General features: G+C 41.6%; 3 protein-coding genes and 1 long non-coding RNA gene across 5 annotated transcripts in view; 2 read left to right on the top strand and 2 right to left on the bottom strand.

Annotated features, from left to right (window-relative positions):
- LOC127529102 (uncharacterized) overlaps positions 1–1,784 on the top strand; it is a 20,075-nt gene extending 18,291 nt beyond the window's left edge. Inside the window, exon 3 of the long non-coding RNA XR_007935784.1 lies at positions 1,381–1,784. This is a non-coding gene — a long non-coding RNA (uncharacterized LOC127529102). The remainder of the gene's footprint in view (positions 1–1,380) is intronic.
- An 11,735-nt stretch (positions 1,785–13,519) lies between these two features.
- On the top strand, positions 13,520–19,103 carry LOC114657107 (uncharacterized). Its single transcript, XM_028808874.2, has 2 exons — positions 13,520–13,751; positions 18,058–19,103. Exons 1-2 carry the CDS (start codon positions 13,709–13,711, stop codon positions 18,852–18,854), a joined length of 840 nt encoding a protein of 279 aa, XP_028664707.1. The 5' UTR covers positions 13,520–13,708; the 3' UTR covers positions 18,855–19,103.
- A 14,953-nt stretch (positions 19,104–34,056) lies between these two features.
- On the bottom strand, positions 34,057–43,012 carry LOC114657151 (natterin-3-like). The gene is made up of 3 exons (XM_051931616.1): positions 42,910–43,012; positions 38,542–38,653; positions 34,057–35,313 (listed from the first exon to the last, which is right to left on the bottom strand). The coding sequence occupies exons 2-3, from the start codon at positions 38,651–38,653 to the stop codon at positions 34,220–34,222; spliced, it is 1,206 nt and encodes a 401-aa protein (XP_051787576.1). The 5' UTR covers positions 42,910–43,012; the 3' UTR covers positions 34,057–34,219.
- Positions 43,013–51,475: 8,463 nt separating this feature from the next.
- On the bottom strand, positions 51,476–63,974 carry LOC114657149 (natterin-3-like). 2 transcript variants are annotated; one of them, XM_051931615.1, is made up of 3 exons: positions 63,875–63,974; positions 61,827–61,956; positions 51,476–52,636 (listed from the first exon to the last, which is right to left on the bottom strand). In XM_051931615.1, exons 2-3 carry the CDS (start codon positions 61,954–61,956, stop codon positions 51,552–51,554), a joined length of 1,215 nt encoding a protein of 404 aa, XP_051787575.1. In that variant the 5' UTR covers positions 63,875–63,974; the 3' UTR covers positions 51,476–51,551. The 2 variants fall into 2 exon arrangements, with proteins under 2 accessions (XP_051787575.1, XP_051787574.1); XM_051931614.1 differs by having other exon boundaries at positions 63,941–63,961.
- Positions 63,975–72,089: the final 8,115 nt, after the last annotated feature.

Below are 72,089 nucleotides of genomic sequence, written 5' to 3'. Positions count from 1 at the left end.
TATTGTTTATTCGAAATGAATTGTCCATCAATTTACGTTTTGCAAAATGTATTCCTCAGAGTTGTCAATAAATTAATACTTTAAAACAATTACTCCTCAAGTGTTCTTCTTTGTAAAAAAAAAACCAAGCAAACAAAAAAATAAAACCAACAAAGTCCCATTTAATTATTACTTATTGTTGGGTTGTGTAGTTCATAGAGCCATCTCTTGATTAAACATCGTTTCATTCTGGGGAGGGTGCTCTGCCCATGATCTTGGTTCTGTGTGCTTTAAAAAACATCTTAAGAAGAAGAAGAAAAGAGCACGAGATGTTTAATGTATGGTGGTCTACCTAGCAGGACACTGACAGTCGATGAAAACCAGGACTTTGCCCGTGTCATCGTGTGTAGCGAGAGTCCTTTTCAAATTGGGAGCCGTTGGCCTTTGACAGATCTGTTCACGGTTACTTTCTGCGTGGAGCCTGTTGCGGATCTCCATAAATAACCGGCTCTTTCTGGAACCTTCGTGCGCGTGGTTCTCTTGGGAGCCAAAAATGGTCCCCCTCTATGGCATCGCTCTGAAGACACGCTCTGGCAACGTCGGTTTAAATAGCGTGCGGCCCGCGGCATCTCAAAGGGCAGGCAGGACACTTCGGTTTAGTCGCTTTTGGGAGCCCAGGTTAGGAGCGAGTTCTTTCTTCAGCAGTCCTTTAATCCGTCATTCCTTTATTTCTCTCTCCACCGCCATTCTCTACCGACTGTTCAAGTTCAAGTTCAAGCACTTTATTGTCATTGTGTAACACAACGAAATTACTTTTTGTGACAGCCCCAAGGTCCATTTCAAGAAAAGTCAAATAATTCCAAATATGTCGTGTACAGTGTTAAGTGATCAAGTAACCAGAGCAAATTATTATTACTCAAAGTACAGAAGCATAAATTGTTATTATATACATTAAATCCCAATGAGGGTATAGAGGCCGTGGAGGTGCCCTGTCATCAAATCCTCAAGAAACGGGACGTCACTCTGATCTCACTTGAAACAGAGCCCGCGGCGCCTTATCTTGATGTCGCGACATGCGCTGAACTTGTGAATCTTTGATTTATCTTCTCTTCACGTGTTTGCGTTTCTTTGTACCCTATGAAGACAAAGGTCTGGACATCTAAAATGGAATCGAACTGTTCATGAACGACGTGCCGTTCTCGTTTCTCTGGGAAGAGTAACAGAGGGGCTTGATATTGGAATCCAAGAACACCGATCACTCTGAGAACCTTCCGTCTCTGCTTTCAAAATCTGACGAAGGTGTTGCTCCCGTGGATCCCTAAAAAGGCATAGAGACTTACTTCCTGAAACGATTTAACGTTGGCCACACTCGACATCTCCTCCTTATTGGTTTTGTCACAGTGACTTCAGTGCCTGGTTTTGAATTCGCGTCAAGTAGCAATTCTCTGTTTAATCTTTTGTCTCTGTTTTGACAAGTTTGGAAGTATTGCACGTGTACACTCTTACATATGGAGGTGCTGAGGGCGTGGGGGGTGTTTCATCAGAGCGATGCCACCGGGGCACCCTATTTTAGTTGTTCTGCAAAGGCCCTTCCACGTGAAGGTTCCAGAAAGAACCCTTCATTTATTCAGATAAGTCAAAGGGTTTCATACAGTACAAAACCATGAAGGGATGTTAAGAGATCCGTAATAAAACAATGGCTCCTGAATGGAAAAGAATTCTCGCCGCATGCAAAAGCACAGGAAGAGTCCACTTTTTGTTAATCTGTTAGTGCCTGGCTAGGTGGCTTTCCACACACTAAATATTTCGTGTTTTATTCCCCCCTACGTATTAGGAAGTGTTTTTTAAAGACCGCAGAGTCATTTTGCTGTCACTCGTTTACTAAGGCGTAGACTACAATGTTACTGCTAGCAAATGCACACGATGTGCCCACTACTACAGTAGAGATCGGGGTTTCAGAAAGACCCCTTTATTTTCTTAGATGTGTTCCAGGGTTCATACAGTAAATAACCATGAAGAAATTGGTACACTGCGGTGGGTTGGCACCCTGCCCAGGATTGGTTCCTGCCTTGTGCCCTGTGTTGGCTGGGATTGGCTCCAGCAGACCCCCGTGACCCTGTGTTCGGATTCAGCGGGTTGGAAAATGGATGGAAATTGGTACAGATTTGTGAAACAGCAGTGGATCCTAATTGTAGTAAGATTCTCCCTATTTTCTTAAACATTTATGGTCTTGCTAGGTGGCCCACCATACATTAAAAATTCCTGGAGTTTTCTAGATATTTGGACGAGTTTCAGAGCAGTAGGCTGAATTTCACCTGCAGGGAACCTGTCTCGGAGTGAAATACTATTTGATTATACAAATTAACCATACAACCCAGTAAAGAACCATAAAGTACCATTTAAGGACCAGTATTTTTAAGAGTGTAGTTACACTATGAAGTTTTTTCTACAGGGATTTAAATGAAGATTACATTTTTATAAATTAAAAAAAAAAAAAATTCCTCTTGAAACGGTAACTAAGGAGCTTTTTCTGGTGTTCATCGCGCTTGTTAAATTTGTGACAGTCAGCCTTAACACTTCAGCTTTTCTGATTAAAGGGACAGAGACTACGAGATGCCTTTAAGTTCTGAAGTTTCCCATCAATTTGATTACTCTTGAAAGAGCTAGCAGGCAAACTGATCTCACATTCACATCCTTTATTTAATTTGTGAACTGTTCTTTTCAGTTGTCACATTGTATTGAAGCATAAAGTTGGTTCAAGATTAAATTACAACCACTACACATATCCTGTCATAGATGGATGAAGATGTCCAAATTCTTTTTATTAATTTCTTCCAAAATTGCACAAATGTGAAGGTATTGTCTAAATTAAACAATAAACATAAATCACCTATCACAGTTTCATTCTCTTAAATGTGTCAATGTTAACATTAGTTATTAACAGAGTTCTTTATTTTTCCACTAGATGGCGCCTTACACTCAAAATAACATCACTATCAGGACATTGCTAGAATATTAATTTCCTCAACTTGAAGAAGTAAATTATTCTTAACATATATACATATTATACACCAGTAACGTGCAGTGAATACACTTGACCTGAGCATTCACAGTTTTCATTCTCTTTCTCTGTTCGTGTACCATTTGTTTGCTCAGTGGTTGATGCGCTTGCTCCATCCCGAGCAGCAATTCTGTGCCCCACCCTAGTGGTCCGCTTCTTCTCTTCTTCCGTCGGCATCTTTTCGCATTTAAACTGATTAAGTCAGTGTTTCTGTTGCAATTGCTTAGTACATTTTCCTTAATTTTTCACTTAAGCTGGCACTTAAGTCTTCAATCTGCCTCAGGAATGATTTAAGATATGAAGAGGTAGGGAAAGTGATGGCGAATGTGGTAGGGATGACAATGGCACCCGTACACATGCGCCACACAGCTGCCCTGCTGGCCGATGCCGAGAGTTGATTCTAGAATAAAATAAATTAAAAATAATATGAGAAATAACCTTGGAGGTCAATCATCACCCCGAAACCAGATAGTAGACGTCACGTAGTATATGTATACCAAATTTCAGGTCAATAGGTCAGCGAGCTACAGGTGATTTAAAATTCTGGACAGACAAACGAACATATAATATATATGTAGCGTATTATATAAGAAGATGAGGAAACTGTAATACAGTAATTCCAGAACAAACAATATGTGTGAAACAGTGGGGTAGCTAGCTTGCTGAAGACCCCCTGTGCAGCGCTGTGGGGTGGGACCCTCCTGTCTAACATAACTGTTAGTAATTTGCAACTCAATCCTAGGGGTCGGCTGTATGGTAGGCACAGCTGGGCAGTGGCATCCGCAACCTTGTCACTATCAGATCAGACGTGCCGGTGGTAGTCAAAGGGAGCAGAATTTGCGAGGTCCCCGTTGTCACTAAGGGATGGCGATAGTGCTGGTGTCAAACAAACCAGCTCAATAAATGGACTCTGTAATAACTTTTTTAATCTCTTTATTAAAAATAATAAAAATAAAATAAATTGTGGGAATGGAATTGGCCCTAGTGTGTGCTTGGTGTGTGGATGTGTTTGTGTGTGTCCTGTGGTGGGTTGGCGCCCTGCCTGGGATTGGTTCCTGCCTTGTGCCCTGTGTTGGCTGGGATTGGCTCCAGCAGACCCCCGTGACCCTGTGTTCGGATTCAGCGGGTTGGAAAATGGATGGATGGATGGGAATGGAATCTGGGACTTGTGGGTAGTAGTAGTAGTCGTCGTGCATAAATATATGTAAAATGTGGAACTGCTCACTTTTCCAAGACAACTTTGTGAAGTGTCCCAGATGGATGGGGACCCTACCCAGCCGGGACGCCTGGATGGTCCCCATGATGGACAATACCTCCCCTGGGCCACGAGGGGGCAGCCGCCTGGGTCTGCTTATGGGCCACTGGACCGGAGCTGGGACACTCATCCCTACCGGAGGACATGGTCACCATCAGGGGGCGCCCAGACAGTCGCGAAATCCTGGATGGCAGCACTTCTGGGGCACCCGGAGTGCTTCCGGGGTCTCTCTTGACACTTCCACCACACCAGGAAGTGTCATCAAGGGGAGCACCTGGAGCTCATTCGGGTCAGTATATAAGGGACCGCCTCCCTCGAGAAGCTGAGCCAGAGTTGGGAGGAAGGAGACAAAGCTTGTGAGGAGGGGAGAGGCGGTGAGAAAGAGAAAGAGGAAGAAGAGAAAGAAGAAAGAGTTGGTGAAGGAAGGCATTGTGGTGCGAAAAGGAAATACAGAAGTGTGTTTTGGACATTCTGGTGTCTGTCTGTCTGTGTCCGGGGGTATGCTTTCCACAGAAGGAAGATGATTAAAATGTAACATAAGCTAGAAAGTAGAAACTGTTCTGTGATATAAAATGAAACCATTTCAATTTTTAAAAAATTAAAGCGACAACACCGACTGACAGGATACAACTATACAATCGACCTGTTTACACGACTTCTCTCATAAAGTGGTCACGCAATAAAACAGATTACAGATATGTTAAAATATTAAAGCTTACAAAAATGGATCTGACTGACAAGTCACAAATCCTATCTCTCTATTATAAAAGGAAACCCTGGGATAAGACTTTCTAATTTCAGGTCCCGCGAGATGAGACTTTTTTGCCAAGAGATTTTGACAAATCCCGCACTCCTCTCAAACATTTACAACCGCGAACGCAGTCCACTCACTTCTTATTCGTGTGAATGCTATTGTCAGACACACACAGTTCCTGCGCTCTCAGCTCCAAGCGGGGTCGGAAATAAAAGACAAAAGAGTAGAAGACAAAGTAGTACGTCGTAAAGAAGTTCAAAAACGTTGGAGTGATACACATGTAATGGAAGTAGGAAAATTCAAAAGTCTCAAAAAATGATAGGAAAGATCGCATTAGCGCTAACAAACGAAAATTATTACTCAATGAAATAATGGAACAGTGAAAATTAGTTCGAATATACTGTATGGACATAGGTGATATGACAGAAGTATGTAGATTTTGTTCGGCTTTAAACTTTAAGTCAGAGACTTGTAGATCGTCTAATTTGTGTTGCCATCAGGGAAAAGAAGTGTTTCTTCCCAATGAAGAGGAGTATCCGCGAGAATTAAAAGATTTGTTGTTTGGTGAAAGTGAAATCGACATACGCGAGCAGCAGAGACGGGAAGCGGCTGGCGCATAGTGCAGGCCGGGGGGTTTGGCGAGTGAAGCGAACAGGAGGCAAAGCCCTCTAGTTACTTATAATATCACTAGTACCTTAAAATACATGCTTGTCTGCCTTTTGTCGTGCAAAAGTCTCAACAATGTTTGACACGTCAAGTTGTCTGGCACGCTCTTTTTCAATTCAGAGTACAGCAAAGCTACTAAGTCTGTCTTGCAACATGGCGCTTCTGAGGTCATTTTTGATGAGTTTTAACTTGGAGGACGATCATTCACACGCAGCAACGGTCATTGGCGTAGTCAGCAGTAACATGTAAGTCGTGCAATCGTCATTGAAAGTAGACAACAGTGCACAGTGATCCATCAGCAACAGCTTAGCTACTTTGAAAATAGTCGACTTGGTTGACAGGATGGATTGAAAACACGCACGACATGACAACTATTGAGCGGAAATGCCATGAAGTGTCAATGCTATAGCGTTCATCGAGAAGATCGGTAGCAGCATACAATTCGTCATCAGTCAGCGAAGTCAGACTTGATGGTAACAAGACAGTGAATGTTGAAGCCACTGCGAAAACGTTATTTTAGTTAAGTTATTCAAAATTTAAAAAAAAAAACTATTGTGGGCCCCCCAAGCTCGTAGGCCCTCATACTTTGCACAATCTGCACAATCCATTGCTACACCGTATGTGTGAAACTCCAAATAGTGTCTGTTCAACTATGGTTTAGCTTCCTCAAAGTGTGTATATTTTAGAAACTGTACTAAAATATTATATACAGTATATCCAAATTACAAACTTAAACACTTTAACAATATACTTTAGGGACAAACAATTAAATTACACTTACGCTTATGCCAGCGTTTCTCAACCTTTAAGTATTTGTGGCCCGAGTTTTCATAACAGTTTTAATCGCACCCCCCTAATGTTTTTTTGAAAGGAGCCCACCAATACCAATTTGTTCTTTTTTAATTAATGATATATCCTAGATGCATATTTTATTATACCTACTTAACTTTTATCGACATTTATCTAACTCTATATTTATTTTTCTAGTATCAGAATGCAGTTTAAGTTCATTTGTTTTGGTTTCAATAGATGTATTTTCCATATTTTTGATTCTTGTTTTCTTTTTTTCACATCTTCACGCCCCCCGTTTTTGTTACTTTGCGCCCCCCCCCCTAGGGTGGCCCACCTCACAGACTGAGAACCACTGGCTTATGCAAACTTTCACATTTAACAAATGAAGCTCCTACTCTACTATTAAGACGCCACCGAACTAATCTATAAGGTTCAAAGTGAAGCACTCTGATTGGCCAAGTTCCAACTCAGCACAGGCCAATCACAAAAACTAACGATTCAAGGTGGACAATGTGGAAGAATAATTTTAGGGTAACATAGCATTCATCTTAAAGAAATATCATAAAGGGTTAATAAATGTGGGGAAACCAAATAAGGGTCAAGTGAACAACAAAATATACACTGAAATATAAGATTTGGTTTAGGAAAAATATTGAGATGGTCAAGTAAATAAAGAATGTACCAGAAGAAAGGTTGATGTAATATACAAAATGTACTGGAGGATGACTAAGAAATCAGCAGATGTCCTATAAACTAGAATGGACAACTGTTATATGCACAGAAATTTCAAGGGTGGTGTCTCATCTCAAAAGGTATAAGAAGAACCAGAATATAATATAATCCACTTTTATTCTATATTAATATTTGGGTGTAAACCAATGAACCAACCAGAGTAAAATGTATGTATTGATTGACACTGTATGTAAATTCAACAGTTTATAAAATGATCTTCTAGCCTTCGTTTCTTGAACCATTCTGACCAGGCTGTAACAGACTGCTAATTGAAGAATGCTCCCTCCAAGGCATTTTGCCGAGTAGTCCTTAAAAGATACAACGAACAGCTTTTCTCCTGCCTGATTACTGAATTGTCCTATTAGAGGATATTTCTTTCTTTAATAAGATGTTAAATTTCGACCATAACAACAACTTAATTAAAGAGAAACAACTTATAAATACAATACAACTCAGAGTCCTGCCACATGCAAAAGTTTGCTGACGACACTGCTATCGTGGGCTGCATCAGGAGTGGGCAGGAGGAGGAGTATAGGAACCTAATCAAGGACTTTGTTAAATGGTGCAACTCAAACCACCTACACCTGAACACCAGCAAAACCAAGGAGCTGGTGGTGGATTCTAGGAGGCCCAGACCCCTCATAGATCCCGCGGTAGTTAAACCCCTACTTAAGAAAAATAATCTCGATCCCTCTGCTCTTGAAAATTATAGACCCATCTCTAACCTGCCTTTCTTAAGTAAAATTCTAGAGAAGGCAGTCATTATACAATTAAATGAGCACCTCAATAAACCTGCTATTCTTGATAAATTTCAGTCAGGTTTTAGAACAAATCACAGCACAGAAACTGCACTCGTTAAAGTAGTAAATGACTTGCGGGTAAATGCAGACAGAGGCCATTTATCTGTTCTCATCCTCTTAGATCTGAGTGCCGCATTTGACACCATTGATCATAATATTCTTAAGAATCGCCTTAGTCAATGGGTGGGCCTCTCTGGCAGCGTCTTAAATTGGTTTGAATCCTACCTGGCAGGGAGAAAATTCTTTGTTAGTTGTGGTAATTACACCTCAAAGACACATGATATTCTATATGGTGTTCCACAAGGCTCTATCCTGGGTCCGCTGCTCTTCTCAATCTACATGCTTCCATTAGGTCAGATTATCTCAGGGCACAACGTGAGCTACCACAGCTATGCTGATGACACACAGCTGTATTTATCAATAGCACCTGATGACCCCAAATCTCTTGATTTGCTAACACAATGTCTCACTTGTATCTCAGAATGGATGAATAGTAACTTTCTCAAATTAAATAAAGAAAAAAACGAAATCCTAGTGATTGGCAATAATGTACACAATGAGGCTATTAGAAATAAACTGGATGCATTAGGATTAAAAGTCAAATCGGAGGTAAAAAGCTTAGGGGTAACCGTTGATTGTAATCTGAATTTTAAATCGCATATTAATCAGATCACTAGGACAGCATTTTTTCACCTAAGAAACATAGCAAAAGTTAGACCTCTTATATCATCGAAAGATGCAGAGAAATTAGTTCATGCGTTTGTTTTCAGTCGGTTAGATTACTGTAACGCACTCCTCTCAGGACTACCCAAAAAAGACATCAATCGTTTGCAACGAGTGCAGAATGCAGCTGCTAGAATCCTTACCAGGAAAACAAAATCCGAACACATTTCTCCAGTTTTGATGTCACTACACTGGTTACCTGTGTCATTCAGAATTGACTTTAAAATTCTGCTTATGGTTTATAAAGCTTTAAATAATCTCGCCCCGGCTTATATATCAGAATGTCTGACACCTTATATTCCAAATCGTAACCTCAGGTCCTCAACTGAGTGTCTCCTTAGAATTCCAAGAGCAAAACGTAAAAGAAGTGGTGAGGCGGGTGACCTTCTGCTGTTATGCACCTAAAATCTGGAATAGCCTGGCAGTAGGAATTCGCCAGGCTAATACAGTGGAGCACTTTAAAAAAAACTGCTGAAAACACATTACTTTAACATGGCCTTCTCATAACTTCACTGTAATTTAATCCTGATACTCTGTATATCCAATTCATTATAATAACTATTCATTCAAAATCTGTACTAACCCCTACTCTCTCTTCTGTTTCCTTTTCTGGTGTCCTGTTGGTGGTGGCGTGCGCCACCACCATCCACCCAAAGCACCATGATGTTCCAACAGTGATGGATGGATTAAAAGCCAGAAGTCTGTACGACCATCAGCATCAAGTGACTCCGTGAAAAACCCGAACTACAAAGAGGACTATGTCATTTATGTTAGGTAGAATGCCCAGAGGGGACTGGGTGGTCTCGTGGCCTGGAACCCCTACAGATTTTATTTTTTTCTCCAGCCTTCTGGAGTTTTTTTTTTGTTTTTTTTGTCCACCCTGGCCATCGGACCTTACTCCTTTCTATGTTAACTAATGTTGTCTTATTTTAATTTCTTATTTTGTCTTTTATTTTTCTTCTCTTCATTATGTAAAGCACTTTGAGCTACTTTTTGTATGAAAATGTGCTATAGAAATAAATGTTGTTGTTGTTGTTGTTGTGATCATCAGAGGTGACTGTGTGCAGAGGGTGCAGAACTATAAATATCTGGGAGTGCAGCTGGATGATAAATTGGACTGGACTGCCAATACTGATTCGCTGTGCAAGAAAGGACAGAGCCGGTTATACTTCCTTAGAAGGCTGGCGTCCTTCAACATCTGCAATAAGAAAATGCAGATGTTCTATCAGATGGTTGTGGCGAGCGCCCTCTTCTAGGCGGTGGTGTGCTGGGGAGGCAGCATTAAGAAGAAAGACGCCTCATGCCTGGACAAACTGGTGAGAAAGGCAGGCTCTATTGTTGGCATGGAGCTGGACAGTTTGACATCTGTGGCAGAGCGATGGGCGCTGAGCAGACTCCTATCAATTATGGAGAATCCACTGCATCCACTGAACAGGAACATCTCCAGACAGAGGAGCAGCTTCAGCGACAGACTGCTGTCAATGTCCTGCTCCAATGACATATTGAGGAGATCGTTCCTCCCTCAAACTATGCGACTCTTCAATTCCACCCGTGGGGGTAAACATTAACATTTAACATTATACAAAGTTATTGTCTGTTTTTTACCTGCATTATTATCAATCTTTAATTTAATATTGTTTATTGTATCAGTATGCTGCTGCTGAAGAATGTGAATTTCCCCTTGGGATTAATAAAGTATCTATCTATCTATCTATCTATCTATCTATCTATCTATCTATCTATCTATCTATCTATCTATCTATCTATCTATCTATCTATCTATCTATCTATCTATCTATCTATCTATCTATCTATCTATCTATCAGTGGCTTGTTCTTGTACACTTTTGCTTTCAGCACTCCCCAAAGAAAGAAATCCAGAGGTGACAGGTCCAGGGAACAAGGTGGCCATAGTCCCTTTGCCAAAAGATGATTCAGTTTGTGCCATGCTGCGAGCTGACATGTGACAGGTTGCCCCATCTTGCTGGAAATAACCTTCACTGATCCAATTATCTTTATTTCATTTGAATTGCTTCATTATTAAGACAGTAATACATTGTAACTTGGGGCCCCGCTCATTAGAATCATTCTGTATGAAATGGAACATAACATTTGATAATCTCTCTATGTATAAAATCCAACATCTGTCTCTTTGTATGTCTGTCCGCTTTTCATGATAGAACTACTTAATGAATTCAGATTGAGTTTTTTTCTATAATTTGCTTCACCATTCCTATTGATTTTGCGACTTCTCATATTGCGCTAAGTATCAGAGTTTGCTTGCAGCACCAAATTATTTGCACAAATCTGTAAGAGAGGCTGCGGGCCGAGGGAAAGGCAGTGGGGCCCTCCTCACTCACGTGCAGCACGATGAGTCTCTCTCAGATTCACACTAATAAATCGGTACCGCAAGCGAACTATGATACTTAGTGTGATGAGAAAGTCACAAAATCAATTGGATTGTTCAAGCAAATTATAGAAAAAACTTGATCTACAGTGCATCCAGAAAGTATTCCCAGCGCTTCATCACTTTTTCCACATTTTGTTGTGTTACAGCCTTATTCCAAAATGGATTAAATTCATTTTTTTCCTCAGAATTCTACACACAACACCCCATAATGACAATGTGAAAAAAGTTTACTTGAGGTTTTTGCAAATTTATTAAAAGTAAAAAAGCTGAGAAATCCCATGTCCATAAGTATTCACAGCCCTTGCTCAATACTTTGTCGATGCCCCTTTGGCAGCAGTTACAGCCTCAAGTCTTTTTGAATATGATGCCACAAGCTTGGCACACCTATCCTTTGCCAGTTTCACCCATTCCTCTTTGCAGCACCTCTCAAGCTCCATCAGGTTGGATGGGAAGCGTCGGTGCACAGCCATTTTAAGATCTCTCCAGAGATGTTCAATGGGATTCAAGTCTGGGCTCTGGCTGGGCCACTCAAGGACATTCACAGAGTTGTCCTGAAGCCACTCCTTTGATATCTTGGCTGTGGGCTTAGGGTCGTTGTCCTGCTGAAAGATGGACCGTCGCCCCAGTCTGAGGTCAAGAGCGCTCTGGAGCAGGTTTTCATCCAGGATGTCTCTGTACATTGCTGCAGTCATCTTTCCCTTTATCCTGACTAGTCTTCCAGTCCCTGCCGCTGAAAAACATCCCCACAGCATGATGCTGCCACCACCACGCTTCACTGTAGGGATGGTATTGGCCTGGTGATGAGCGGTGCCTGGTTTCCTCCAAACGTGACGCCTGGCATTCACACCAAAGAGTTCAATCTTTGTCTCATCAGACCAGAGAATTTTCTTTCTCATGGTCTGAGAGTCCTTCAGGTGCCTTTTGTCAAACTCCAGGTGGGCTGCCATGTGCCTTTTACTAAGGAGTGGCTTCCGTCTGGCCACTCTACCATACAGGCCTGATTGGTGGATTGCTGCAGAGATGGTTGTCCTTCTGGAAGGTTCTCCTCTCTCCACAGAGGACCTCTGGAGCTCTGACAGAGTGACCATCGGGTTCTTGGTCGCCTCCCTGACTAAGGCCCTTCTCCCCTGATCGCTCAGTTTAGATGGCCGGCCAGCTCTAGGAAGAGTCCTGGTGGTTTCAAACTTCTTCCACTTACGGATGATGGAGGCCACTTTGCTCATTGGAACCTTCAAAGCAGCAGAAATTTTTCTGTAACCTTCCCCAGATTTGTGCCTCGAGACAATCCTGTCTCGGAGGTCTACAGACAATTCCTTTGACTTCATGCTTGGTTTGTGCTCTGACATGAACTGTCAACTGTGGGACCTTATATAGACAGGTGTGTGCCTTTCCAAATCATGTCCAGTCAACTGAATTTACCACAGGTGGACTCCAATTAAGCTGCAGAAACATCTCAAGGATGATCAGGGGAAACAGGATGCACCTGAGCTCAATTTGGAGCTTCACGGCAAAGGCTGTGAATACTTATGTACATGTGCTTTCTCAGTTTTTTTATTTTTTAATAAATTAGCAAAAATCTCAAGTAAACTTTTTTCACGTTGTCATTATTGGGGTGTTGTGTGTAGAATTCTGAGGAAAAAAATGAATTTAATCCATTTTGGAATAAGGCTGTAACATAACAAAATGTGGAAAAAGTGATGCGCTGTGAATACTTTCCGGATGCACTGTATCTTTACTTCTTAAATGTTAATGTTTTTCTGTTTAATAACTTATAGACTACATTTTATTTTTTTCCCCTTGCAATCAATGTTCCCTCTAAGGAGTAGCATATAGTGAGCAAAAAACATTGTTTATGAGCGACATTTTGTTTAAGCCAAAAATTTATGAGCACCAACTCCGACGGTCGGACTGAGCGATCGTGCGGGAAGTATGAGCGACGCTCTGAAGTCGTGTGAGCGATTGCTCACCCGCTCAGCTTAGACGGAACATTGCTTGCAATCAGTGAGCGAAGCCACTGGGTTATCAGCAAGTTGTTAATAAATTTGCAGAACTTTTTAAAATCCTGTTTTTCACTTTGTCATTCTGGGTTGCAGAGTGTCCCTCGATGTGGGAAGAAATGAACGGTAACGATTTAGCAAAAGGCTGTAGCATAGCAAAATGTGAAAAAGTGATGGATCTGACTACTTTGTGAAGTCACTGTATGCATAGACAATAACCAATATAAAAAACAAATTTAAATTCTTATATTTTAGTAAACAAAGGATGAGAATCGATGAGAAGAAGAAGAGAAGGAACAGGCAGCCACTGCCCAGAAGATTAAGAAATAAACGCTTGGCTGTCTAAGAACGTTAAGGGCTTTAGGACCCAGAAGACAGCGTCTGCCAGCCTCCCACAGGAAACACACCTGCTTGAAGGTGAGCGTCCAGATCCTCCTAATCTGGTTGAGCAACTTGTCGCATAGCTACAGTGAATGAACACGGGGCCAGGCGTCTGCAGAAGAGCAAGGAGAGAAAGTTTGAGCTTTGTCTAAGGAGCACATGGAAAACAAATCTGTGGATCGGGGAAATCGTTCGGCACCCCGTAAGTAACATGAACCCCATGTTCTCGTCATTTCCTTCCATTCATATTCTCAGTTTTTCAGTTAGAATTTCCTAGAAAAAAGAGGGAGATTCTGGCAAAGCACCTGCCATTAAAGGAAGGTGCCTGGAGTACCAGGGAAGGGTAAAATCGAGGATTGGATTATTATGACCCCAATTTTATTATTTGGTTTAAAGACAATTGAAATAAAAAAGAATCTGAGAGGACAGTTGGTAGCTCTGCATGGGGTGGATGCCATCTTGTGGAGTCAGAAGGGATGTGATGGTGGGGTGGCTTCCTGTTGGAGTGGTTTGAGGTACCATGAATATAAGTAATGGGGGTCCCTCAGGAATCCAGAATCAGGGTCATTTTATAAATTGGCCCACGGTAATGGACTTCTCCTCCAAAGTTTGTTCTTGATTTACCTTCACAACCTTGAACTGGATTAAGTGAATTGGTAAACTGACAGTTTTCATGTGCTCCCTGTGCTTCTCGTGACTTTGACTCCACATCCTTCACTTTTCCTCCCACATTCCCAAAAATGCAATTTCAAATTGGGCCTGTATGAGTATAAGAGTGAATGGGCCACACGCTGGCATGCTGTCCTGTGACCCTGTGTTGGATTATTTGGGCCCGAGAATTTCATGTAAGGTCATAAAAAACATAAGAAATTTGACAAACGAGAAGAGACCTTTCAGTCTATAAGGCTCGCTGGTTTAGCTAAATTCTAAGAGGTTGCAATATCTCAATTCAGGTACATCTTAAGGGTGGCCAGGGCTTCTGCTTCGACTACATGACCTGCCAGTTTATCGCTAAAGGTTACAGTAAGTTATACAGAAGTTTACTTTAGATTTCTTATATATTGCTTTCTAAAATCCATTCCCGACTCAATTTACAATTCTAGTCCAGTTATTCGAGGACTGTGTTGTAGGTGAGCCATTAAAGGCAAGGAGAGAAGAATCCTTGGTTGAAATGCCAGTCCATCACAACTAGTGCAGTACACAGAACTCTGAACCTGTGTGGCATTTGCACTTAGCACTGTGCCACCATACCTCCCACTGTGCTCTATAGATGTGATGATGACCTGTAATTTAAAAGAAAATCCGTCTATTGTTCAATTTTCAGTTTTGTTTAATCCAGTTTAGAGTTACAGGGGAGGAGAACATTTCTTAGCAGCCTTAGGGCACAAGGAAGAAACCAGCCCTGGAAAGGATGCCAGTATACTGCAGGGCCCATTCACTCACACATACCCAAAATGGGGCAAATTTAAAGTAGCCAGTTACCTTAACCCAGAAACCTATGGGGATGTGAAAAGATAAACAATGTAAACACGGGGAAAAATGTGTAATCTGTACACAGACAACAGTAAAGGGTGGGATTTGAGCCAAGGATGCTGGAACTGAGAATCAGCAGCTTTAACCACTGGAACAGACAAAATTCAGCCATGTCCAGCCTAGCCCTTCCAACGAAATGTAAATGCCTGCTGCAATAAATGACTATAAAACTTAATTAAATGAGGATCTTTACTATAATTACTGTATAATAAATATAAATGTAATAAATATATACAGTATTCATTACAACGAAATATTTTTTAGGTCCCTGGGAGTTCGTTACAATGGAATTTTACCTGTATATATTTATACTACTCAAAAAATGAAAGGAACACTTTTTAATCCAAGTATAGCATCAAGTCAATCAAATTTCTAAACTATTGATCTGGTCAGCAGAGGGGCTTATTCATCAGTTTCAGCTGCTTTGGTGCACTAGAGGGGCAACAATGAGACGACCCCCAAAACAGGAATGAATGGTTTAACAGGTGGAGGCCACTGACATTTTTCCATTCTCGTCTGTTTATTCACTTGTTTTGCATTTGGTTATGGTCAGTGTCACTACTGGTAGCATGAGGCGATACCTGTACCCTACAGAGGTGGCACAGGTAGTCCATCTTCTCCAGGATGGCACATCAATACCATGTGGCATTGCCAGAAGGTTTGCCCTGTCTCCCAGCACAGTCTCAAGGGCATGGAGGAAATCCCAGGAGCCAGGCAGTTACTCTAGGAGAGCTGGACAGAACCCCTCGTAGAAGGTCCTTAACCCATCAGCCGGACTGATCGGTATCTGCTACTTTGGACAAGGAGGAACACTGCCAGAGCCTACAAAATGACCTCCAGCAGGCAGGCCACTGCTGTGAATGTCTCTGACAAAACAATCAGAAACAGACATCATGAGGGTGGCCTGAGAGCCCAACATCGTCTAGTGGACCCTGTGCTCACTGACCAGCACCTTGGAGCTAGATTGGCATTTGCCATAGAATATCAGAATTGGCAGGTCCACCACTTGCAGGAGCCCTGTGCTTTTCACAGATGAGAGCAAGTTCAACCTGAGCACATGTGACAGGCGTGAAAGGGTCTGGAGAAGCCGTGGAGAATGTTATGCTGCCTGTAACATCGTTCAGCATGACTGGTTAGGAGGTGGGTCAGTGATGGTCTGGGGAGGCATATCCATGGAAGGACACACAAAATTCTATAGGCTAGACAAAAGCACCTTGACTGCCATTAGGTATCGGGATGAAATCCTTGGACCCATCGTCAGACCCTATGCTGGTGTAATGGGTCCTGGGTTCCTCCTGGTGCACGAAAATGCCTGGCCTCATGTAGCGAGAGTATGCAGGCGGTTCCTAGAGGATGAAGGAATTGATACCATTGACTGGCCCCCATGCTCTGCTCACCTGACCTCAACCCAATTAAACACTTCTGTGAGTGACATTATGTTTCAGTCCATACAACGCCATCAGGTTGCACCTCAGATGGTCCAGGATCTCAGTGATGCCCTGGTCCAGATCTGGGAGGACATTCCCCAGGATACCATCCATCACCTCATTAGGAGCATGCCCCCATGGACGTTGTCAGGCATGCATACAAGCAGGTATGGTCCGTACAAACTACTGAGTACGATTTGGAGTTGCTACAATGAAATTTCGGCAAAATGGACTAGCCTGCCGCATTATTTTTTCACTTTGATTTTTGTGGTGTTTTTGACTTCAGTCCTCTGTAGGTTGATAATTTTCATTTCCATCAAATGATGTGGCATCCTTTTTTTGTAACACATTACCCAATCCATATCAGTACAGATATCCAGCAGGATTTTTTCCCTTTGAGATCTGATGTCTGTTCTAAATGTTCCTTTGAATTTTTTTCAGCAGTTTATATATATATATATATCCATCCATCCATTTTCCAACATATATATATATATATATATATATATATATAAGGATTATCCTTTCAGTAAATAAAATACATTACATTTGTAATTCCAACAGATGGCACTTCACAAACTTTTGTAGAAATAAAATGCATTTCTACAAATATGTGTGATGCACCATCTGCTGGAATGACAGAGACATAGCAACCATTTAGACACACAGACACTTAACCTTTCCAAGAGTGTAACTTCCGACACCAGTACCTATGAGATCAGTCACATAACGCCACAACATCAAGAAATGCCTTCAAAGTCAGTCACAAAATGCCCATCGCATTATATTATGATTAAGATTATGGTCCTGTTACACTATGGTTAGGATTAGGGTTGTGGGAGGGTTATCTAAGTCAAACTGAATTTTGTGACTGACATTGTGAGCAATACCTGATCTACACCGTAGGTATTGCAAGCTGCTGTTAGACCCATCTCATCCTTTTAGTAATTAAAATACATTGAACCTGTAATTCCAACAGATAACACTTCACAAACATTTGTAGTAAAAAAAAATATTTCTACAAATGTTTGTAATGCGCCATCTGTTGGAATGAAAAATGCAAATTATTTTTTTACTTGAGATATTTGTAATGCACCATCTGTTGGAATGGCAGAGACACAGCAACCTTACAGACTCAGAGATGCTCATCCTTTCATTAATGTAGATTTCTTTATTTTTGCAATCCATGGAAATCACTATGAGCTGCATTTTTATGTATGAAAGGTTTTATATAAATAAGTATTCTTATTCTTCCTCTTCTTCTTCTTATTTTAATTTCTTAATATCAAGTTCTGCAATGGTGGTTGGCAGAGCAAGCTGAAATGCCAGCATGGTTACTGTCGGTATAGGACCTGCCTGCTGTCTCTGGTACCCTGTGGTTTTCTTGACGTGTCCCCAAGCTGTAGGTGTCAACTCTAATTTTAGACTCCAAATTGGCCGGAAATGTCTTCCGATTTCTGTCCAGCATGGATTTCTGACGTTGCTGAGGTGTTGAATTAAAGAGGAAGCTTGAATGAGGTGCTCATTTTCTGTTATTTTTTTTGGCAGTTGCTAAAGATGAACTTGACCGAACCTCAGAAAAAGAGACGATTGCCCCCCAGAATGCAGCTTCAAGAGACTGTGCAGGGGAAGAAGACCAGCCGCCAGATGACCCTCATCTGCTGGACAATTCAGATTTCTGGCCATCCGTCAGTCTTGCTGCGGTCCTCCTTCTCATCTTCTCAGTGGTCACTTATGCACTCCTCTTTTCCGAGTCAGGAGTGCACCGCGTCACTTGGAGGCACACAGTCCACCCTGCTAACAGACATTTGGACTCCTTACGCCTTCTCTTTCCCAGACAGCAGGAGGTGCTATGGACAGAACTGGGGAACATAATGAGCAGAAGGCCTGCACAGGGAGGCCTGGTCCTGCTGAGCTCGGGAGATGCCAGAAGTACCATGCTTCCTTTTTCCAGGTGCCTTGTCTTCCTCATGTCAGGCCACGACACTTTCCAGGCCCAGAGAACAATTATGCACCACATGGACCCCCACAATGAACACCTTGACCCTTCACTTCTCCTGCTTGCAACTCTCGTCGTGTTTATGGAGTTTAGGAGCAACATGACTGCAGGAGTCCTCCTGGAGCTGTACCATCCAGAGACTGTGGTGACCACCACTGGCTTTTATCCCGAACAATTGGAACCGTTGGAGAAAAGCAGACTTCTAGAATTTGGCATGGATGTCGCCAAGGAGATTCTCAAGACATACAACTTGTCGGGATGGTCGTTAACATCCCAGGTTCAACAACAGAGGACTGTGCTACTGCTTGAGAAGGAGGAACTTCATGATGGTGGCTTAGTCTGTTAGAACATCTGTGGAGTGAAATGCCAAGACACAACTTACCAGAGACTGTGAACAAAGTTACCCAAATATACTTTTATAATGTGTTTCAAGTTCAAATTTCTAAAGTGTTCTTGGACTGTAAAGATCATGATGATCTTGCCATCACTGTCGGCAAGAAGCCACTTTGTGTGGAAATGTGAGGACACTGAAACTGTCGCAGGTATTTTTGGGGGCAAATAAAGAGACAACTTCAACCCTGTGATATTATATGAATTTTATTCAGTTCATGCAGTCCTGGATTAGAACTCTACAGTGCCCATGGGCATTGGCACCTCTGGTGCCCCCCAATACACCCACCCACTCACACAGACAATTCAAACGTAATACACTGTAAAACATCTATTTTGTGTTTACAAGAATTACTTCTGAACACTTTGAAACTTGATTTGGTTTTGCCGTTGGCTCATCTGGTTGGTACAATCTTGCACTTGAATTGGGGGGCTTTGAAGTTGAGGATTCTGTTCCTGTCATTAGTTCCTTTACTTAGCTTAGTGCCTCCCATGTCATGTGGCGCGTTGAGTAATGAGTGTTTTCCATTGAGTCTTGTCCCTAGTCTTGGCTGCAGGTTCGTTCCATTCTATGTTTTGTGGGCTGCAAGATTTTCTTGAAAAATCACCTGCCAGGTCTGCAACGGGCACCCTTGGTTCCATTTACCATTCCTTGGTTTCCAGTCGATTGCTGTCTTTGAGATTCGGTGTTTGGACAGACATACACATGGCCTTCCAGTTTCTGTAAACCGCTCTGCTGCTGCACATCCTTGTTCGGGGTTTGTCCGTGGGTAGGTGATACCCAAGATCCGTCGTATGCACCTCTGATGGAAGACAATGAGTTACTGATCTATGCCCCTTGCCATTCTCCAATTCTCGCTGGTGTATATGGGTGCTGGGTTCACAATGCTGCTGTAGAGATGAAATTTCATGGCCTCGTTGATCGATGTTGTTGACCAACTCTTGAGCATTCGTTGGAAGACTTCCACCATTGTTCTAACTCTGCACATGACATTTCTGTCTGTGCCACCGTCCCTCATGATGAAGATGCCCAAATAGGTGAATTTGTTCACTTCACCTGTTGGTTCTGGCGTGACACTGACGTGTAGCTTCATACTCTGGCCGATCTCCATGGCTACCATTAATTACTCGATATTCCTAATGACTTAGGTGCTGTCTTTTGTTTTTGTAATGTCTTGGATGCCGTTTTAGGTCCTTTGATTGTTGCCATTTTGAGTACCCGTTGTTAGGTCCACATGGCTATTAAACTAAACAACTTGGGTCTCAACTCACACCTGTGTGACTGGATTTTAGATTTTCTCAAGAACTGTGCCCGTGGGTAAGAACTTCTCCTCATTCTTAATACTGAACACTGGGGTACCGCAGGGCTGTGTGCTGAGCCCTCTCCTTTACACCCTCTTCTTTCACAAATGACTGCAAATCTACCCAGGTCACTAACATCATAATAAAGTTTGTAGATGACACCACAATGATAGGCCTGATCTCCAATAATGATGATGCAGCCCATAGAGAAGTCAAGAATCTGGAGAGTTGGAGCCATAACAACAACCTGGCACTTAATTCCAAGAAAACTGAGGAAACTGATTCTGGACTTCAGGATTCTGAAACACAACGGTCACCATCCCATCAGTATTCACAGTGAGAGGGTGAAGACAGGCCAGAGTTTCAGATTCTTGGGAGTCCACATCTGCCAGGACCTGTCATGGACAATGAACAAGACAACAACGGCCAAGAAAGGACTTCAGAGGATTCACTTTCTGACGAGCCTGAAGAAAACACAACTGCCACGACAGCCGGTGGTTAATATCTACAGGTGCACCACAGAGCCTGTAGTCACGTAGTGCCACCCCATGAGTCTGGGCTGCACCTCTGAGAACAGTACAACGACAACAACAACAACATTTATTTCTATAGCATATTTTCATACAAAAAGTAGCTCAAAGTGCTTTACACAATGAAGAAAAGAAAAATAAAAGACAAAATAAGAAATTAAAATAAGGCAACATTAGTTAACATAGAAAAGGAGTAAGGTCCGATGGCCAGGGTGGACAGAAAAAACAAAAAAAAAAACTCCAGAAAGCTGGAGAAAAAAATAAAATCTGTAGGGGTTCCAGGCCACGAGACCACCCAGTCCCCTCTGGGCATTCTACCTAACATAAATGAAATAGTCCTCTTTGTAGTTCGGGTTCTCACGGAGTCACTTGATGCTGATGGTCATACAGACTTCTGGCTTTTAATCCATCCATCATTTTTGGAACTTCATGTTACTTAGAGTAGATGGTGGTGGCACAAGCCACCACCAAAAGGACACCGGAAAAGGAAACAGAAGAGAGAATAGGGGTTAGTACAGATTTTAGAGCCACCATGAATAGTTATTATAATGAATTGGATATACAGAGTATCAGGATTAAATTACAGTGAAGTTATGAGAAGGCCATGTTAAAGTAATGTGTTTTCAGCAGTTTTTTAAAGTGCTCCACTGTATTAGCCTGGCAAATTCCTACTGGTAAGCTATTCCAGATTTTAGGTGCCTAACAGCAGAAGGCCGCCCGCCTCACCACTTCTTTTAAGTTTTGCTCTTGGAATTCTAAGGAGACACTCAGTTGAGGATCTGAGGTTGCGATTTGGAATATAAGGTGTCAGACATTCCGATATATAGGATGGGGCGAGATTATTTAAAGCTTTATAAACCCTAAGCAAAATTTTAAAGTCAATCCTGAATGACACAGGTAACCAGTGTAGTGACATCAAAACTGGAGAGATGTACTCGGATTTTCTTTTCCTGGTAAGGATTCTAGCAGCTGCATTCTGCACTAGTCGCAATCGATTGATGTCTTTTTTGGGTAGTCCTGAGAGGAGTGCGTTACAGTAATCTAGTCGACTGAAAACAAACGCGTGAACTAATTTCTCAGCATCTTTCAATGATATAAGAGGTCTAACTTTTGCTATGTTTCTTAAGTGAAAAAATGCTGTCCTAGTGATCTGATTATTATGCGATTTAAAATTTAGATTACAGTCAACAGTTACCCCTAAGCTTTTTACCTCCGTTTTGACTTTTAATCCTAATGCTTCCAGTTTATTTCTAATAGCCTCATTGTATCCATTATTGCCAATCACTAAGATTTCAGTTTTCTCTTTATTTAACTTGAGAAAGTTACTATCCATCCATTCTGAAATACAAGTCAGACATTGTGTTAGTGAATCAAGAGATTCGGGGTCATCAGGCGCTATTGATAAATACAGCTGTGTGTCATCAGCATAGCTGTGGTAGCTCACATTGTGTCCTGAGATAATCTGACCTAACGGAAGCATGTAGATTGAGAAGAGCAGTGGACCCAGGATAGAGCCTTGTGGAACACCATGTAGAATATCATGTGTCTTTGAAGTATAATTACCACAACTAACAAAGAATTTTCTCCCTGCCAGGTAGGATTCAAACCAATTTAAGACGCTGCCAGAGAGGCCCACCCACTGACTAAGGCGATCCTTAAGAATATTATGATCAATGGTGTCAAATGTGGCACTCAGATCTAAGAGGATGAGAACAGATAAATGGCCTCTGTCTGCATTTACCCGCAAATCATTTACCACAGTACAATACAGTACAGTACAGTACAATACAGTTTATTTTTGTATAGCCCAAAATCACACAAGGAGTGCTGCAATGGGCTTTAACAGGCCATTCCTCTTGACAGCCCCCCAGCCTTGACACTCTAAGAAGACAAGGAAAAACTCCCAAAAAAAACCTTGTAGGGAAAAATAGAAGAAACCTTGGGAAGGCAGTTCAAAGAGAGACCCCTTTCACATTAAGACCCTCCGGCGTACCATCAAAATGGCTCAGAGAATTACTGGCGATCAGCTACTGAAATTCACTACCCACTGCAGCAGAACAGCAAAGGACATTTGTAGAAATCCAACCCACCCCAGCTAGAGCATTTTCACCACTCTGCCCTCTGGTGGACACTTCAGAGCCCTGCATGCCCACATTACCAGGCTGATGAACAGCTTTTAGCCCAAAGCAATCAGCCTATGAAATGCACAGCGATCACTACTCTCTCCTACAGTTGTGGCTCAGAAGTTTACATACCCTGGCAGAATTTGTAAGATGTGTACCATACTTCAAAGAAAAGACGACTGGTCAGGCAAAGCACATTTCCTTTTCTTTTAATGGAATCCAAATGAAATTATATGGCATCACAGAACAGCACCACCATTAAACAAAACATAGTGATAAGGAAAATAATGAGGATGGTACCTGTTCAGATGTTTACATATCCTTAGTTCTTAATACTGTGTATCACCCCCCTTTAGCATCAATGATGGCATGCAGTCTTTTGAGATAGTTGTGGATAAAGCCCTTGATTTTCTCAGGTGGTTCAGCTTCCCATTCTTCTTGGCAAAAAAACTCCTGGTCCCATAAACTCTTGGGATGTCTTGCATGAACTGCACGTTTTGAGATCTCCCCAAAGTAGCTCAATGATACTGAAGTCAGCAGGCAGTGTGCTGTAGTGGTAAAGGGCTTTGGAACTCAATCCCTGAGGTTGTGGGTTCATATCCTGCTACTGACACCACTGTGTGACCCTAAGCAAGAAACTTGACCTGCCAGTGCTACAACTGGAAAACCAAAAGAAAACATGGAACCAATTGTTTCCTAAATGTTGTACGTCACCTTGGATAAGTCAATGTAAAGGAGACTGCACTGGGGCATTGGGATCCAGATACAGACCACAGGATAAGCGCCTACCCCGCTGGCTTCACCAACGCCTCTTCCAGCAGAAACCCAAGCTGTCCATCTACCCGTTTACTTCTTCTAAAATAATATCAAGTTGAGCTTTGAAGGCCCATCAAGTCCTGCTCTCTACCACACTAGTTTATCACTTATTTCATGTCTGTGGTTCTCTGAGTAAAGAAGAACTACCTCATGTTTAGGTGAAATTTTCCTTAACCCTTAACAACTTTCCAACTGAGTCACCACCTTGATCCACTGGACTAATTCCCTTCATGATTTTAAACACATCGGTCAGGTATCCTGTTAATCATCTTTTGCTTAAACTGTAAGGGCTCAGCTCTTTTCATATCTCCTCATAACTCATCCCCTGTAGCCCCTAAATCAGCTCAGTCACTCTTCTCTGGACATTTTCTAGTGCTGCTATGTCCTTTTTGTAGCCTGGAGACCAAAACTGCACCCAGTACTCCAGATGAGGCCTCACCATTGTGTTATAAAGGTTCAGCAGAACCTCCTGTGACTTGTACTCAACACATCAAGGTGCTATATACCCTGACATTCTGTTAGCCTCCATAATGGCTTCTGAACACTGACTGGCAGTTGATGGCGTCGAGTCCACTATGACTCCTAAAGCCTTCTCGTGAGATGGACTCTCGATTTTAGATATATTCAAAATCTGAAAATAAAGAAAGGTGAAGGACTCAGACTCAGGTCTTAAAAAAAAAAAGAAAATCAACCATTATGGAAAGGTCTGCTGTGGCAGAATGAGAGCAGCAAGAAGCCATAGAATAAAATAACAGGTTTAATTAACAACAATAACTGACTTCTAATTAACAAACTGGCTGGAGTGAAATTGGAGTTTGAGACCCCCGACTTAGCTGGTTATTTGTTGGCTCACTAACTTCACATCACATTTCTATTTGTGTGCCATTTAAGGAAAAAATTAAGCAATTCAGAGGACTGAATCTTAAAAAAAATGTCAATTAAAACGGAGGGAAAAGAAGTCAATTAGCAGCAAAAAACTGGTCACTGACTAAGAAAAGGGTTGGAATGAAAGTCTGCCTCATTCCTTAAAGCCGCCATTGTTATAAAGCAGACATGATTAGTGGTGATTTGTCTCCATCTGCTGGCAATGCTGCGGCAGCACGGCAGCTTAGCTTCTACTTTTTCTTCTCCTTTTTCTTCTCAAGCATATTGATTTGGCAAAATTTTACACCGGATGCCCTTCCTGACGTAACCCTCCCCATTTATCCGGGCTTGGGACCGGCACAAAGAAACACTGGTTTGTGGATCCCCTGTGGCTGGGTTGGCAGCTTAGCTTCTACAGTGGATAGAAAAAGAATCCTGCATTAACAATTATTCAAAATTTGTTAACCTAAAGCCTGGACTTTAAATTCAGTTTTTCTATACGTTTTCCTACTAATCTATACACGATAAGTAAAAATTTCAAAATTTAAAAAATAAAGCTTTTAAAACTGTTTTAGTTTAATTAAACATAAACAACTGCAATGTAATAATACTCATACATTTTTTTCATATAGTACCTTTCCCACGTTCAACAGTGGATTTAGAAAATATTCAGACCCCTTAATTTTCTGTACATTTTATGGTGTTGTAGATTTATTTTCAAACTGATACATTTGCAAATTTTGCCCATCACTATACACTCAATAACAATATACTGCCTTTCACACCTATCTATCTATCTATCTATCTATCTATCTATCTATCTATCTATCTATCTATCTATCTATCATATAGTGCCTTTCATATCTATCTATCTATCTATCTATCTATCTATCTATCTATCTATCTATCTATCTATCTATCTATCTATCTATCTATATATCTATTATATAGTGCCTTTCATATCTATCTATCTATCTATCTATCTATCTATCTATCTATCTATCTATCTATCTATCTATCTATCTATCTATCTATCTATCTATCATATAGTGCCTTTCATATCTATCTATCTATCTATCTATCTATCTATCTATCTATCTATCTATCTGACCCATGAGTTTACTTTTTTCAATTTTGCATGCCTTATATTTGCTATTACAGTGTTTTTGAATAAAATACAGTAATTATGAAGACTTTTTAATTTAAATACACTTTATTGAGTTATACCCAGCAACAAACATGTATAACCATATATGCTAATATCCTCCCTGTCAAAAAAGAAATTAAGTAGATTCAAGTATACATATAAATTACCGCTCTACTTCCAACCATGTAACACGAGTGGTAGCTGTGGATCCAGCGTGTTGGTGATCTAACTTATTACTCAGCCGGTCAAAATTCACGTCACATCTTGCATATTCAATGGGAAAAATATAAAGTGGCCTTGCGAAGTCCAATGTTTTCCTAAAAGTGAAAGCGGAGTGTCACCGCGTGCTCGTGTCACTGGGGGTGCAGCTTAAGCACAAACAGGCAGACACAGACGGTGCCAATTTGATTTTACATTAGTTTTTTTTCCCGAAAACAAATAAATGACAAAAAATGTGTACAAAAATCTTCTATTTGTGCTTATCCGAATATTCAGATTCGGCCCCACCCCTACATTACAGGGTAAGGCAAAATGTTTAATCTGGACCTAAACCAGATCCATAATGTCCCATAAAACTGAACTAGCTCATATTCCAAGTTCTTCACTTGCAAATATGTTACATTAAGTTCACAGTTCTTAGAAAAATGAGCTTGTTCAATGAACGCGGTCTTTTGAACTCGTTCATGCACAACACTGGGTGGGAGACCATCTTGGAAAAAGCATGGGTTGCTGCTGGAAGAGGCGTTGGTCAGGACAGCAGGCGTCACTTACCCTGTGGTCTGAATGTGGATCCCAATGCTCCAGTATAGTGATGGGGGCATTGTGTTGTAAAAATGGTGCCGTCCTTCCCATGAGACATACTGTAAAACTGAGGTCCTAACTCTCTGTGGTCAATAATGATCCCTGGGCAGAGTATGGTGTATCCTGATGTTCAGACCATATTGCCCACCATGGCCTAATCATTCTTATCCCCCCAAATCATCACTGTCTCTCACAACTTATACCTAATAGCTCATGTGTGGTGAGTGTACTGGCACAAAAATGGCTGCTGGGTGCCACACATGTATGCTCAAATACATGTGCCTTGAGGTGACCCCACATGAAATAATCGCACTTGGATAAGTCAGGGGACCGAGGAGGCCAATGAATGTCACCAAACCTGGAAATGAGGTGACCGGGGAAGAGAGGGTGAATAACATCCATTGATGCTGTAGCTGTGTGGGCTGTCGCCCCATCCTGTTGAAACCACAAACGCCGGATGGGAATACGTTTTCATCGTAATTCAGGTAAAAAGAAGTTGTTTATCATCTCGATATAGCGCTCCAAACGATTACTGAGGCCAAGTTCAGAAGAATGCTTCCAAGCAGATTGACTTGGACTGCGCAGCATGGCTAGTCGTACGCTTTCCACATTTTCAGGGGTATGTGCCGTTCGTGTAGCCCCCGGCGGTCTTTTGTTCATTAGTGTACCTCGTGTATGAAGTGCTTTAACCCAACGTAGGATAGTGTTACGAGCGGGAACAGCTTTATTTCTGTGGATATTGAAATGGCAACGAAACTCACGCTGAACTGCGGTAATAGATTGGTTGTTCTTGACAAAACAGTCGTACGCAAAAAAACGCGGTGTTCTATCGTCTACGGCCCCATGGCTTCAACTAAAAAGAAAATAAAAAAATGCTAAGACTTCGCAAACCTAACACCACCTACAGCACATCTGTCACTCCACCTAGTGGTGAGTTCTAGCCATTTCAAAGACGTCCGTCCTTTCTGCCTCACCCTGTACGTTTTGAGCATTGAATGATGCGAACGCAAAAAGATTATTGTAGTGTCAGAGGGGGACATTTTTTTGTGCGCTGGGTGGTTCCATTAGGCACCCATTGTTGGGACTGGGGGGTGAGAAGTTAAAAGGCTGTCTGCAGGATGTAGGTATTTGCCGTATTGCAAAGGAGTCACTTTAGGTGGTTGAGATTACAAACAATACCAAGTTGTGATAACAGAGCTTCTCCTTCCTTGGAGGATGTCTGTATTTACCTGAAATTAACATGTTTGACAATTTTGGTTTCTAATCAGCAGATCTGTACTCATTAATGGTTGGTAACAATACATTTTGTTAACTTGTGTTTTCATTAATTGTTAAACCCAGGAAATTTAGATGTGCCATTGATTAAACTAATTGTCCAGGACTGACAACAGCAGGGACTGAAGGAGATTTAAACTCCTGGGCAGCAGAAGGCAGAAGGCAGAAGGAACGGTCCACTGAGAACGCTGCCAAGACACTTGGACAGAGCACAGGGGCTCGTAGGCAGATGAGGGTACCTGGCTGGCATGACATGAGGCACAAGGATGGCAACACTTACAGGGAGGAAGAGACAACTCCACAAGGAGACGCCGGATGTGGGTTCAGCGAGAGAGGGAATCCGCATGTACAGTGCATCCGGAAAGTATTCACAGCACATCACTTTTTCCACATTTTGTTATCTTACAGCCTTATTCCAAAATGGATTCAATTCATTTTTTTCCTCAGAATTCTACACACAACACCCCATAATGACAACGTGAAAAAAGTTTACTTGAGGTTTTAGCAAATTTATTAAAAATAAAAAAACTGAGAAATCCCCTGTCCATAAGTATTCACAGCCTTTACTCAATACTTTGTTGCTCAAAATTGAGCTTAGGTGCCTCCTGTTTCCCCTGATCATCCTTGAGATGTTTCTGCAGCTTCATTGGTGTCCACCTGTGGTAAATTCAGTTGACTGGACATGATTTGGAAAGGCACACACCTGTCTATAGAAGGTCCCACAGTTGACAGTTCATGTCAGAGCACAAACCAAGCATGAAGTCAAAGGAATTGTCTGTAGACCTCCGAGACAGGATTGTCTCAAGGCACAAATCTGGGGAAGGTTACAGAAAAATTTCTGCTGCTTTGAAGGTCCCAATGAGCACAGTGGCCTCCATCATCCGTAAGTGGAAGAAGTTCGAAACCACCAGGACTCTTCCTAGAGCTGGCCAGCCATCTAAACGGAGTGATCGGGGGAGAAGGGCCTTAGTCAGGGAGGTGACCAAGAACCCGATGGTCACTCTGTCAGAGCTCCAGAGGTCCTCTGTGAAGAGAGGAGAACCTTCCAGAAGGACAACCATCTCTGCAGCAATCCACCAATCAGGCCTGTATGGTAGAGTGGCCAGAGGGAAGTCACTCCTTAGTAAAAGGCACATGGCAGCCCGCCTGGAGTTTGTCAAAAGGCACCTGAAGGACTCTCAGACCATGAGAAAGAAAATTCTCTGGTCTGATGAGACAAAGATTGAACTCTTTGGTGTGAATGCCAGGCGTCACGTTTGGGAAAAACCTGGCACCATCCCTACCGTGAAGTATGGTGGTGGTAGCGTCATGCTGTGGGGATGTTTTTCAGTGGCAGGGACTGGGAGACTAGTCAGGATAAAGGGAAAGATGACTGCAGCAATGTACAGAGACATCCTGGATGAAAACCTGCTCCAGAGCGCTCCTGACCTCAGACTGGGGCGACGGTTCATCTTTCAGCAGGACAACGACCCTAAGCACACAGCCAAGATATCAAAGGAGTGGCTTCAGGACAACTCTGTGAATGTCCTTGAGTGGCCCAGCCAGAGCCCAGACTTGAATCCGATTGAACATCTCTGGAGAGATCTTAAAATGGCTGTGCACCGACGCTTCCCATCCAACCTGATGGAGCTTGAGAGGTGCTGCAAAGAGGAATGGGCGACACTGGCCAAGGATAGGTGTGCCAAGCTTGTGGCATCATATTCAACAAGACGTGAGGCTGGAATTGCTGCCAAAGGTGCATCAACAAAGTATTGAGCAAAGGCTGTGAATACTTATGGACATGGGATTTCTCAGTTTTTTTTTTTTTAAATAAATTTGCAAAAACCTCAAGTAAACTTTTTTCACGTTGTCATTATGGGGTGTTGTGTGTACAATTCTGAGGAAAAAATTAATTGAATCCATTTTGGAATAAGGCTGTAACATAAGAAAATGTGGAAAAAGTGATGCGCTGGGAATACTTTCCGAATGCACTGTAAGGACCAAGCAAAGCTGACAGATGAGAAATGAGGCGTGCCGAGGTCACAGCAACACAAGGAGCCCAGAGTCGGAAAAAAAAGGAACAACGAAGAGACGCTGACAGGGATTCATCAATTTGACACAAGTTCTGTTGGGAAACGAGTGTCCGGTGAACAGAGTGCATCCATGGACAGTTGAACGATTAAGTGTTGGGGTAACACAGTGCACGAACTGGACTCTGCACCACTAAAGGTTGTATCCTCCAATTCTTGTTTTTAACGGACTTTTAGAGTGTGGACTGTGTTTTTTCCTTTTAAAAAAAGGAAATTTGTTCCTGATATGTTTAGATTTTGTTATGTTCGTTTATCTTTTTAATGTACTTTGTATTGTCTTGTGTAATAGAACTTACTGTGGCTTTTTTTTCTGAAATTACTGTTGCGTCTTTCATTGTGTGTTTTTACTCACCACCCAATTTAAAGAAACCTGTGTGCTATTTTCAGCAAATTTCAGGAGTTCCCAGTCTCTTAATAAAACTGGGTGGCGTAGTCGGATATTTTAATGGTGACAAAGTTAGATTACCTGCAAGTGTGACCAGACACCTGTCACAGTAGACTTGAATATTTTGCCTGTAGTGTTTGTGGATTTCACTTTCACCAAACAACAAATCTTTTCATTCTCGCAGATACGCCTCTTCATTGGGAGGCAACACTACTGATGGCAGCACGAATTAGATGATCTACAAGTCTCTGAAGTGTGGCACGGTGGCGCAGTGGTAGCGCTGCTGCCTCACAGTAAGGAGACCTGCGTGGAGTTTGCATGTTCTCCCCGTGTCTGCTTGGGTTTCCTCCCACAGTCCAAAGACATGCAGGTTAGGTGCATTGGTGATCCTAAATTGTGCCTAGTGTGTGCTTGGTGTGTGGATGTGTGTGTGCCCTGCTGGCGCCCTGCCCGGGGATTTGTTCCTGCCTTGCACCCTGTGCTGGCTGGGATTAGCTCCAGCAGACCCCCATGACTCTGTGTTATGATATAGTGGGTTGGGAAATGACTGACTGACAAGTCTCTGACTTAAACTTTAAAGCCTTACAGTATCTACACACATCTGTCATATCACCTATGTCCATATATTTGATCTCTTTTTGCTGTTCTGTTATTTCACCAATAACCAATTTCCATTTGCTTGTGCTAATGCGATCTTTACTTTCTTTTTATTGTTAAGTTTGAATTTTACTACTTTCATAATCTCTAACCTGCTCTGCATCTGATTCTTGCCAATGTTTTTGAAAGTCTTTATGAAGTCTTTTATTTCTGACCCCAATTGGACCTACGAGGTTTTCAATTCCACTTGGTCTGGCTGATTATTACTTTCCTTATTTTCAGAATTTGCATATAGGTTATTATTGTTCTTTTTTGCATTTTTTTCTCTCCAACACTTTTGGGTTTCTTTTCAACACGCTGCTCTTTCTTCTTCGCTTAGTCGTTGACGTGGCATCTAGACCAGGAGTTGCCAAGTCCTGTCCTGGAGGACCACCGTGGCTGCAGATTTTCATTCTAACCCTTTTTTTTTTAATGAGTGCCCTGTTTGTGCTGCTAATTAACTTCTTGTAAATTCATTTTAATTGAATTGCTTTTTTAAGATTTGTTCCCCTGAATTTCTTCATCATTCCTTTGATTTGCTTCATTTCTTTCCTTAAATGGCACCCAAACAGAAATGAAATGTGAAGTGAGGGAGCCAACAGAAGGCCAACTAAGTCAGGGGTCTCAAACTCCAACCAGCTGCTTAATGAGGTGCCGATTCTTGTCGTTAATTAAACCCGTTCTTTAATTCTGTGGCTTGTTGCTGCTCTCATGATGCAATAGCAGACATGTCCGAAATTGAGGATTTTCTCTTTTCTAAGAGCACACTGTTAAAATGTTTGGGGGACCTGAGCAGATCGACATTCCTGACACCTTCATCTTTCTTTATTTTCAGATACTGTATGATGGACGCCAGTTGTTTTGGCTCATTTTGTATCTCATTATTGTTTGGCTTCTAATTAAGGAAAAAGAAACAGTTAAGGGGTCTGAGTCTTCAAGAACAATTCAATTAAAATGAATTCAAAAGAAGTCAATTAGCAGCAAAAACAGGGCACTCACTGCAATCAAAACCTGCAGCCACGGTGGTCCTCCAGGACCGGAGTCGGTGACCCCTGATCTTTAAGAGCTGAGAGCACATGAAGTGTGTGAACATGAACTGAGAGGTCCGATGTCCGTGATCTTGTTTTAAATTGGTAGTTCTCGCGGGACGTCAGAGTGTCTTTCCGAGAAGGTCACGTCTCAACCCAAGATTTTCTTACATAATAGAGAGACATTAGCAAAAATGTATAAAAAAATCCTGTTTTCAAATTGCCATTTTGGGATTTTGAGTGCTTCCTGAATTGAAATGTTTTTTCCACAAGGTTGCATGATAGCAAAATGTGAAAAAAAGTGAAGGGGTCCGAAGACTTTGTGAATCTGCTATATGTAAACATCCATCCATCATCCAACCCACTGAATCTGAACACAGGGTCATGGGGGTCTGCTGGAGCCAATCCCAGCCAACACAGGGCACAAGGCAGGAACCAATCCCGGGCAGGGTGCCAACCCACTGCAGGACACACACAAACACACCCACACACCTGGCCAATTTAAAACCGCCAATCCACCTAACCTGCATGTCTTTGGACTGTGGGAGGAAACCGGGGCGCCCGGAGAAAACCCACGCAGTCACGGGGAGAACATGCAGGGAGGACCCAGGAAGCAAACCCGGGTCTCCTAACTGCAAGGGAGCAGCACTACCACTGCGCCACCGTGCCGTCCTTCAATATTTCATCCATCCATCCATCCATTATCCAACCCGCTGAATCCGAACACAGGGTCACAAGGGTCTGCTGGAGCCAATCCCAGCCAACACAGGGCACAAGGCAGGAACCAATCCCGGGCAGGGTGCCAACCCACCGCAGGACACACACAAACACACCCACACACCAGGGCCAATTTAGAATCACCAATCCACCTAACCTGCATGTCTTTGGACTGTAGGAGGAAACCCATGCAGCCACGGGGAGAACATGCAAACTCCACGCAGGGAGGACCCGGAAAGCGAACCCAGGTCCCCAGGTCTCCCAACTGCAAGGCAGCAGTACTACCCACTGCGCCACCCTATATGTAAACAACAGTTCTGAATCAAGCATTATTCTTAACACATCTATTCTGAAATATCCCCTTTACTGCTCCCTTAACAAACAGAATCAATGTTGCTAGCCATCATGGTATTGCTTATGCTTTACAAAGCCTTCAATCATCTCACTCCATCCTATATTCTATAATGTCTCTTACCTTACACTCAGAATTGTAACCTTAGATCTTCAAATGAGGGTCTGCTTAGAAGTTCTAGAGCTAAACTTTGAAGAAGTGGTGAGGCGGCCTTCTGCTGTTATGCACCTAAAATCCGGAATAGCTTGCCAATAGGAATTCGCCAGGCTAATACAGTGGAGCACTTTAAAAAACTGATAAAAACTCGTTATTGTAACGTGGCTTTCTCATAGCTTCATTTTAGTGTAACCTTGATATTCTGTACATGCCTTGAATTACCTTTTTTTATCATGGCTCCGAAATCTGTACTAAACCCTACTTTCTCTGCTGTTCTGTGGTTGCGATGTGCCCACCGCCATCTGATTAGGGCACCATGCAGTCCCTACATTGATGGATTGAAGACCAGAGGGTCCACATGACCATCATTATCAAATTCTTCCACATGAAGCCTGAAAGCCATGAGGACTGATTGAGGTCATTGATGTGAGGTAGAATGCCCAGTGGTTGCTAAATGGGTGGTCTCGTGACCTTGGGACCCCTGCAGATTTTGTTTATTTTTTTCTCCAGCCCTCTGTAGTTTTTTTTTTTTTTGTTTTGTTTTTTTCTGTCCTCCTGGCCATCGGACCTTACTTTATTCTTTGTTACTTAGCATTGCCTAATCTTATTTTTATACTTTTCTTTCTTCTTTCTTCATCTTGTATAGCACTTTGAGCTACGCCATTTGTATGAAAACGTGCTCTAGAAATAAATGTTGTTGTTGCTTCTCTTGTGTTGTCAGTTGTACCCCAAACATTAATAGGACCTTGTAGAACATTGTTGGGGGGCAGCATTTTTTTAAGGAACTCTTGTGAGTGAAGCATTTTTAGGGTCGGATTTTGCGACTCTCCAATTACCAAGGATTTAGCGAGTTGTCCCCAGGCTTGTATCAGATAAGAATAATCTGCTATTGACATGGATATCACAAAAGGTAAGTATGAGGATAACAACAAAAGAATGATTCTGGAGTCTTTCGTGGGTTCAATTTGTTTTATTTCTGCTCATATCTCTCTGACTGGCACTTCATTGTTTGTCTTGTGCCGTTAACTTTAAGGATGTAAGGATAATTCAGGTTGGCACCACAGATCTCCTTAATTTTCACACAGGTGGTTGTGATGGTAGTCAGTAGGATTTCAGCCCCTTATACCGCTGGACAGGGTTTGGCATCAGCGACTGGCTCACAGCGTTCCACGATGGCTTTCAGTTCTCCGACTTGCACTCCATCATATTTGCCCGAGATGGAGGTCCACTGGGTTTCCCCGTTAATGTATGTACGGCTGAGTCGCGCCGTGAAGGGAATATCCAGTTTGATCTTCTTACCTTCCATCCGCACGGCGCACGAGTGACCGGGTGGGGCGCTTACTTCGATGGACATCTTATGGGTGGTAGACTCTGCGGTTGAAGTGCCTTGTGAGAACTGCCATGTCTTCTCTTTGGTGAATTCCACAGATCCTACACCTAACTGTGGGATCTGGGCACTGATGCTGGAATGGGAGTCGTTGCGGACGGAGCGACCGATGTCCCAGTGCCTCTCGATCTCGGTAGTCTTCTCCAAGATGACCGTCTTTTTGACTGTATGGCATTCGTTGTTTACAACTGTGGACAGCTTTAATGTTTCGGGAGGGTGTTGAAAGAACTTGATCTGATCGATTCCATACACCACATGAGAGATGTGCTGACTGTAGGTGGCGGTGTTGATGGAGAGGACTTGGTAATTCTTGTACCAGTACTCCTTACCCTCCCATGGCAAGAAGAATGCTCCGTGTTGAGGGACTACCTTACCAAGCCCATACTTGTTCTTTCCTACATAGATGCCAACTCCAGTACAGGATCGGATTCCAGCATCTGGAACGGACCCGTAGGACCCCGAGAGCCACTCTGTAAATTCAAAATTGTCCCGGTTTACCAGAATATCGAACGTAGATGCATAAAACTCTTTATCGGCATAGGGATATAAGCAGTACGGGCCCTTGTTTGGATTGTAGAAGCCAGCCTCACAATTGAACTTGCAGACGTAGTCTGTGCGAGAGGCGTACCCGTTCAGGATGGACACGGCACCGTCGGGGAGGGATCCATTCCAGGGGATCCACTGCAGGTTAACGTTGTCGACAAAGAGACCATGAGACATCCTCCATTCCTGCTCCAACTGTCTCTCCGATTTCACCTGCTCGTTCGGGATGGAGTCTTTGACAAGTGGAGGGACGACGTCTCCCAGATCGGCCTTGAGAATGGATTCTGAAATAAGACAAGACAGCAGTTAAAAATGGGGTCTTTCCTTCACTTCCTACTTACTTCTAATTCCAACATTTTGAGTTTGCTTGTTGTTACAGACTTAGCCTCTCTTCCTAGCTGGGCTAACCTTTGTAAGAATAACCCCCTTTTGAGCACCAAAATGAAATACTTTAAAAAAGGAGGTACAAGAGATTGGCATTATACCCTTTTTTGGCTCCCTAGGGTTAGGCTTAGGGTTAGGGTTAAAATATCCATCCATCCATCCATTTTCCAACCCGCTGAATCCAAACACAGGGTCACGGGGGTCTGCTGGAGCCAATCCCAGCCAACACAGGGCACAAGGCAGGAACCAATCCTGGGCAGGGTGCCAACCCACCACAGGGGTTAAAATATAAACTCCTGTAAAAATCTGATGACTGCAGCATGGGATATCATAAGAGAGGGTTCTGGATGGTGTGACCCACAAGAGGTGCCACTGAATCCAAACCCCAACAGTCATGGGAGCCAATAAAGGGGTTTATTCAAAGATCGAACTTTTACAACCTTCTTCTTTTCAATAACACAATGCAGTTCCTCTCCTTCCGCTACTTGCAGGTGAGTGTCCTCCTACTCCTCTTCTGACTCTGACAGTCGAGTGGCTTCTTCTTCTTCAACCAGGGAGTACTTCCACTGTCACATGATTACACCCAGGAATGCTGTCTGGGTCAGACAGAACCTCCATAAAGTATGGAAGTCCTCTCCCCACAGCTCCCTCCGGTGGCACCCATGTACTCCTACAGGGCTGTCCATCTGGACTACAACTCCCATGATGCCTTGCTGGTGTACAAATCAGTGCTGCGCCTGAGGGATGCTGCCACTCGGTATACTGGGGAATTATGTGATCCCCATTAGACAGTCCTTCCCTGTTCTTCTATTATACCTTCCCGACAAGGAAAACTACCAGCAACAAACCCGGCTAGATTGCCTTTCCTTCCTGATCCTTCCCTTATGGCCTCCTTTCTGGGTAAGGAATCACCCTCAGTCCTGGTCGGGATGCCAGTCCATCCACCCTCGCACCTAGAGTGTGTACAAGATATTTTTCATTTCTTCACCATCCCCTGATGGCTAAGCTAAAACATCAGATTTCCATTCATATGGGAGAAAGCACAAGTATAATGTACAATGTATATTATTATTGTTGGTAACGCCCTGCTGTGTGTAATTTATTCTTTAAACGTTATCATTGGCATGGATGGAAATGACTCATGTATGGGTTTCGCTACTATCTGTGGTTTCATTTACTTGGCTGATGCCTTTATCCAGGGTGACTTACAACATTTATGACACAATTGGTTACATTTCTTTTGTTTTTCCAATTGGAGCACAGGCAGGTCAAGTGACTTGCTCAGAGTCACACAGTGTCAGTAGCTAGATTTGAACCCACAACATCAGGCTTTGAAGTCCAATGCCTTAACTACTACATCTCACTGGTTTGGAACGGATCACCCATGGATATGGTGGTCCTGCTGTACTAGCGACTCCATATTCACATCATCCACTCCAAGCTCCTACCTACAGAACCTTGAGTCTGCAGCTCTTCTCTGATGACCTCACGCCTCCAGTACTTTCTGACTTTTCCACCAAACTCAGGCTCCTGTGCTCTCTCTGCCTTCTCTTCGTCACTATGCCACTACCAGTCAGTACTCCCAGGGAGCTGTCCAGAGCCTACCATCTCCTCTGCTCTGAGTGGCAGTGGAGCAGATTAGACCCTAGTCTTTTGGAAGGTATGCCACTCACAAGGAGATACGACCTATTTGGCCCTTCTTTCTCTTTGTCCTTCCCCATCCACTCCTGAACTCCCTTCCAAATCACATGTTTACACTATAAGCTTTATTTTTTGTTTCTTTCCTTTTTCCTGCTGGCACTTATCCCTCACTCTTTACATATAAAACATTAACCACTGACCTTCCCTGCAGCCGAAGCCCATCGATTATAGCATCCCAATTTGGCAATTCCTGACTCAACGAGAATGCATGTGCACGCTTTCGTGCAAATCCTGATCCTGGTTTACCTCCTTAACGGTAGACCCGGGCGTCGCTTGGGATGTGAAAACAGTGCTAAAAGGGCTTGTCCCGAGTGTCACTCGGGCATTGTAACAGAAGCTTCTCACATAAGACCCAAAAGTGCCAACAACGTTAGTTTCAAGCGTTACTTGGGCAACGGTATAGGCGTATCTTGGGTAAGCGACAGGTCCGAGTGTTACCCAGGCAATGACGTAATGTCGGGATTTGTTCCAAGCACACACTAGGGACAATTTAGAATCGCCAATACACCTTACCTGCATGTCTTTGGACTGTGGGAGGAAACCGGAGTGGAATAGTAACTGTCCAAGTGTTACTCAGACAAATGAGTGATCACACTAGCCTTCTTCCATTAATCTGCGGCAGACCCTTCCTACAGATTCCTTTCAAATCTTCCAATTAGCTGACCTGACTTCTCCGAAACCATTTCTTGCAAACCAGACTTTCTCAAACCCCCATAGAAATCCACTTCACCGATCGATGGACTCTGTGGGAATGTGTGGATCACTAACTCACCGCTCCACCACTGGACTCCTCGGCGATTGTCCGTGTGTTACTGGCACTGAGTGTTAACACGTGCTCCACTGTTTTGTTCACTGTGGATATTTGTGTTTATACATTTTAAAGCACTGTGGTGAACTGTTGATTGGAACTGCCAGTCCACATTTTGTGCCTCAGAGGCGACGCGATCTAAATGGAGAGCAGCTCCTGCCCACCGCACAGAGCTCGTCTCTGACCATTGTGATCCAGGTGACGTCAGCTGATCTCTCTCACTGTGTCTCAGTGCCCACGATTGAACACGAATGTAAAACTTACACGTTTAAATCTCTTAATCCGGAATCCCAACAACAAAACACAGCTAAAGTCCATGTGTTTGGGACATTCGAGTGCATTCCTGACATGTGGATCATGAAACTCAAGTCACTTGAGATCTCTTCATGGATGTTTTGGTATTGCCTACCGTTCTTCAAAATGGGTACTCGTTAAAAGGATTATCTATATTCTCCATGGAACGATCAGATTAAACAACGTGGGGCGAGTAACACACAAAGATGAGTATTTATTTGACAGCTCAGACTCAAGATGTTTTGCTCTACCTTCACACTGTATCATTGATCCTGGGATTTTTTTATAGTATGAACTCAAAAAACAAATGGAGTCTTAAACTTACCGTCTATTTGACTTTTTACGCCTTGTTCCTCTTTGTCCTTTAAGCTGGCGAGCTGAACACAAGGAAAGCTCAGCTGCAGCAGAACAATGGCAAGCAGAAGCACGGGCTTCATCTGTGGCACAAAGAAAACCCTCTTATTAACCATGAAGGAGCTGCAATGTGCACATAAAGAGACATCCTGAGGTCAACAAACCTGTCCGAGTGTCCACGTGAGACCAGTCATAATTACACATTCTGCACTTTAGGGAGGTGTCGCAGCATCATACACATCCACGAACACAAATATACACACACATCCACACAGTACAAGCTCATACGCTGTGCATTTTGGCATTCACAACTATACAGTCATACACACTGCACATGCATACTGTGTGTAGATAGATAGATAGATAGATAGATAGATAGATAGATAGATAGATAGATAGATAGATAGATAGATAGATAGATAGATAGATAGATAGATAGATAGATAGATAGATATCCATTTTCCAACCCGCTGAATCCGAACGCAGGGTCAGGGGGGTCTGCTGGAGCCAATCCCAGCCAACACAGGGCACAAGGCAGGAACCAATCCTGGGCAGGGTGCCAACCCACCACAGGAATAGATAGATATGTAAGGCACTATATAATAGATAGATAGATAGATAGATAGATAGATAGATAGATAGATAGATAGATAGATAGATAGATAGATAGATACTTTATTAATCCCAAGGGGAAATTCACATACAGTATACTGTAAATATACAGTATACACAGTTACATATATCAATATATGAGCATTCTCACAGATATATGCAAGCTCACATTATATACATATACTCTACATGCAAACACAGAAATATACACATATATCTTCACACTTCTAAATACATGCTATTTTCAATCAAAAGTCTTTTAATTCATATATAGTAGAATCCTGATTATCCGCGCTCCAATTTATTGAGTTTCCACATTATCTGAGGAGTCCTGCGGTGGGTTGGCACCCTGCCCGGGATTGGTTCCTGCCTTGTGCCCTGTGTTGGCTGGGATTGGCTCCAGCAGACCCCCGTGACCCTGTGTTCGGATTCAGCGGGTTGGAAGATGGATGGATGGATGGATTATCTGAGGAGAACCTGTAACTGTATTTTTCTCATAGTTTATAAAAATGTTGCCACAAATACTCTACTGAGCCTGAAAGTACAATACTTTCAACCTGTGAATGTGGACGTCACTCATTCACCATTCCCCAACAGCACCCATCAGCGACTGTCAGTGTGTCGCCAGCGCTGTCCTTTGTGTATTCACATTTTTAAGTGCTGTGGTGAAGTGTCGATGGGAACCGCGAGTACACATTTTGTGCCTCAGAGGCGAGCACTTTGTGACCCGATATAAATGGAGACCTGCACCTGTGTGCCACGCAGGGCCTGGATGTTGCTATCTCTTTTGGATCCAAACTTGACAAAGAATGGAGCTCCACTTGAAAGACCCGCTCTTAAGAGCCAATAACCTTTAGGAAGACTAGAAGGCTGTATTGTTCTTATTTCTGTTTTGTGCCATCATGACCCAACTAGCATCCCAACACGTTTTGGGACTCACCATGTATTCTTCTACCCATCCACAATATATATATATACAGTATATATATATATATATATATATATATATATATATATATATATATATATATTGGTACTGATGCACATCTGAGGAACACATTCAGGGCTCATCCAAGGTATGCAATACCCTGCCAAGGCAAGAGAAGGTGTGCTAATGCTAACAGTAGAATCTTTTTTATCTTCTTCAGCAGTGAGAAGATGCTCCTGGAAGGCAACTAATTAACCCCTTCCACCCAAACAGCTATAAAAGCCTGATGCCCTCAAAAAACAGTGCTTCATTTAGACCTGGATGACTTTTAGGACGGGTGGCGCAGTGGTAGTGCTACTGCCTCGCAGTAAGGAGACCCAGGTTCGCTTCCCGGGTCCTCCCTGCGTGGAGTTTGTATGTTCTCCCCCTGTCTGAGTGGGTTTCCTCCGGGTGCTCTGGATTCCTCCCACAGTCCAAGGACATGCAGTTTAGGTGCATTGGAGATCCTAAAGTGTGGGTGTCGGTGCATCTGCCCCTGCGGTGGGCTGGTGCCCTGCCTGGGATTTGTTTCCTGCCTTGCTCCCTTTGTTGGTTGGGATTGGCTCCAGCAGACCCCTGTAGTTAGGATATAGTGGGTTGGATAATGGATGGACTTTTAAGAAGGAGCTCTGAGATATCTACAAACTCACAAGAGCTATTCATTCTCAGAGCCAGAGACAGTTAATGTTCTGTTTTGTGCTCTTGAGAATCTATTTTTTGTTGTTTACTGCCACAAACTTGAAGGGGCAACGCAGTTGGCACCCTAACACCTTATGGGGGTTTCCTGTATTCCTTCCACCCTTTCACTATATATAAATATATACACTATATATATATATATATATATATATATATATATATATATATATATATATATATATATATATATATAGATGATTCTAAATAGACCCTAGTGTGTGCTTGGTGTGTGGGTGTGTTTGTGTGTGTCCTGCGGTGGGCAGGCCCGGCCTTAGGCATAGGCGAAGTAGGCGACTGCCTAGGGCCCCAGCGTCCGGGGGGCCCCGGATTGACTCCTTGGTCTAATTTTCACGCATTTCGCAGAGCTTCCAGGGGGGCTCCACCCCCCTCAGGGGGCCCCTGGACCCCCCTTTCGCCTAGGGCCCCATAATACCTAAGACCGGGCCTGCGGTGGGTTGGCACCCTGCCCAGGATTGGTTCTTGCCTTGTGCCCTGTGTTGGCTGGGATTGGCTCCGGCAGACCCCCGTGACCCTGTGTTCGGATTCAGCGGGTTGGAAAATGGATGGATGGATATATATATATATATATTCTGTATATATATATCTATATCCATAATAAAAAAATCTTTGGAAGAGAGGCGAGACGTGAGAGAGAGACAGTTACACCGTGAGACGAGTCCTTGACCAGGGCCATAAATAAAGGACAAAGAGTAGATGATAAAGTAGAACGTTGTAAACAATTCAAAAATGTTGGTGCGACATACTTGCAGAACAGTTTAGAGATAATGGAAGCACAAAATTTGAAAGTCTCTAAAAAATTATAGTAAAGACCGCATTAGCGCAAACAAATGGAAATTACTACTTGGTGAAATAAAGGAACAGCGAAAAGAGATTGAATATATTGTTCGGATTTAAACTTTAAGTCAGAGACTTGTAGATCGTCTAATTCGTGTTGCCTTCAGGGAACAGTAGTGTTTCTTCCCAATGAAGAGGCGTATCTGCGAGAATTAAAAGATTTGTTTGGTGAAAGTGAAATCCACATACGTGAGCAGCAGAGACACGAAGTGGCTGGCGCATACGGCAGGCTGGGGGGTTAGCGAGCAAAGCCTTCTGGTATATTTATATATATATATATATATATATATATATATATATATATATATATATAAATATATATATACAGTAGTATATGCAGGTGATGGGTGCAACAGAGCAAGATGCAGAGGACAGGAAGATATGGAAAAAGATGATCCGCTGGGGCAACCTCTAATGGGAGCAACTGAAAGAAGAAGAAGAAGAAGATATTCTGTATATATACACAGATATTTTCATTTAAATGTACACTTGTTTTCATATCTATTTACAGTAAGAATTCTTAATATTCTTAATACACATTTACTGAATATAAATTAATAAATACCTAAAAGTGTATATGCATGTACTGTGTATACACATTCACATAAATATATATTTACTGTAAGTGCATCTATAAACACAGAGGTATTCTTTCACCTACCTATACACACACGTAGAATATTGCTGGGAAGCGTACATACTGTGCACACTCTCACTGCCATGTACTTTACACATACAGTATATACAAACATATAACAACAGCATTTATTTCTACAGCACATTTCCATATACAAGTGTAACTCAAAGTGCTTTTGAAGTAGTAAAAAATAAGCTTATAAAAGAAGTAAAGTGGAAGAATATCTAATTTATAAATTAATAATAGTTAAAATGGTAAAAGTCTTGGTCTGATTTGATACCTTACGCCATAGTTGGCCTGATAAGACACAAACACATCAACTCTGTATGTGATATTCTTTGCACACTAAGAGCCATGCACTCACACATGCACATATTGACTCACATACATAAATATGATGCACACATATGTATGTTATATGTGTGTGTTATGTGTGTAATAATGACATTTAAAGTGTTAAACTTTGCTCCTCTGCTCCAAACGCCCTCATGACTCTGCCTGTGTCTACCTGTCCAAGAAGAAAGTGCATTAGTGCCAAAAAATGGAGGCGATAGCTGAGAGTGACATACTGTACCGTGGGCCGTTCGCTTCTTCGTCAGACTGAAGCCTTTCTAACAGCGGCTATCAGTGTTTATGTACTCAACATGGGTGGTGGTGTAAGGTCCACGAGCAGATTAATGATGACCTGGCATTGAGGACTAGCAAAGTGCTGAGTCAAAGCCCTCGGACTATCTAATCTCTAAGGAACTGATTACACCTGCTCTGTAGAATCAGAGGTTGGACGGATTGAAGTCAGAGGATGACTTTCGCCAGTCAGGTTACTTCAGAATGGCAGATTTTTTATTTTTTTTTAATCCGTGTCCCCTTATCATAATGTCACACAATGTTCTCAGATCCACATAATTCAGTTCAGTGTCTCAAGGGTGCAGAGCCTGTCAGGGCAGCACTGGATACAAGGCAGCAAACAATCCAGGACAAGACACCAGTCCATCACAGGGCTCTTGTAACTAACTTTATTTCAAAAGTATTCATACTCTTTATCACTTGAGTTTGAATTTTAATTTATAATAATGTATAGTAATATAATTGCCCTTCTGTATTCGGTTTGGTTTCAATGTGTGCCTTTCCTTCATCCCTTATCTTACTTCTAGCCCTTCCAAAATATTCACGGAGGACCACACTTCTTATTTTTTCTACACGGTCACACTTGTCATGTGGAGGTGAAAGTAGGCTGTTATTTTTAGTGGTGTTGTGCCTTTCTATGAGAGCGCCGCACTGCTATGGGGACGGATGCTTCTCGCCCCGAATACACTTTTGTCTTGAGACACCGCACTTCTAAGTCTGCTTTAGGATGACTGCCGGCTCCTTGTGAATTTCCCATTGGGATTAATAAAGTATCTATCTATCTATCTATCTATCTATCTATCTATCTATCTATCTATCTATCTATCTATCTATCTATCTATCTATCTATCTATCTATCTATCTATCTATCTATCTATCTATCTATCTATCTATCTACTGTTGGTGTCTACAGACTCCTGCAATGTGTCAGCTCTGTCACACAGCCCGACCTTTAAAAAGTGTTGTTCCTCACCAACCACTTCCAACCCACAAACTATCATAAGACCTCTAATTTGGAAGAGCAACCCTGTCAATGTCCCCGGGGGCCACCAGAGGGCGTTATTGAGAGACGCTCTCCCTCCACCTGACCTGGAAGTGCTTCCTATGGGCTATGCCCTGGCACCACAAGTACTTGGATAAAAGAAGCCACTCTGCCATAACCAGGTGAGTCAGAGTTGGAAGACAGAGGGCAACACTCACCTGGAGTAATGAAAGGAGAAGATAAAGGACTGTTTAATTTTTATGATTCTGGCATTTGGAACTTGTACATCAAAAGGAAGTGTTGTGACCAACAAAAGAACGTTTATTTAAACTTGGAACTGTGTCTAGCCCATTTGTGTCTGGGATTTGGAGCTCAGTGGCACCCCCTTGAGGTCACCACATTTAAATCTCCATGGTTGTATTCCATCACATCAGGCACCAGCATCCCATTGTCTGACTAATTTTTTTGTGACACAAGAACTTGCATGTTTCTCTAGTCATTGGCAGAAACGAGGCAGACATGCCTCCAGTTTCCCTGCAATCTTGCCCTCAGAGGGTTTGGATTATGAATGGATGAATCTTCTTATAAATGTCATGCATGCATGCATCCCTGGGGACCACCTTCCGGTTGTTGAGGAAGTAAGCAGTACCACCTCGGGACGAGAAGGGGCACTGACTGTAAAAGTAGCTTCTTCTTTCTCTGCAGCATCAAACAGTCACCCAAAGGGAAGGCTTAGCCACACCCACAAAGCCCAGAAAAGGCTCCGCCCCTTACATTTCCAACGACACATAAACGGAGCTGTGCCTAGAAGGTGACTTCGCAATTTCATGGATACACGAGAAGCACGGAGCTCTGACATCTTTAAATTCCCACAATGAGATTGTTAATGTTTGCTGTGCAGACCCTTTCAGCCAGACATGGCATCCTTTGGGGTTTTGTTTTGTATTTAAATGTCTCGTTGTATTCCAGATTCCATGTAAAGATCCCTTTGAGGCTGCTCTTTGGCTATGGTGTATTATAGAATAAAAAAATGTTTTCTTGATAATAAAGTAAAATGTCAGATTTCCCCCAGTCTCACTTCTTTTCCTGTGATTTTTGACGGGTTTGAATTATCAGGTGACGTGCCTTGTGTGGTGTCCTGTTATATTAAAGCACCTTTTGAAGCTGCTTGGAATGAGGACCATTTGATAATAAAGTTGAATGACATTTTCAGAGACAGTCGTAATGTTGACACCTCACAAAAAAGAGACCCGGGTTCAAGTTTCTGGAGTCCCTGTGTTGTCCCATTGTCTGTGTAGCTCTCCTTCAGGTGCTTTGGTTTCTGTGCAAAGACTAAAGAGGCCGGTGATATGCATGTGTGTGTACGTGTGAGTGCGTGTGTGTGTGTGTGTGTGTGTGTGTGCGCACGTGTGTGTGTGGGTGTGTGCGTTTATGCATATATACTTGCGTGTGCATGTTTGCACATGTGTGTGTGTGCATGTGTGTCTATCTGTGTGCACATGTGTGTGTGAGTGTGTGTTTGTGGGTGTGCGTGTGCATGTGTGTGTGTACATTTGTGTGTGAGTGTGTGTGTGTTCCCCCTGTGATGACCTGTCCAGCGACTTCTCCTGCCTTGCTGGGTTGGGCTCCAGCTTCTCTGCTACCCTGTCCTGGATAAACAGGTTTGGAACATGGATGGATGGACATTGTCAGGATCAACCCAGTTTCAATTTTCCCATTTTTGTTGTTTTTGCTTACTAGTGTAAAATGTTTTGAATGAATTTGCAAAGTGTTTTTGACTATACTTGTAATCTGACATTTGTTCCCAGCTCATTACTAAGGGATTGATGAGATAAAAATTATTAAGAGCATTAGAAAATCAGGTGTGCGTCATACACGAGGAAATTTTTTTCTGTAATGTTTACTTCTGCTTGGGCTCGCTCACGCGTGCGCTCTCTCTCTCTTTCTCTCTCGCTCGCTCTCTCTCGCGTGCGCTCTCTCTCTCTTTCTCTCTCGCTCACTCACGCTCTTTCATCATGCAACAAAAACAGAAGTGCATTTTGTGGAAAACATGCCCTAAACACTTCCTATACCATCACAACGCGTGTCCTACACGGGGTAAATTTTTTAAAAAATTTTCTTTGTAAAAATTAGGGTGCACGTCTTACACGATGGTATGTGGTACACGAGTAAATACGGTATATATATATTCATATATACATATATATATATATATATATATATATATATATATATATATATATATATATATATATATATATATATATCCATCCATCCATTTTCCAATGGATGAATCTGAACACAGGGTCACAGGTTCTGCTGGAGCCAATCCCAGCCAACACAGGGCACAAGGCAGGAACCAATCCCGGGCAGTGTGCCAACCCACCGCAGGACACAGGGAGGACCCGGGAAGTGAAGCATATATAAATACAGTGGGACAAAAAGTATTTAGTCAGCCACCAATTATGAAAGTTCTGGGTGGAAACATCATGCTTTGGGGTTGTTTTTCTGCAAAGGGACCAGGACGACTGATCCATGTAAAGGAAAGAATGAATGGGGCCATGTATCGTCAGATTTTGAGTGAAAACCTCCTTCCATCAGCAAGGGCATTGAAGATGAAACGTGGCTGGGACTTTCAGCATGACAATGAAGCCAAACACACCGCCCGGGTAACAAAGGAGTGGCTTCATAAGAAGCATTTCAAGGTCCTGGAGTGGCCTAGCCAGTCTCCAGATCTCAACCCCATAGAAAATCTTTGGAGGGAGTTGAAAGTCCGTGTTGCCCAGTGACAGCCCCAAAACAGCACTGCTCTAGAGGTGATCTGCATGGAGGAATGGGCCAAAATACCAGCAACAGTGTGTGAAAACCTTGTGAAGACTTACAGAAAACGTTTGACCTCTGTCATTGCCAACAAAGGGTATATAACAAAGTATTGAGATGAACTTTTGTTACTGACCAAATTCTTTTTTTCCACCATAATTTGCAAATAAATTCTTTAAAAATCAGACAATGTGATTTTCTGGATTTTTATTTCTCATTTTGTCTCTCATGGTTGAGGTATACCTATGATGAAAATGACAAGCCTCTCTCATCTTTTTAAGTGGGAGAACTTGCACAATTGGTGGCTGACTAAATACTTTTTAGCCCCACTGTATATATATATATATATATATATATATATATATATATATATATATATATGAATGGAAGAGAAGGTCTGTGATACGGTTTGCATATTTGCAGTTGGAGATCCACATAGGGAGAAAAAACGAATCACGTATCATAAAATAGTTTTTATTCCTGAGCTTTCAACCCCTATCAGGGGTCTTCATCAGAGGATAATGCTTAGACTTACAAGAATCAAAGGCAATATATAGCAACACATTCAGTGGGGGGGGGGGGTTTGGGTGGGTGGAGGTGACTAAGTCAGTATGATCAAGTGGGGGGGGGGGGGTTGTACAGTTTAATTATTGTTTAATGCTAAAAACAAGAAATCGACAGCCGAAACATGAAACGCAGTTTATAGTATTCCATGCAATTCTTGCTCAGCGGTATACATAGGACAAACGTCAAAAAGAATCTCAACACGTGTACAGGAACATCGCAACGCCGTCAGAAGAAAGGACGCACTATCTTTGATATATGCACATACTAAATCAACAGGACACACATTCAACTGGGACAACGTAAAAGTAAAATTTAAGGCCAGTACTAAAAGTGCCAGAGAGTTGGCCGAGTATTGGCTATCAGATGAAAACGCCATCAACAGACACTTGGACATAAATCCAGCATATGCCAACTTAATAAGGACATGTACACAATAATTAAACTGTACAACCCCCCCCCCCCCTTGATCATACTGACTTAGTCACCTCCGCCCCCCCCCCCAACTGAATGTGTTGCTATAGATTGCCTTTGATTCTTGTAAGTCTAAGCATTATCCTCTGATGAAGACCCCTGACAGGGGTTGAAAGCTCAGGAATAAAACTATTTTATGATACATGATTCGTTTTTTCTCCCTTTGTGGATCTCCAACTGCAAATATATATATATATATATATATATATATATATATATATATATATATATATATATATATATATATAGTAATAATCAGACAGATTTGGGTTTTTTTGGGCCCCGTATACTGTAACAAAGGTCACCAGAATCTCAAAACAAAACAGAAAATTTCATCAGACAGATAGGGATGGTTGCATGGACATTATAAAGAGGTGGACCGGGAATTAGGGACGTGGAATGCTGGGAAGGCGTGGTGGTGGATGGGTAGTAGACGTCATCAACGGGGGACCAGAGGAGAGAAAGGAACCCGGAAGTGATGGCGCTTTGTTTATGTGGGATGGATCATGGCGGTGGAGCTTCGTCCTTTCTATGAGAAAAGAGAGAGAGAGGTTAGTACCCCACCTTTGTCCCCTGGCGCTAGATGTCGCAATGCGCATCAGGTCCTTCAGCTGCTCCCCATGTGCTCGTGCATGACTTTATATATATTTATATATATATATTGTGGAAAGCCAGCCCAAGGACACAGGCAAACAGACACCAGAATGTCCAAAACACACTCCTTTATTAATCCACAGCACCACAATGCCTTATTCTCCAACAACTGTCTCTTTCTCTCTATATGACCTCCACTCCCCTCCTCACAAGCTCCGTCTCCTTCCTCCCAACTCCGGCTCGCCTACTGGAGAGAGGCAACCCCTTTTATAATGACCCGGATGGGCTCCAGGTGCACCATCTGATGACACTTCCTGGTGTGGCGGAAGTGTCAAGAGAGCACCCGGAAGCACTCCAGGTGCCCCTGGGATTTCTTCCGGCAGCACTTCCTGGTGTGGTGGAAGTCCTGCCATCCAGGGTTCCATGGCAGTGGCCACATCCACCTACAGGGTTGAGCTTCACAGCTCCGTGACCCCCATGCAGTCCAGGGAGGCTGCCTTCCTGCGCTCCAGGGAAAGTATTGTCCCCTTTCCGGTCCCCTGCTTCTTCCGGCGTCCCGGTGGGGCTAGGTACCCGGGCATCTGTGACACTATATATATATATATATATATATATATATATATATATATATATATATATATATATATATATCTGCGGTGGGTTGGCACCCTGCCCGGAATTGGTTCCTACCTTGTGCCCAGTGTTGGCTGGGATTGGCTCCAGCAGACCCCCATGACCCTGTGTTCGGATTCAGCGGGTTGGAAAATGGGTGGATGGATGTATATATATATATATATATATATATATATATATATATATATATATATATATATATATATATATTATAATAGAAATATTATATATATATATATATATATATTTATATATATATATATATATATATATATATATATATATATATATAAAACAAGTTAATTTTTAGATACAGATACAGTGCCCACTAGGGGGCATTGCAGCACCTCAGGCACAACTCCACAGACACAGATTTTGGGTTCAATATTAACATGTTTTCATTTCATGAATCACCTTTAACAGACTTCCATTTCACACTCACAGCACAGCAAGATGATTGTCCCTCTTTCCTCCTCCACTCCACCCAGGCAAGTGTTGCCCATCTCCTCTCCTGACTCCAACTCCCCGGTTGATTTGGCTAATAAAGTCTAACTGCAGACCTCCAGAGCACTGCTCCATTGAGGAGGTCGTCTCTTTGATGTTACGTGATACTCCTTGTTACACTATGGTTAAGATTTGGGTTGTGGAAGGAGCCAAGTCAAGTAAGCCGAGCCAAGTGACAGAAACGTGCACTCCAATTGGCTGCCCAGCAGAGCCCCTGAATTGTGGAGGTCTGCAGCTGGAAGCTTCTCTGATGTGGAGGGCTTCCTTTTAAGCACTAATCCAGGAGTACTTCAGTTGCCAAGTGCTTGTTTCTGGAAAGAACTTCTGGGTGAGGCCGAACCGGAGACTTCACTTCCCAATAGATTCCCCCATGGAACCCAACAGGGCAGTCTTAATGGGACCACAATTTCCATGCTGCCCTGTGAGTGTCCATACGGTGGTTCAGTATAATATTAATGTATAATAATTAATCACATTTATATAGAGCTTTCTCACTACTCAAAGCACTTTCACAGGTGCCGTGTCAACCACCATCAATGTGTAGCGCCCACCTGGATGATACGATGGCAGCCATTATTGCTCCAGTAAACTCACCACACATTAATAATGTTAGGTGGTGAAGTGCTGAGAGAGAGAGAGAGACAAGAGGTGATTAGGGGGGCAGAATTGATGGGGCACTGATGGGCAATTTAGCCAGGACATTTAGATAAACCCCATTCTTTCTGAGAGATACCCAGAGATCATTAATGACCACAGATATTCAGAATGTCAGTTTTATGTCTCATCCAAAGGATGGCACCATTTTTACAGCACAGTGTCCCCATTACTGAACTGGGGGCATTGGGATCCTCAATCAGACCACATGGGTAAGTGCCCCCTGCTGGCCTCACCAACACCTTATCCAGAAGAAAACCCAAACTTTTTAATAAATGGTCTCTCATCCAAGTGCTGGCTGGACCCCTGAATATGCTTAGGTGACCTCTTTTGAAGTGCAGGTGGTATGGCTGTAAGAGATGCTGCCACCCAATGTATGGGGGAATGACCTGTGTGTGACGAGGCAGATCCCCCTTTTCCCATATATTTGGTCTCCAAACCAAGAAAGACACCATTGCTTATCCTGGTTCATCGGGATGTTTCATCCATTTTTTTTCTTCCTACAGACTGGCAAATCTGCTGGGTATGTGATTCCCAACCATGGCTGCTGGGATGCCAGTCCTTTCCCAATTTCCTTCTGTATCATTCATTATAGTTGCCTCCTGCTTAGATAAGGGTAAGGAGTCCATCCTGGCTTGAGCACAGTGTGTTCAAAGATTATACCATTTATCTGTATGCTGATTGATGAATACCAAATGCTTCTTGATTGTGTTATTCAAATAAGCCTGGTTTACTTAAAATGGCCACTTTGTTATACTCTCCAGTCTTGTGCTGATCTGATTACACGACAAGGATCCCTCTGGCTTGTTGTAATAAGGGACATCCAGCAGGTGGAGCTATTTGTAATGGTCATGTCGTGTCATTTTCTAACCTGCTCAATCCAGACCGGAGGTCTCACTTTTGGGAGTGGAACCTATCCCAGCTGGCATTGGGCATAATGCAGGCACAAACACGCACTTGGGGTTGCAAGTCTTTGGACCAGAGGGAGAAAATCGGAATACCCAGAGGAACCCCATGCAGACACGAGGAAAACATGCAAACTCCACACCGGGATGACCCGGGACATGAACTCTAGTCTCCATACTGCATGGCAGTGCTGCCGTGCCACCCTGTGCCCCTATGCCATAGTACCACCGTGCCACCTTATCTTTTCTTTATTTATAATACTAGTTTCCCTGATACCGTTTGATCCATCTTCCAAGGTTGTGACGCTGATTCTAGATGGCAGCATAATCTTCACTGCGCTATATCAAATACATTTACAGACAGTAGCAATAAACACAAACTTTTTAACTTTCACCATTTTATTTACTGACAATTGTTACTCAACAAAAGTTCAGAATTTAAAATTAGGCAGTCAAGTTATGCAGATGGACAAGGCTTGGCATCAGCGATGGGCTCGCAGCGCTCCACCACGGCCTTCAGCTCTCCGATCTGCACCCCGTCGTATTTGCCCACTATGGTGGTCCACTGAGTTTCGCCGTTTGAGTAAGTGCGGCTTAGTCTGGCGGTGAAGGGAATGTCGGCGGTGATCTTCTTGCCTTCCATCTTCACCGTGCAGGAGTGGTTAGGAGGCGCAACTACCTCGATGGAGACCGAGTGGCTTATGGACTCCACCTGCGTGGTGCCACGACTGAACGTGAACGTCTTCTCTTTGGTGAAGTCCACGGATGCGGTTCCAATCAAAGGGATCTTGGCACTGATGCTCGACGACACCCCACGCATGGTGGAACGGCCAATGTCCCAGGTTGTCTCCACCTCGCTCTTCTTCTCTAAATGGACCGTCTTCTTCACGGTTTGGCACTCGTTGTTGACTACCGTAGACAAGCGCATGGTTTCAGGGGGATAGTGAAAGAGCTTGATCTGATCGATGCCGTACTCGACATGAGAGATGTGCTGACTGTAGGATTCCCGGTTGATCGCGAGCACCTGGTAGCTCTTGTACCAGTACTCCTTACCCTCCCATGGCAAGAAGAAGGCTTCGTGGATTGGGACAACCTTTCCTAAACCGTACTTGTTCTTCCCCACGTAGATGCCAGCACCTCCACAGGTTTTGACACCCATCTCGGGAACGGACCCATACGATCCCGACAGCCACTCTACAAACTCAAAATTGTCCCGGTTAACCAGAACATCGAAGGTGGTCGTATAATACTCTTTATCAGCGTAAGGGTACAGACAGTATGGGCCTTTACTCGGGTGGTAGAAGCCGGCCTCGCAGTTGAATTTGCACACGTAGTCCGCACGGGAAGTGTAGCCGTTCCAGATGCCCACCGCTCCATTGGGAAGGGAACCGTTCCAGGGGAGCCACTGCAGGTTTACATTGTCACCAAACATCGACTGGGAGGGGGCCGAGTGCGGCTCAGTCGGGGTCTTCAACGCCTGCAGGCTGGAGGCGGGGGCCAGTGGGGGGACTACGTCCTGAAGGCTTGGGTTGAGGACCGAGTCTGTGGGAAACACAAACAGAGGAGAGAAGGTGGCCGACTATTAGTTAATTTATGAATTACAACCAATAAAGAGGACCAAGCGAAAAAAAAGACATAACTCGGACCTGATTAAAGGTGGCTAATTAATCAATTACTACTGATAACCTTAAAAATAAATAAAGGAAAAGACACAAAGGGGACAATAAAAAGAAATAATTGAGGATTAAAGATGGCTAATTATTAATTCATTAATCCCAACTAATAAAAATGTCTAAACGAAAAAACATAACGTGGACCTGAAGTAGGAATAATTGAGGAGTAAAGATGACGAATTATAATTTAATGAATGGATGAAGTAATACGAAATGACCTTATAAAAGAATAAATGAAAAGACACAAAATGGACATTAAAAGGAAAAACTGAGGATTAAAGATGGCTAATTATTACAACAACAACAACAACAACATTTATTTATATAGCACATTTTCATACAAAAAGTAGCTCAAAGTGCTTTACATAATGAAGAAAAGAAGAATAAAAGACAAATAAGAAATTAAAATAAGACAACCTTAGTTAACATAAGAAGGAGTAAGGTCCGATGGCCAGAGTGGACAGAAAAAACAAAAAAAAAACTCCAGAAGGCTGGAGAAAAAAATAAAATCTGTAGGGGTTCCAGGCCACGAGACCGCCCAGTCCCCTTTGGGCATTCTACCTAACATAAATGAAATAGTCCTCTTTGTAGTTAGGGTTCTCACGGAGTCACTTGATGCTGATGGTTATACAGACTTCTGGCTTTTAATCCATCCATCATTGTTGGAACATCATGGTGCTTTGGGTAGATGGTGGTGGCACAAGCCACCACCAATAGGACACCGGAAAAGGAAACAGAAGAGAGAGTAGGGGTTAGTACAGATTTTGAATGGTTATTATAATGAATTGGATATACAGAGTGTCAGGATTAAATTACAGTGAAGTTATGAGAAGGCCATGTTAAAGCAATGTGTTTTCAGTAGTTTTTTAAAGTGCTCCACTGTATTAGCCTGGCGAATTCCTACTGGCAGGCTATTCCAGATTTTAGGTGCATAACAGCAGAAGGCCGCCTCACCACTTCTTTTAAGTTTTGCTCTTGGAATTCTAAGGAGACACTCAGTTGAGGATCTGAGGTTGCGATTTGGAATATAAGGTGTCAGACATTCCGATATATAAGACGGGGCGAGATTATTTAAAGCTTTAAAAACCATAAGCAGAATTTTAAAGTCAATTCTGAATGACACAGGTAACCAGTGTAGTGACATCAAAACTGGAGAAATGTGTTCGGATTTTCTTTTCCTGGTAAGGATTCTAGCAGCTGCATTCTGCACTAACTGCAAACGATTGATGTCTTTTTTGGGTAGTCCTGAGAGGAGTGCATTACAGTAATCTAGTCGACTAAAGACAAACGCATGAACTAATTTCTCTGCATCTTTCGATGATATAAGAGGTCTAACTTTTGCTATGTTCCTTAGGTGAAAAAATGCTGTCCTAGTGATTTTATTAATATGCGATTTAAAATTCAGATTACAATCAACGGTTACCCCTAAGCTTTTTACCTCCGATTTGACTTTTAATCCTAATGCATCCAGTTTATTTCTAATAGCCTCACTGTATCCATTATTGCCAATCACTAAGATTTCGGTTTTTTCTTTATTTAATTTGAGAAAGTTACTATTCATCCATTCTGAGATACAGGTTAGACATTGTGTTAGCGAATCAAGAGATTTAGGGTCATCAGGTGCTATTGATACATACAGCTGTGTGTCATCAGCATAGCTGTGGTAGCTCACGTTATGTCCCGAGATAATCTGACCTAATGGAAGCATGTAGATTGAGAAGAGCAGCGGACCCAGGATAGAGCCTTGTGGAACACCATATAGAATATCATGTGTCTTTGAGTTATAATTACCACAACTAACAAAGAATTTTCTCCCTGCCAGGTAGGATTCAAACCAGTTTAAGACACTGCCAGAGAGGCCCACCCATTGACTAAGGCGATTCTTAAGAATATTATGATCAATAGTGTCAAATGCGGCACTCAAATCTAAGAGGATGAGAACAGATAAATGGCCTCTGTCTGCATTTACCCGCAAGTCATTTACTACTTTAACGAGTGCAGTTTCTGTGCTGTGATTTGTTCTAAAACCTGACTGAAATTTATCAAGAATAGCATGTTTATTGAGGTGCTCATTTAACTGCATAATGGCTGCCTTCTCTAGAATTTTACTTAAGAAAGGCAGGTTAGAGATGGGTCTATAATTTTCAAGAGAAGAGGGGTCGAGATTATTTTTCTTAAGTAGGGGTTTAACTACCGCAGTCTTAAGACAGTCTGGGAAGACCCCCGTATCTAATGACGAATTTACTATGTCAAGAACATTATCAATAAGCACACCCGATACTTCTTTGAAAAAATTTGTTGGTATTGGGTCAAGGGCACAGGTGGATGGTTTCATTTGAGAAATTATTTTATGCAAATCAGGTAAATCTATCCTAGTGAAAGACTCTAATTTATTTATTATGGAGTACTGGGGTTTCGGGGGATCCTTAGTGTTGGGGAGATATACTATGTTATTTCTAATATCATTAATTTTTTGATTGAAAAATACAGCGATAGCCTCACAGGTTTTACTGGAAGTACTTAGGAGGCATTCCTTTGAGTTACCTGGGTTTAACAGATGATCAATTGTCGAAAATAAGACTCTGGGATTACTAGCATTGTTATTTATAAGCTTAGAGAAATAGCAGCGCCTCTCAAGACGGACTGTGTTATTGTATTCTGTTATTTTAACTTTTAATATCTCATAGTCAATAGTTAGTTTAGTCTTCCTCCATTTACGCTCAGCTCTACGGCATGTTCTCTTTAAATCAGACACTCTTTGGGTCTTCCAAGGTATAACAATGCTAGAAGATTTTTTAACTGTCTTTTCAGGTGCAACTATGTCAACAGCAGCCCTCACTTTAGTATTAAATCTTTCCACCTTACTATTTACATTCTCCTCGCTATTATAGTTGGCACTATAAACGGACTGATTGGTTAGAATGTTTGTAAGTTTTAAAGTTGCTGATGAGTCAAAGAAGCGTTTTTTAACAATATGCTTCTCATGAGTGTTTTCTATCATTATTTCTATATTAAAAAGTAGAAGAAAATGGTCTGAAAGACCCGTATCAATGACCTGCTTTATATCAACTTTTAGTCCTTTAGTAATTACTAAGTCTAACGTATGACCTGCTTTATGTGTAGGCTGATTAACGAGCTGTCTCAAATCAAAAGAGTCCAGGAGGTTCATAAATTCTTTTACTTTTTGGTCACATTGATTATCTACATGAAAATTAAAGTCGCCGACTATTAATTCATTAATCACAACTAATAAAAATGTCTAAACAAAAAAACACAATGCGGACCTGAAAGAGGAATAATTGAGGAATAAATATAGCTAATCAATCAATTAGTATTAATAACCTTACAAAAAAAGTAAAAGACACAAAACTGAAAATAAAAAGGAATAATTGAGGATTAAAGATGGCTAACTAACTAGTTAATTAATTAATCACTACTGATAAAAATAATTAAATGAAAAAACCGCAGACCAGAAAGAGGAATAATTTGGGATAAAAGATAATTAATCAATTACTTCTGATAACCTTAAAAAAGACTAAAGGAAAAGACACAAAGGGGACATTAAAAAAGAATAACTGGGGTTTAAAAATGGCTAATTAATTTATTAATTAATACTGATAAAGATGGATAAAGATGACTAAACAAAAAATATAAAGCAGACGAAGTAGGAATAACTGAGGAGTAAAGACGGCTAATTATTATTTAATGAATGAATGAATTAATAATGAATAACCTTATAAAAGAGTAAATGAAAAGACACAAAACGGACGTTAAAAAGGAATAATGGAGATTTAAACATAGTTAATTATTAATTAATCATTACTGATAAAAATGACAACGAAAAAATATAACAAGGAATAAAGATGGCTAATGAATGAATGAATGTATGTATTTATTTATTTAATAACTACTGATAAAAATGACTAAATGAAAAAACAAGCCATGGATCTGAAAGAGGAATAATTAAAAATTAAAGACGATTAATTAATCAATTACTTCTTATAACCTTAAAAAGACTAAACGAAAAGACACACGGCTGACATTGAAAAGGAAAAATTGGGGCTTAAAGATGGCTAATTAATTTATAATTTATTGATTAATTAATACTGATAAAGATAACTAAGGGCGACTAAAAAACATAAAGGGGACATGAAGGGGTAATACCTGAGGAGTAACGATTGCTAAGTATTAATGAAGGAATGAATGAATAAATGAATACTAAATAACCTTAAAAAAATGAATAAATAAAAAAACACAAAATTAACATTAAATGGAATTCCTGAGGATTAAGGATGGCTAATTAATTAATTAATCACTGCTGATAAAAATGAATGAAAAAATAACGTGGAACTGAAAGAGGAACAATAATAATAAATCCATCCATCCATTATCCAACCCGCCAGATCCTAACACAGGGTCACGGGGGTCTGCTGGAGCCAATCCCAGCCAACGCAGGGCTGTTCCTGCCTTGCGCCCTGTGCTGGCTGGGATTGGCTTCAGCAGACCCCCATGACCCTGTGTTAGGATCTGGCGGGTTGGAGAAAGACAGACTGACTGACTGACTGAAAAGACACACAGCAGAAATTAAAAAGGAACAATCGAGAATTAACGATGGCTAATTATTCACTAATTATTATTGATAAAGATGACTAAACGAAAAAACGAAAGTGGATCTGAAAGAGGCATACCGAAGATTAACGATGGCTAATTAACTCTTTAATTAATAACCTTAAAAAAAGAATAAATGAAAAGATAAGAAAATGGACATTAAAAAGGAATCATGGAGAATTTCATGAATTAACTAATCTTGAGGACGTTAAGGAGGACTGACTTAATGATTACGTAAAATGAGCATGATCTAAATACTAAGGATCCGCTTAAAGATTAAAGGTGTTTAAATGAAAGAATGTAACTAAATTTAAATTTAATTAAAAACATTTAATGGCTAATTAAGCTTACTTCATTTAATTAAAGGCATTTATGTCACATTAAAAAACAAATATGCAGCTTACTATTAATGACTAATGACTGATGATTTTAAAGAGTACTAATTTGATAAACGAATCACTGCTGATTACCTTAACAATTATTATGGTGTTTAAATCCAATGACATTTGATGTAAAATCTTTAATAGCTTATTAAATTCAATTAAACTGAAAAAAACTGTTAATGTAATCGTATGGAGTTCAGGCTCCACTACAGAACCGACCAGATACTGAATTACTAATCACTACTTACAGTAAAGAGGACTAATTTAATGACTTAATTACTGCCGAACACCTTAAAAGAGCCCACATTGCAAAGCTTAATTACTGTTGATTAATTAGGGATGACCAATGTACTGATTCGACACTAGCTTAGTACTTAATTACAAAATGCTAAATACTTTAAAGTGTACTAATTCAATACTTAATAATTAGAGTCTCTTAAACATTACTAATTTGAACATTTAATAATTGCTATTTAATTAAAGATGACCGAGTTACTTGTAAAACGCCTTAAAAATTAAAGATATTTAAATGAAAGAATGGATAATTAAATTGCGCTTGATTATATACAATGACTGATTTTACTTTATTAAATTTACTTCAGTCGATTAAATTAATTTATATCATCTTAAAGAGTAAATATTATACTAGGGACCAACTTGATATTAATGACTAATTACTCATTACCTCCAGGATACTAACCTGAAAAATTAATTATTACTGACTACCTTAATGATTGGTAATTTAATTGTTTAATTACTAAAGATTACCTTAAAGGTGACTAATTTAATTGATTTAGTATGGCTAATCTTAAAGATATTTAAATCGAAGAATTAAGTAATATTAAATTAAATCTAATTTAAAATTTTTACAGACTTATTAAAATTTTGCAAGGTGTTTAAATGATCTGAATGATTGCCAGAAACTTTAATACTTAAATGCTAAGTACTGCTTAGAAAAGAATACAGTGGACCCTTGACTTACGAACTCAATTCGTTCGCGAGGGCTGGTTGTAACTCAAGTTGGTTGTAAGTCAAGACTGTTTTTCCCATAAGAAATAATGGAAATACCCATAATGCGTTCCGAACCTCCCACTGCAACACTTACTTAACCCTTTCATAATAAAAAAAGGGTTGTATAATGTGCATAATTTACCAAAACACCAATAATTTGTCTAATGTACTAACCAAAAAGTAATAAAAAGTGCCTAGCCTACCAGAAACAACAATTTCATACTGTACTCACCATTTAATTTGATATCTTTGGGCTGCAGGAAGGGAGGAGGATGATAATGAAACTGAAGGCTTTTTAAAGGCTTTCTTTAACTTGCGCTCAGGCATTTGCAATCATTTCAATAGCTTCTTTTGCGTTAATTTTAATCTCTTCCTGCCTACAAGTTATTCTGACAAGATTTCTCAGCATTTCCTTGCGATGATACAAGGAACTGTTTCTGAACTCTTCTAAACCCCCCCACTCCCCACTCAATGGGAACGACATGCTGAAGTGCGTCCTGAAGCGCGATTGCCGCGACTGTGGAAGCTTGCTTGTCCATTGCCGGGCAGGGATATCACATGCATATCACCCATCGATATCTTTTCTGTTTGCTTTGGCTGAGAGACTCAGCACAGCTTTAAGCTGGCTTTTGCCCCAGCAACAGATAAACAGTCTTCCATACAGAGTTTGGACTTTGGCATGTCTTCTAGTTGGGGGAGGTCCCAAGAGAGTTTACAAACCTGACATTTTATTGAATGAGTGCCCCATTAATAGGAATGTTTCTGTTTGTTTACAATCGCGCAAGCGGATACACGTGACTGCATTCAGGTCGTAACGCAAGATGTTGGTCGTAAATCAAAATAAAAATTTTGGTCGTAAATCAAGTTGTTCGCATGTCAAGCCGGTCGTATATCAAGGGTCGACTGTACTAATTTGATTATTAAATTACTACACATTACCTTAAAAGTACCCCTCTGGATATTTAATTACTGATTAATGAAAAATTGACTAATGAGCCTCTAAAGGGTCATGAAAAAAATGCAATCTCATTTCTCCTGCACGTGACAAAGTTTCGCCTGCGCACGAAATCTTTTTTTTGCGCGCTCATGAGATCTTTCTCGCGTGCACGCCTTCAATGTCGCCTTAACCCTTTCGGTGAAACGAGCCTCTGGAGCTGCCAATTCGTTTCAAATGACGTTCTGAAATGACGTACCGATGCCGGGTTGCAAGCACAAAAACAACACCTGTATGGGAAAGACCCCGCTTAAAATATTGGTCTAAAATTCCATGTCAGCTTTCCAATGTACAACACAGTTGAACAGTTAAAGTTACGGAAGAAAAACCGAAAATCTAGGGAGCTCCTAATTAGGAAACCTGTATCCCAGAAACACTAGCGGGTGGACGCGCAAAAAAAGATCTCGCGAGTATCAGATAGCTTCACGTGCGCACAAAAAAAAAACCTTTAGTGTCTCTGTATATTAAAAACATTTAATATCTATTTAAATACATTAACGTTATCTTAAAGAATGATAATCTATACTAGTATAGATTACTAGTCATTTTTAATGTCCATTACAGTACACTATAGTTATATAGTTTCTGATTATCTTAAAGAGTAGTAATCGATATGTTAAATTACCGCAGATAAAGGCGACACATTTAATTACTTAATTATTTCTCATCCATTCAAAAATGAAGGATTAAAGATTTTGAAATTAAAGAATTAAATAACATTTTATAGAATTAAAGACTAAAGCTACCATGAAAATGATGAATGCAGTAGTTAAGTAGTTTGCATATCTTTAAAATGAAATATGAATTCCATTAAGCTGCATGCTGTCCAGGGCCGCTTTCCTTCTCGGGCACCTGCGCTGCCCGGGTTGGCTCTGCCACCTGTGATTTTTGAGAACGGCTGACTGACTAATTCAGGATGTTTTTAGGTAACCCTAAAGAATAAAGAGCAGCTTAAAATGTACTGATGTAACTACTACTGAGTAAGTTAAAATCTTCAACGTAACATTAATTTTATTAAGTTAAAGATGTTGAAGATTAAAGACTAACTTAAAGATTACTAATATAATAATTAACTACTACTCAATGCCTTAATATTGAATAACCTCAAATGAAACCTTAATTATCCATCCATCCATCCAGTTTCCAACCCGCTGAATCCGAACACAGGGTAACGGGGGTCTGCTGGAGCCAATCCCAGCCAAAACAGGGCACAAGGCAGGAACCAATCCTGGGCAGGGTGCCAACCCACCGCAGCATATTAAAATCACCTTAAAAATTAAAGAATAAGTTAACGATTACAATTATAATACTACACTACTCCTCAGTACCTTAATATTTAAGATCTTTAAATTAAATATTTTATTTGAATTGTTAAGCATTGCCTTAAATATTAAAGACCCCCTTAGAGACCACTAAATAAATACCTAATGATTACTGCCAAGATTATAACACAATTATTTAATAACTGCTGATTACCTTAACAGTTAAAGACCTTCAAGTTAAATTCCATCCATCCATCCATCCATCCATCCATTGTCCAACCCGCTGAATCCGAACACAGGGTCACAGGGGTCTGCTGGAGCCAATCCCAGCCAACACAGGGCAGAAGGCAGGAACCAATCCCAGGCAGGGTGCCAACCCACCGCAGGACACACACAAACACACCAAGCACACACTAGGGCCAATTTAGAATCACCAATCCACGAGGCGAACCCGGGTCCCCAGGTCTCCCAGCTGCGAGGCAGCAGTGCTACCCACTGTGCCACCGTGCCGCCCCAAGTTAAATTTAATTTAATAATAAAATCTTTAAGGATTCTGAATTTAAGACCAAAGATTACCAAACATCCTGAGAATTTCCTTTAAATTTCATTCATGTCTGCATATTGGAAATGTCCATTCAGCTGCTTAATGCAGTCGAGGGCCACTGCAGGACCAGAGCCCATCCTGGTTGTCTCGTATTTCTCAAACGTTTTTAGTTATGATAAGTGGACCTGCTGGGCTGTGCAGAAGCCACAGAGCCCCTCTTAGCCCCCCTCTCACATCGGTCTGGTGGTCTCACCTACCTGGGATGCCATTTTTTGGCGCCTGAACGATCTCCTTCAGATTTGTCGGAAGAGAAGCGGGTGAAGCGGAGTTCATGCAAACTTCCTGCAGCAGCAGGAAGGCAAAAATGGTCAGTGCTGTCGTCTTCATCTGCAAGAAAGACAATGGAAACCTTCATGGTGAAAGTGCACTAGATGGTCCAGCAGGACTCACTCACTGTCGCTCCACCTGTCTGATTTAGAGACCACCTTTGCACTCTAATGTGGGCAATAGGAATAGGTGACATGTAGGGAGCCACACTGTGAGGGTCTATTTCATTGCTTATTCACACACACACAAACACACACACACACATATTCACATTCACACCTGGTTGAATAGAAAGTCATCAGTAAACACGCTATGGGTGGACACCTGAGACTCCACACAAGACCCCCATTAGCTCCATACTATAACATACACTCTGGAGACGTCTTCTATGAAATGAAGTGCTGTTTGGTTTACAGGGTTAGGCAGCACATTCTGGTTGTGGCTCTCTCACACACACACACACACACACATTTTCAAACTGTAGTGAGCACTTGATGGTTTTGTATGCAGGATGGACTTGTCATTTAGTTCCTTTTGGAGAAAGGGACACAATATAAACACCCTAAAACAAGAATGGGGGCAAGGGGGCATGAAATGAATTGAATATGCAAATTACTACTCAATGACCACAGCTTGGGTGGCACGGTGACACAGTGGATAGCGTTGCTGCCTCACAGTAAGCAGACCCGGGTTCACGTCCTGCACCTTCCCTGCCTGGAGTTTGCGTGTTCTCCCCGTGTCTACGTGGGTTTCCACCAGCAGTCCAAAGACAAGCAGGTTATGTGGATTGGCATTCCTAAATTGGCTAAGTGTGTGATTGGTGTGTGTGTGTGTGTGTGTGTGTGTTTGCCTCTGATGAACCTGCATTTGTTCTCTAGCTAGCTGGAATGGGCTCCAGGAGACCCTCATTGATCCCAGTTCAGGACTAAATGGATTAGAAAATGACTGACTCCAGTTTGACTTATGAAATACTAAGACCCCGGAGTACGTCAGTATCCATATCAGTGTCAGTCCAAAAGCAACACCTCAGCTGTACAGATAGAAGAGACGATGTCAGGAATAACGACGTGTGTACCGGATGTGTGATTTCTCATATCAGTGTGGAGTATTTCTAACAACAACATTTTGTCATTATTAGGCAAATTAGCCCACGTGTATTTAATTTTTTTATATTAAATATATATAAATTATATATTATATACATATTAAATATACTGTATATATTTATATTATGTTTTATATTTCTTCATGGATATCTGACAACGTGATGTTACACTCTGCAAGACTTGCAAGACTTGCAACACCTGCAGACTTTATGGGGAGGACATCCATTATTAACATATCTTGGTAAATTCTAGCAATTATTAATAGTGGAGAAAAATCCCACCGCTGACACCATGCGACCGCGAGCAGGTCACTTGAACTACCTGCACTCCAATTGGAAAACCAAAAAAGGAAACACAACCAATTGTATCTCAGAAATTTGAATGTCACTTTGGTTAAAGACATCAAAGAAATAATTAAATTTGAATGGAAAACAGCATAAGAGTCCGGGTGAGGCATGGATTCCTGTCTTAAACACAATGACAGTGCATCGCAGAGTCAGTGAAATTCCCACACCAGCTAATTTTCACAGCTCACTACTTTAATAATAAGCACAACAAGGGATTCAAACAGATTTATCACGTGCTCTGATGTTTATCTTATTTTAATTCATGCTAATGTGTCACTTCACAGCAGGCGTTTTCTGTCCTCACTCCCATGTCCCATGGATGCTATTTATCCATTTCTGCAGGCTATGATTCACATTTCTTACTTTCACTTGTACAATGCAACAAGTCTCAATATTTCCCTTTACCAAATATATTAACTGCATAGATCCATTTGGAGTTAAGATATCAAAGATTGAGAGAAAGCCCATCTCAGAAGCAGTTGCCCACCCAACACAGAAACACCAAAACAACCAAACGTCAGTTACCTTTCACTAGTCCAGGACTTCACAGATGATTTCAAATGTTCCAGTAGTTTATATATCGTTAATTACTGTCATAAATCACACGTGACCGTGATGGGGACTGGAAGGTGTGTGTGCCGAGTAACACCGCAGCAGGGACGGCTGATTCAGCAGCTCTGGAGCAGATGGCCTTGTCACGTGAAATCTGCACAGAATGACAGCCAAAGCTGAAAATCACAAGAGCTGTCGTTTACGGGGTCTGAGGCATCAGATAAGCACGATGAAGATGAGGATAATTAATAACTCAGAACGGCAGTCCATAAAGTCATTAAGAAGAGGAAAGGTTAGAAAAACAATGTCTTGGCCTTAAATATATGGGTTTCTGCAGTCAATAATAATGTGAAGGTAACTGGGGTTTAGGAAGGCAGGGAATACTGGGGCAGCTCGAGGGAACTCCAAGAGGATTGTGCCTCAGGTCACACCCGAATATTTCTGGGAGGTCTCAGAAGTCAAACTGTGCTGTGACTTAAAGCCCTTCTGGCTAAGTGACATTTGGATTTGAGAGGAGAGTTGGATAATCTATCTATCTATCTATCTATCTATCTATCTATCTATCTATCTATCTATCTATCTATCTATCTATCTATCTATCTATCTATCTATCTATCTATCTATCTATCTATCTATCTATCTATCTATCTATCTATCTATCTATCTATGCCATTTAACAAAGATATTTGCCTTGTGTTTGTCATTCCAACAGGTGGTGCATCATAAACATTCGTAGTAATGCATTTTATTACACATAGTTTGGTTTTCATTTTAGATGCCCAAGTTGTTACTTTTACCAGAACACTTCACTAACAGACTGAAAGCAAATTTGGGGTCCAAACGATCTAAAACAAAAATAATTTCAGGCATTGTAGTTTTAATATAGTGCCTTTTCTAGTAGGATAGATAGATAGATAGATAGATAGATAGATAGATAGATAGATAGATAGATAGATAGATAGATAGATAGATAGATAGATAGATAGATGTGAAAGGTAGTATATAATAGATAGATAGATAGATAGATGTGAAAGGTAGTATATAATAGATAGATAGATAGATAGATAGATAGATAGATAGATAGATAGATAGATAGATAGATAGATAGATAGATAGATAGATAGATAGATAGATAGATAGATAGGAAAGTCACTATATAATAGATAGATAGATAGATAGATAGATAGATAGATAGATAGATAGATAGATAGATAGATAGATAGATAGATAGATAGATAGATAGATAGATAGATAGATAGAACTTTATTTATCCCGGGGAGGAAATTTGCCTTTTTACAGAAGCTCTTTAAATAAATAAATACATCAAAAGATAGATAAATAAATATACACACAAAGTATGGTATGAACACACACCAGAATGATGGAAAAGAAAGAAATGAAAACTCAGTTTCCCAGTGATGTGCTACACAGGAGTGTTGCTGTTGGTATAAAGGAGCCCCCATAGTGTTTCTTGACACACTTCTACTGAATGATTGTTAGTTAGTTAGTTTGTTTGTTTGAGAGAGGATGTGCAGCATTGTTCATAATGACTCTCCGTTTCTTCTTCATTCTCTTCTCCTCTATTACCTCCAGGAGTTCCAGAGTGCATCCTGTAGCTCAGCCTGTCCCTTTAATTAGCCTGTTGACCCAGTAGTCCTCTCTTGAAGTGATGTTACCAGCCCAGCACACCACACTGACCATTACAGAGTTGTAGAAAGAATTAAAGGAATGCAGTCTCTTAAGGAAAAGCCTGCTCTTCCCTTTCTTCTCCAGTTCCTTTGTGTTCCCTGACCAGTCCAACTTGCCATTGATGTGGATCATCAAGTACTTGTAGGAGTGGGTGACCTCTACATCCACTCCCTGGATAGTTACCAGATATAGGGGCTCTTTGGTTTGCCAAAGATCTATAAGCAGTTCCTTGGTTCTGCTGATGGTAAGTTTCAGACAATTTTCAAAGTTCTCCACCTGACTCTTCTCCCTTGCCTCATCCTCTTTATCATTACACGCCATTGGTGCAGAGTCATCTGAGAAGTCCTACAAGTCACATGACCTGCTGTTTGTTATATGTGCAGTCTAAGGTGTTAAGAGTGTAGAGTAAAGTGGACAGGCCTGTTCCTTCTGGTGCTCCAATGTCGCTGACACAATCCTTGAGTCTCAAACACTGGTGATCTGCCTAACAGATGGTCCATCATCCAGGACACCACAGGCTCATCCACCTGCATACCTCTGAGTTTACCCCTTAACAGGGATGGATGGATGGTATCGAAGGCACCAGAGAAATAAAAAAAAAACAGAATCTTCATAGTGTGGTCAGCTTTTCCCAGAAGAGAATAAGCCTTATGGTGCAGACGGATAATTGCATCCTCCACTCAAGTCTTTGGATTCTTCATCACTACTTCTCATATCCTACTCTGAGGTGGCACAAAGTCTTATCCTAGTCAGACTTTTCGTTCAGTTCCTAGGAATAATTCTGAGACCCTTGACAAATTCTGGCATAGATCTCAATCCAGTTGAGAACTTCTGGCTGGACTTGACAAAGGCTGATCATCCACGATCTCCATGCAACCCAGCAAAGTTTGAGAAGTATAGCATAGCAGAGCTGATAGAAAGAGAGCCGAGTGCACAGACTCAAGGCCGTCACAACTGCCACCTATGAAATACCAACTTTATGGGGGGTGAATACTTATGCAAGCAATTCTTTGGTGTTTTTATATTTGTTCTTAATTCAGACCACATTGCTGAGATCTTATTTGCTTTGACATTTCCTATTGATCAGGGTCAAAAAAGGCAAACTAAATCCTCTGGGATTCTATGTTGAATAATAATAAATTGTAAGAACATCTAAGGAAGTAAATACTTTTGATAGACACTGGGAAGATGGCTTGAAAACGTCAAGTTGAAAGTTGAAAACTTCACTCCAAAGATTTATAGTAAGCTTTCCAAGGAACTAATCTTGCTCTCAATGCCACTGGCAATATAAAAGTAGGTCGAGAATATGGACGATACCCCCCCACCCAAGTATCACCTGTTTGAATTCGTATGATAGTCACATAAGCTATGGGTTAGTGATCAAAGATAAAACCCAGCCATAATTCCGAGGCAAAGTCCAAAAAAATGATAAAGTAAGGATTTAGAGATGAGGGTTAAGTTCTGAGTCCAACCTCATTGTTTAAGGCCTCATCTCAACAGCAACTGATTGATTGTCTAATGAATTAAATAAATTCAGTTGATTCCAATTCAATTTATTTTTGTATAACCACAAATTCTCAATTGGATTAAGATCTGATCTCTGAGTTGGCCACTCCAGGACATTCACATTCTTGTTATGAAGCCATTCCCGTGTAGCATGGGCTTTATGCTTGGGCTCGTTGTCTTCTCCCAAGGTGCAAGTTTCTTACAGATTTCATCAGTTTTTGTCTCCAGGACTTCCCTGCACTGTGCTGCCTTCATTTTAACCTCCACAAGCCTACCATAGCCTGCTGCAGAGAGGCATCCCCACAGCCTGATGCTACTACTTTGTGAATTTCCCCTTGGGATTAATAAAGTATCTATCTATCTATCTATCTATCTATCTATCTATCTATCTATCTATCTATCTATCTATCTATCTATCTATCTATCTATCTATCTATCTATCTATCTATCTATCTATCTATCTATCTATCTATCTATCTATCTATCTATCTATCTATCTATCTATATTATATAGTGCCTTTTCTATCTATCTATCTATCTATCTATCTATCTATCTATCTATCTATCTATCTATCTATCTATCTATCTATCTATCTATCTATCTATCTATCTATCTATCTATCTATCTATCTATATTATATAGTGCCTTTTCTATCTATCTATCTATCTATCTATCTATCTATCTATCTATCTATCTATCTATCTATCTATCTATCTATCTATCTATCTATCTATCTATCTATCTATCTATCTATCTATCTATCTATCTACTACTTCCATATTTCACAATGGGGAAGGTGTGTTTGTGATAATGCACAGGTGTAAAAAACGGTAGGCAACCCAACCTGGCCGGGACGCCCCAGAAGTGGAAGGATTGGGGAAGGCAACCTTTTTAGGGCACTGCTTCCCCCAGAACACTAGTTGGCAGCTCCCCTGGATTGCAGTGGGTGCTCTAGGTTCCCACAGAGCACTATGGGACTTGGAGTTCTTTATCTCAGCCCTGTTGGGCACCGCCAGGGAGTGCTGTTAAAATGGCGGAGCCATATGGCATGGGATGTCCGTCTAACCCAGAAGTGCTTACAGACCATGTGGGTGGAAGAACAGAAGCACTTCTGGCTTGGCCACTATGGAAGGATGTGCCAGAGTCGGGAGGTGGAGGACAAAGTTTGCGAGGAGGAGTGGAGGCGAAGAAGAGAGAGAAAGAAGAAAGGACTGTGTGCCATATTATTTGGTGCTTTTGTACTGTTCTGTACTGTGCCTTGAAGTGGGGAGCAACAGAAAACTCTTCCTCAATGAAGAATAAAACATGTGCTGTGTTGAACTTGCATCTCAGCCTGCCTGTGTCAGGGTTTGGGTGGGTGGTACACCCCCTGGTGGTCCACAGGGGTCAATGTAGGGCTGCGTCAGCATACATCCGCAAAGGACAAAAAAAAGTTGAAGGTTATTTCTACTGTGGCCGAGCGCAGGAAAATTTGGGGTGCCAACCAGGTTGTCTCATTTAATTAACCAAAAGTTCAAAAATAATAGAGAACGCTCCAGAGGCATTATACTCTTAACTCTTGCCTTTGTGCTTTAAAAAACTCAGTAAAGGTTCTTCTCTGGCCATGGATTAGGGTCAGTGTGCTGGTGGGTGGCTCTTATGGTTGGTGAACAGGAAGGGGCGGAGTTAGGTTGCCTCACTGGGTGGTTTCGCAGTACTGCAGGGAGAGAAGGAGAAGACATTGTTAGCGATAGCGCCCCCCTTTTGCTCTGGCAGGTTATTACATATCTCAACAGAGCCCGTAAGGAGATCTTCTAACGCGCATGCATGACTCCACATTAAAAAGAAAAGAAGGTTAAAGAAACAACTTTTTGGCTCAGCTGTAATGTCTTTATCCACTGTGCAACTGAAAAGGAATAAGCAGGTAACAAAGCGGAGGGGCTGTGCCGGTCAAAACCCATTTGGAGCCCTAGACTGGGTTGACCACGGACCTTGTTGTATGTAGCAGGTTGTATGGAAAATAAAAATGTATTAGCACAAGGAGATATAAAACTTAGTATGAACTTTTATAAGCATTAAACGTAATGTGACCTTTAACACGAATCAGGTACAGTTAGGTCCATAAATATTTGGGCAGAGACAACTTCTTTCTCATTTTGGTTCTGTACATTACCACAATGAATTTCAAATGAAACAACTCCGATGCAGTTGAAGTGCAGACTTTCAGCTTTAATTCAGTGGGGTGAACAAAACGATTGCATAAAAATGTGAGGCAACTAAAGCATTTTTTTAACACAATCCCTTCATTTCAGGGGCTCAAAAGTAATTGGACAATTGACTCAAAGGCTATTTCATGGGCAAATCTGTTGTTATGACCTTATCAATTAAGCAGATAAAAGGCCTTGAGTTGATTTGAGGTGTGGTGCTTGCATGTGGAAGATTTTGCTGTGAACAGACAACATGCGGTCAAAGGAGCTCTCCATGCAGGTGAAAGAAGCCATCCTTAAGCTGCGAAAACAGAAAAAACCCATCCGAGAAATTGCTCCAATATTACGAGTGGCAAAGTCTACAGTTTGGTCCATCCTGAGAAAGAAAGCAAGCACTGGTGAACTCAGCAACGCAAAAAGACCTGGACGTCCACGGAAGACAACAGTGGTGGATGATCGCAGAATCATTTCCATGGTGAAGAGAAACCCCTTCACAACAGCCCACCAAGTGAACAACACTCTCCAGGGGTAGGCGGGCGTATTGATATCCAAGTCTACCATAAAGAGCATGAAAGTAAATCCAGAGCTTGCACTGCAAGGTGCAAGCCACTCAGAAGCCTCAAGAATACAAAGGCTAGATTGGACTTTGCTAAAGAACATCTAAAAAAGCCAGCACAGTTCTGGAAAAACATTCTTTGGACAGATGAAACCAAGATCAACCTCTACCAGAGTGATGGCAAGAAAAAAGTATGGAGAAGGTGTGGAACAGCTCATTATCCAAAGCATAGCACATCATCTGTAAAACACGGTGGAGGGGGGCAGTGTGATGGCTTGGGCGTGCATGGCTGCCAGTGGCACTGGCACACTCGTGTTTATTGATGATGTGACACAGGACAGAAGCAGCCAAATGAATTCTGAGGTGTTCAGAGACGTACTGTCTGCTCAAATCCAGCTAAATACAGTCAAATTGATTCATGATACAGATGGACAATGACCCAAAACATACAGCCAAAGCAGCCCAGGAGTTTATTAAAGCAAAGAAGTGGAAAATTCTTGAATGGCCAAGTCAGTCACCTGATCTTAACCCAACTGAGCAGGCATTTCACTTGTTGAAGACTAAACTTCAGACAGAAAGGCCCACAAACAAACAGCAACTGAAAGGCGCTGCAGTAAAGGCCTGGCAGAGCATTAAAAAGGAGGAAACCCAACATCTGGTGATGTCCAGGAGTTCAAGACTTCAGGCTGTCATTGCCAGCAAAGGGTTTTCAACCAAGTATTAGAAATGAACATTTGATTTCCAGTTATTTAATTTGTCCAATTACTTTTGAGCCCCTAAAATGAAGGGATTGTGTTCAAAAAATGCTTTAGTTGCCTCACATTTTTATGCAATCGTTTTGTTCCCCCCACTGAATTAAAGCTGAAAGTCTGCACATCAACTGCATCGGAGTTGTTTCATTTAAAATTCATTGTGGTAATGTACAGAACCAAAATGAGAAAAAAGTTGTCTCTGTCCAAATATTTATGGACCTAACTGTATGTCAAGTAAATAGTTAAATAAAGGCACATGCCATATTTATTTTTTAATTGACCTCAGTGAAAAAACACCAATATTTGATAACCTAAAAGGACGGAGTAGAGACGGCCCGTGGTCAGAGAAGGGGGCGCACCTAACGGTTGAGGGCCGGCTAAGAAATAAAGGAAGCAAGGAATGATAATGAGGGACAAGGTACGAGGAATATTGATGGTTTCTGAGAAGGCCTGGAAGGGGCCAGCTGGAGTGGGGAGTCAGAATGAGCAGCAAATGAGCTGTTTCAAAGCGAACTCGAAGTGACAAGAAATGATTATATAAACTGTAACGTTTGGCTTGTTCGGGGCTCAAATCAGTTGGCTTAATTGGGTTGAGTCCACGTTATTGTTTGGCTGTCCTCTGACTCCTAGAGCCTTCTTTCAAGCTGAGAATCTTTGGCATATTTTATGCTTCCACAGTTGTTGGTATCATTAGACTTCAATAATCTGTGCTGGGGGAGAGGGAGTTTCCCTTGGTGTCCCTTTAATAGCACAAACAGTACCCCTTTGTGCATTTACCACGGACTTTAAGGAGCGCGTGGCCCTTGGTGTACGGAGTGTAAACACTTTTATTGTCCTAAATGACACCAACTCAGCATCATCGGAGTGTTGTGACCAGAGGGGGTGGGATCCCTTGAATTTACTGTCATTAATAACAGTACCCACTTGTTATCATCATAGCTTTGACAACATGCAACACGGGAAAATTAATGGAAGAAATTATTAAGGATAAGATTGTGCAACACCTGGCAAGGATAGGAGTTATTAGAGACAGTCAGCGTGGGGTCAGAAGAGGGAGGTCGTGTTTTACTAACATGCTGGAATTCTATGAGGAGGCAACAAAAGGATACGATCAGAGTGGAGCAAATGAGATTATTTATCTGGACTTTCAGAAAGCATTTGATAAGGTGCCACATGAGAGGTTGGGCATCAAACTAAAAGAAGTGGGAGTTCAGGGTGATGTTTTTAGATGGGTGCAGAATTGGCTCAGACACAGGAAGCAGAGGGTGATGGTGTGAGGAACCTCATCAGAACTGGGTGATGTTAAGAGTGGTGACCAGCAAGGGGCAGTACTGGGGCCAGCTGCTATTTTTAATAAATATAAATGATTTAGATAGGAATATAAGTAACAAGCTGGTTAAGTTTGCAGATGATACCAAGATAGGTGGATTAGCAGATAATTTGGAATCTGTTATATTATTACAGAAGGACTTGGATAGCATACAGGCTTGGGCAGATT

The sequence above is a fragment of the Erpetoichthys calabaricus genome, chromosome 9 (genome assembly GCF_900747795.2).
Source record: "Erpetoichthys calabaricus chromosome 9, fErpCal1.3, whole genome shotgun sequence".
Taxonomy (NCBI): Eukaryota; Metazoa; Chordata; class Cladistia; order Polypteriformes; family Polypteridae; genus Erpetoichthys; species Erpetoichthys calabaricus.
This window is presented reverse-complemented; position numbering and strand designations above follow the sequence as displayed.

Excerpts from the sequence above, each read along its gene's own strand:
- LOC114657107 (XM_028808874.2), top strand. The coding sequence starts at position 13,709 with ATGGAAAACAAATCTGTGGATCGGGGAAATCGTTCGGCACCCC. Across the intron at positions 13,752-18,057 it reads GGGAAATCGTTCGGCACCCC|TTGCTAAAGATGAACTTGAC; the intron begins GTAAGTAACATG and ends TTTTTTTGGCAG.
- LOC114657151 (XM_051931616.1), bottom strand. The coding sequence starts at position 38,653 with ATGAAGCCCGTGCTTCTGCTTGCCATTGTTCTGCTGCAGCTGAGCTTT. Across the intron at positions 35,314-38,541 it reads CGTAAAAAGTCAAATAGACG|AATCCATTCTCAAGGCCGAT; the intron begins GTAAGTTTAAGA and ends GTCTTATTTCAG.
- LOC114657149 (XM_051931614.1), bottom strand. Across the intron at positions 52,637-61,826 it reads GCCAAAAAATGGCATCCCAG|ACTCGGTCCTCAACCCAAGC; the intron begins GTAGGTGAGACC and ends TGTTTCCCACAG.